Source organism: Rutilus rutilus (assembly GCF_951802725.1).
Source record: "Rutilus rutilus genome assembly, chromosome: 8".
In the NCBI taxonomy this organism is placed as follows: domain Eukaryota; kingdom Metazoa; phylum Chordata; class Actinopteri; order Cypriniformes; family Leuciscidae; genus Rutilus; species Rutilus rutilus.
Window position 1 is genome coordinate 20,933,744 of NC_140222.1, and position 72,089 is coordinate 21,005,832.

Here is a 72,089-nt window from a genome sequence, read left to right on the forward strand (position 1 = left end):
GACGCTTCCAACCAAGGTTGGGGAGTACTCTTCGAAGGGAGACCGGTCTATGGCCTCTGGTCAGACCAGCAGAGTCGCCTTCACATAAACTGTCTAGAGATGCTCGCGGTCGAGAACGCGCTCAAGCACTTCCTCCCATACCTGCAAGGTCACCATGTTCTAGTCCGCACGGACAATACATCAGTAGTGGCCTACGTGAACCGTCAGGGCGGTGTCAGATCCAAAATTCTCTGCACCCTGGCGGAACGCCTCCTCGTTTTTGGCTCAGCACTCACTGTGCTCGCTGAGAGCCGCGCATGTGCCTGGTCACCTGAACGAAGGTCCGGACAGACTGTCCAGGGACAATGTTCCCCCTGGGGAGTGGTCTTTGCATCCCCAAACCGTCCAGTCACTGTGGCGCCGTTTCGGCAAAGCGAAAGTCTACCTCTTTGCGTCAAAAGACAACGCTCATTGCCCAAAGTTCTTTTCGAAGAGCGAGGACGCGCTGGCCCAACCTGGCCCAGCGGCCCGCTATATGCCTTTCCCCCGGTCTCTCTGTTGCCACAAGTCATCGGGAGAATCAGGGAAGTGCGCCACACAGTGCTCCTCATAGCCCCGTACGAGCTCACTCGCTTCAGCGACAGAAACCAATGAGAGCAGCCTCCGAGCCTTCTTTATATACGCTAAGCCACACCCCTTCTGGCGGGCTGTGATGCGTGAAGCGCACTCATTGGGCGTGACGTCACTCCAAGGGCTCAGCGATAGGCTGCTGCAGTTGCCGCAGGGCAGCCAATGAGCACGCTAGTATGCCTGCTCTAGGTCTGCATGCTGCTGCACTGCGTTGACAAGATTATAAAAATTATGGATACTTTTTTGGCTTCATATCTCGAGAAAAGATGACTTTCCCGCAGCGTAAGGTTCTTACGCAATACTCGTTCCCTCTTCTAGAGAGAACAGAGGTTACGTTAGGTAACCGAGTACGTTTTATACTACAAGTTTTCTTTAAGTGAACTTAACATTATACTTATAGTTTACTATTTATATAACATTTTTTGCACTTGCAGTAGGCCTACTATACTACTATGTTCAAATGTTGTTGTTTTTTTACTTGAAAAATACCTTTAACTGTACTTTAATTTTAAAAACATTTTATTAATTTCATGCATCCTTTTTTATCAACACTTGAATGTCGGTAAGTTTCATAAAGAAAGGCAACATTTTAAACAAAATAGTTGAGAAAATAAAAATTTTGTCAAAGACTACGCCTTGATCAGATTCAGAAACGTGATCAAAACACAGATGGAGTAGATCAAGTCCAACACCCCCACAGCTTCAGTTGTTCTCTCTTCATAGGTTAGCCTACGCTTCATTTCATTTGGAAACATTAAGCAGTTTTGATTTACAAGCTGTTTAATGTTTGATGATTACATTATTTTACATTTGAGTGAGCAATCTTCTATCACTTTTTTTCAGCTTCTTCTTCTCCTGTGTTTTGACCCAGAGATTCTGCACTAGAAGATGTGTCATAGCGCCCCCTACCGTATAACAGTGAAAACATGGATAGCTGGAAAATTCAGTCAATGGTGGGGAAAGTACGGAGTAAAGTAGAATCAAGTAAATTCCTATGTACACTACCAGTGGACTATAGCCAACCCAAAAATTCAGATATGCAGAATTAGAAACATATCTGTTTTATATCAATATTTTAATCAATATATTCAAACAAAGTTTCATAAGACTGTATATGAAAAACGATGTAAAAAAAAGCATATTTAATAGGCTACTTGATCAAAAGAGTTAACACAACTACAAGCTAAGTATACTTTGAATAATTAAACTTTTCAGTATATCTCGATCAAAAGATTGAGTACAAGTATAGGCCAAATATACTTAGACATTTTTTTCTCAGTATAAGTCAAGTACACTTAAGTGTAATTTATTTCTGAGAAGTACATAAAGTATAAGTTTGAGAAGTATATAAAATGGTTTTCTTCTTTTTAGTTGAAAATAAGTATAGTAATAGAACACTTGAATAAACTTATTTTCCATGCTTATTTTATTTACTCTATAAGCTATTCCACCCGAAAGTTTGTTACTATATAAACATGAACAAGTTAGTTTATAAGACGGTGTGAAATATTATGTTTTTAAAAAAAAGTATTTAATAAGCTACTCAATCAAAATAGTAAACACAAGTACAAGCCAAGAATACTTAGAATACTTAATTATACTTTTAAGTATATCTCGATCAACAAGTATATGCTAAATATACTTCAGACTTCTCTGTCAGTATAAGTCAAGTATACTTAAGTGGAATTTGAAGTTTATTTCTGAGAAGTACATAAAGTATATTTCTGAGAAGTACATAAAAAGTAGACTAAAAGTATACTTTCTTATTTTATAGTTTAAAAGAAGTATACCAATAGCACACTTGAATAAACTTCTTTTTCGTAAGGGATCCCAGAGTCTTCACTTGCTGTAGCAGGAGGAGCAGAACTACAGAGCGAAGGAGAAGGGCTATCGCGACTGACTGACGGTGGATAACTTTCATCGCTGGTTGTGCTGCTTCTGTTGTTTATGTCGCTTGTTTCAATGCCACAATTAATGGTGGTGACGGCTGGAGAACCACCCCAGATCTGCTCACAGAGTTCAAAGTACAGTAGTAGTACCACTCTTCCATGGCCGCTTCTCCTTCCGGAGTCTACTGCATGCCTTTATTTAAGCCTGTGTTTTATCTATGCAAGAGAATTTAACCCTTTAAGCATGTGCAATGTTTCAGATAGTATGGCAAGTGTAAACACATGAATCGGATATGGGTCACAGTTAAAAGAACGTGTAAACGGACGATCAAAAAAATCAGATAAAGGCAACAAATCAGAATTGGGCATCAAGACCTACAGTGTAAACGAGGCCTTAGATTCTTTAATAGTGCTGGCAAAAAAGACAATAAAAAAATTAAACAATTTATAGGTTTAATTGCATCTGAATGGCGAGATAATTGTAGGGGTATAAGCGGGGCACAAGCCACAGGGCTAGATGTAACACACTTGCATTTACTAGTTGCCATATCAACACTATATAGAGAAAAAAATTGCGCCAAAATTAAGAAATCTTTGGGAGACATCACTAAACGTTTATTTAACCATTGCAAAAAATACATTTCTGAAGTTAATTTTTCATCTCTGTTTTTTGTTTATTTAATACGAGACAAATCTGAAATTATTTTAATCTTATCTGTTATTTAACAGTTGTTAAATAACTATTTAACTAGTTGCTAACCAGCAGAAGACACTAGCCTGGTTTAAATCTCAAATCAGCAACTCAAGCACCAGAATCTACCACCAAAGACACACTGAATATAATGCCCTGAATTAGCATTAAACCAGAAGATGACCTCATTTAAACATGAACCGCTATCCAACACAATTTTCCGATGCTCTATGAAATTCAATGAGAAAATATAATCCTCAAAATATGATTCGTTAGCATCAAAGGTACAAAAAAGAAAGGCTCAAAAGCAGAGTTTGGCGAGTCGTGCCTTCTCCTCGAAAAGATCGGGGACCGGCTCGTCGCTCTTAGCAGCCTCACCATAGACCTAAAGAAAAAGTCTTGAGGGTTTTCTGTAATTTACAGCTCTCAAAAGTATAATATCTGCATTATTTTATAGATTAAAAACAGAGGGCATAATTGTATTTGTTGGATACCGACACATGTTGGGATAATGGAATAAAGCTGGTTATGAGTTAGCAACAACAACAAAAAATCACTAAGAAATGTTTGTTGGATAATAAAGTAGTCTGATCCTCTGGGGTGGATGAGGCACTATTCTCATGAAAGAATACAATGCAGAGACATCACCCATGCAAGAGAAAGATGTGCAGTAGATGGCGGTTTTTAGCTTTTTTAACACTGTTTTAGCATAAGAAACAGCATTTATTGGACAGTTCATGTCTGATATGGTCCTGATTTATGTTATTGAGTCACGTTTGATGAGGACGCAGCATTGCATTTGAAAGAGCTGGATCTGAAGATTAATTAAAACATTATATCATGATTTCAGACATTTGTTTTTTGTATGATAGAGTAGAGAAGCTGAATGAGGGAAACTCTTCCCACACCGAGGGCAGTGATACGGTTTCTCTCCAGTGTGGATCCGCTCATGTGTTTTCATGTGTCCTGACTGACTGAATCTCTTCTCACAGTGTGAACACTTATAAGGTTTTTCTCCAGTGTGGATCCACTCATGTGTTTTTAGAGATGATGACGTACTGAATCTCTTGTCACAGTGTGAACACTTGTAAGGTTTTTCTCCAGTGTGAATTCTCTGGTGCTGTTTCAGTTCAGCATTTCTAATAAAAGTCTTTCCACAATCAAAGCACATGTAATCCTTTACAACACTGTGTATTTTCTGGTGTAATTTTAAAGCACTCAGGTGATTAAAACTCTTTCCACAAAAAGAACACACGTGAAGCTTCTCCTTTGTATGAACTTTCAGATGGTCCTTCAGTGTACCTGCCCTAACAAAGTTTTTACCGCACTGATCACAGTTAAATGGTCTTTCTCCTGAATGATAACGCAGATGTGATTTAAAAGAGCCTAATTGTGTGAAACTCTTCCCACACTGATCACATGTGTGCAGATTCTCTCCAGTGTGGATTTTCATGTGTTGCTTAAAGTGTGCTTTTTGTGTGAAACTCTTCCCACACTGATCACATGTGAAAGGTTTCTCTGCAGTGTGGATTTTCATGTGTTCATTAAGGTGTCCTTTTTGTGTGAAACTCTTCCCACACTGAACACATGTGAAAGGTTTCTCTGCAGTGTGGATTTTCATGTGAACATTAAGGTGTCCTTTGTATGTGAAACTCTTCCCGCACTGATCACATGTGTGTGGCCTCTCTCCGGTGTGAATTTTCATGTGTTCCTTAAGTTTTCCTTTTAGTGTGAAACTCTTCCCACACTGATCACATGTGAAAGGTTTCTCTGCAGTGTGAATTCTCATGTGAAGTTTAAGACTTTGTTTGTATGAGAAACTCTTTCCACACTGAGAGCAGGTGAAAGATTTGTTTGATCTTCTTTTCTGTGAGTGACTCAAAGATTTATTTCCTTTTTTGACATCATGTTGTTTCTCCTCCGCTTCACTCAGTTCTTCACTCTCCTCATTCTCCTCCTGCAAGTCTAAAATGAAAGTAAAAAAGTTTTCTGTAAATTCTCAAAGAGAGAAATGTGAAGGGGAAAAGTGAACACTGATGTAACAGCAGAAAGTAGACAGACGCTATATGAAAGTTATAACTGCACACCGATAACAGCGCGAGTCCTGATTTTCACCTCTTCTACTGCGTTTAAAATGTGTAAATTGGCAAGACAAAACACGTCCAAATGAGACTTTCGGCAACGTTAACTTTCACTCTAAAATGGTAAAACTTAGCAGTTAATCCACGAATCACATGCGTGCCGAACCGTGGGGCCTGTCCCGTATGGATCACAGATCAAATACGATCCGTTGCACCCCTAATAATTAATGAACACAACACACTTATCATCATGATTGCTTACCAAATTTTACCAAAGATGGAGAAAACTCCTACTCCAGTAAGTAAACATGTCCCTGTCATGTTGGCAGGGACGTGCACAGACATTTTGAGGGGCAGGGGCTCAAGTGAAATAAAGGGCACTTTTTTTAAACAAAAAAGTATATACAGTGCTATGCATAAGTTTAGACACCCATGCTAAAGTTGACTAAAAAGAGGAATAAAAAATCATCTTTTGGAAATTGAACTTAATGCCTTAATTAAAAAAATTAGGAAAAATCCAACCTTTAAAGACACCAATTTTCTTTGTGAATGAATAATGTATCGTAAATAAATAAATGTTCTTCCTTAAAATACAGGGTGCATAAGTTTGGACACCCCTATGTTAAATTCCCATAGAGGCAGGCAGATTTTTATTTTTAAAGGCCAGTTACTTCATGGATCCAGGATACTATGCATCCTGATAAAGTTCCCTTGGCCTTTGGAAGTAAAATAGCCCCACATCATCACATAGCCTTCACCATACCTAGAGATTGGCATGGAGTACTTTCCATAAGATCATCTCTCAATGCAAATCAAACTAGCTATTAGGCTAACTGAAATAAAACCATGCAGTATCCTGGATCCATGAAGTAACTGGCCTTTAAAAATAAAAATCTGCCTGCCTCTATGGGCATTAGGCGTCAACTAGTTAAAATGCGCACATTTGCATCTAATTGACAGGGCAATGCAGGTAAATAGGATTGGATAAACAAAATAACTAAAGCAATCACCTTGAAATATGCTTATTTTATTTCTAACTTATTTTATTACATGGCTTGGTTGAATTCCAATGTAGAATGCGGTCTGTTATTTCATGATAACAGACCGCTGTGCGGAGTATAACAGACCGTTGCCATGAAAAACAGAGCGTTGCTATGGACTCACAGGATACGCACAACCGGCGTAGCGTCATAGAACGTCTCTGAAAAGGTTCACGCCCACTTTTAGGGGAAAACAAACCGGAGACCGCCATACACAGTATCGGATTTAGGACGTGTACTAACCCTTACAAACATGCCAAAGAGTTGTTGTGTGGTTGGGTGCACCAATAATATTTGTTAAAACCCAAAATTGAAATTTATTCCTTTGTATTCCTTACATTTCCATGTATTTATGCCAATCTCTGCCTGCCATCGTCATCCATATCTTGCTGTTATGGAAATATCATGATTTACGGATATGCTATCGAAAGCTAAATCAGGCTAGTTGTATGGCTGGACAGAAAAGTGCACTCAGTAGTTACTCTAAATAGCTACTCTAAATATAAAGACATAATATATACATTTAAAGATGTTTATTTCTTAAAACCGAAGTAAAATCATTCACTGGCTACCTGGTGACTCGATGAGGTACGAGTAAATGTCCGGGTAAGACACTTCTGGCCACTGGGTGAGGTTGTTAGATTTGACGCTGGTAGGATGAAAGGGACATGTTTTTAAGTCGCCCAAATTAAGTTTATAAATTTATCGTTCACGGTCTATGGAAGACAGGGTGGACATATAATAACGAGTGGTGTGGCGCAATGGATAAGACACATGCCTTTGGTGTGAGAGACCCGGGTTCGAATCCACTGTGAGACACCATTGTGTCCCTGAGCAAGACACTTAACCCCTAGTTGCTCCAGAGGCGTGCGACCTCTGACCACTGATCTATATAGAATGACTGGATAGCTCATGACGTCATGAACAGTGAAGCCACCGCGCCGCCATATTGGTATTCCCTAGTGAGCTCATGCGTTCTATTGAATCAATAGGAAATTTTATGATTTGACTGAAAAAACATTGCCTAACGAGACACCGTTTTAAAATCTAAAGTCTCCCTGCACATTTTTACAACGCAAACACCCTTAGCATTTAAATGGGTATTTGTTTAAAGTCGAATATTTTTCCAGCTTATTAAAAAACGGCAATTTCTTTGCAAAAGGAATTAAAAGCTGTACGAGAACACTAGTCGGCCTTCACTGAAAAGCTATCTTCACAGGTAAGAAAAACAGTTTGATATTATTAATTAAATAGTGAATGCTAAAGACCTATATTTTTTTGAATTGGTGAATATTCATGTGAATATTGTTTCGTAGCCACGTCCGAATTAATAATACCTCAGCACAATACTAATTTGTTCCCTCGTTTTATTATATTGTGGCCACGTTGTAATTCGTTAAATCAAAATGAGGGAGGGAATTAGTTAAACGTGTCCACGATTTATTAAAACGAAGGAACAAGTCGTCGTAACAACGAATTATTTAGATCAGTGGACAGAGCGCATACAAGCAGAAAGAGCCCCGGCCGCGCGCGCGCACTCTCAGAGCCTTCAAACAACACAAGCGCTGTATTGCTCTCTCTCCCTCGCGCATATCAACATCAATTCACACAATATTAAAAGGTCGGAAGACCGATTGTGTTTTATAGATTAGTAGTTTGTTCATATAAAGTGTTTGATTAGCAAGTTACATGTTCAGGAAATGCTTAATACAAATTGTATGGGTTAATGTAACGGTAAACGGACTCTGCACGAAGCTCTTTTGAAGCTGTCAAATGGTGTCGCTATTGGACACTTAATTGTGATTATTGCTGCTCTGGGGTTTCTTATAGGATACTGTTGACTGTTTTATCGTTGATTTTTGAAGATGCAGCAGCTCTTGCCTCGGAGAAAACAACACGGGCATAGCGACAATATTGCATATAAATTACTATAGGGCTTGAATTACAACCTGTGGGCACTTGTTATACATCCCTTTGTGAACGTCGTCTTACACTTGTATGCTGCACATCGGGTCATCTTAAAAGTGCTGTCGGAGCTACCAATCTCTGTATAACGGGCGTTGGATCCCTCTGCTGGTAGGGAATCGTAAGATGGCCGCTCGAACACTTCCGGTGGCTTCACTGCCTAGTGGCAGTTTAGAACGTCATGAGCTATCCAGTCATTATATAGATCAGTGCCTCTGACATGTATAGCAATTGTAAGTCGCTTTGGATAAAAGCGTCAGCTAAATGAATAAATGTAAATGTATATAATTCCTCGACATATTTCATCTAAGTGATTTCTGAAGTTATACGCGTCTGCCGGCTGTGTACGGACGTTGTTTTGTGCAGCTATTTTGTATTGAAGTCTATGGGAACTCTGGTTTGTTTTCCCCTAAAAAGGGGCGGTTACGAAATTGACAGTTAAGTTCCCGGATGTGCCGGTTGTATGTAGGGTGAATTGCCCTAATGTGGGACACTGCCTAATGTGGGACACCTAAGGTCTAGTGTTTGTAGGTCCCCCATAAATACATGAATGACAGTGAAACTATGGGTTAGACAAAGCTGTGGTGTCATGTGATCAAAATCACATGACCTATCAAATGTCCAATAATATCTGAGGGTGGAGCAATCATCAAACAGGAGGCACCTTGTGTGAAGACCATCCGAAGGCCAGTGACATAGAGTTTTAACCAGTTTAATATTAAGGAGTTAAATACATTTTAAACAATGCAATCCTGCAACTTTTTAGCCTAATATGCTTATGAAATGTTTGTCCATCAAAAAATAGTCTAACTTTGTGCGTATCAACTATATATTTTATATTTTTATCAAATTTCTTAGTGTCCCACATTAGGAAATGTGGTTTCCAAATCCGGGACAGTATGATCAGCCTAATGTGGGACAGTACTTCATTGAGTCAAAAATGTGTGGTGGGGCATGGTTTGTGGGACAAACATGGTTATTTACATGGTTTTAGTCTTGTAATGCAATATTACAATACTGTTAATGCAGATTTTTACAGTCATGTGATTTTTTTATTCTTGGAGGGTGGTTTGAAGGCTCTTTTGTGCGTGTGCATGCCTACATACGTGTGTGTGTCTCTCTCTATCTCTCTTTCTCTCTCTCTCTGTGTGTGTGTGTGTGTGTGTGTCATGTATGTGTCATGTATGTGTAAAAGGTATAGTTGACTTAAAATGAAAAATAGCTCTGAATTTAAAAATGCCGTAGAAAACCAATAAAGCAATTCCACTTTATTTTATGCATCTGATTAATTCAATGCACTCTCGGAAAAAAAGGTACAAAAGCTGTCACTGGGACAGTACCCTTCAAAAGGGTTATAATATGTACCATTTAGGTACTAATATGTACACGTTTGGTACCAATATGTACCTTTGAGGGACTTAAATGCACTCTTTAGGTACAAAGGTGTACCTTTTGAAAAGGTACCGCCACAGTGACAGCTTTTGTACCTTTTTTTCTGAGAGTGTGAAATGCATTTTAGATCACAATGGTAAAGGTGAGAAAGACAGGGACAGATTGGGGACACGTTCTGTCCCACATTAGGAAGCTGCAGTTTTTCTCAGACGACTTGCAATAAGAGCACTAATATGTCTATAATTTATCTTATGAATGGGTTATCTGAATTTTCTCTTTTGATTTGATTAGTATACATCCTGTTTTTTTTTAAATGGTATTGGGTGTGGATTTAATGTTTTGGTTACACATCGAAATATGTCACAGAAGTCTGAAGTGCAAAAAATGTCCCACATTAGGGCAATTCACCCTATTCTAAGTTTCTAACCGTAGAGACGGAGCGTACTATTTTCTTTAGCGGAAGCAATACAATCGGGTTTTAATCGGGAGAGAGAGAGAGAGAGAGAGAGAGAGAGAGAGCGCTTCAGAACTCCTGACCTGATATTTAGATATACTATTCTTCAATAAATATATTTGTTTGACAGGGAAGCTGTGTGCAAACAGGAATAGGCCTATATATTATTTTTCAAAAATAAAAAAAAGCACCCCAGAAAAAAGGGCACTTTCTCTCCAGGAATAAAAAGGGCAGGTGCTCAAGCCCCCTTTGATGTCTATGTGTGCACGTGCCTGCATGTTGGTACTCAAAAGCGTTTCCCTCCACGTTTTCTTGTGCCCATCGTTCATTCTTACCACATGTGCACCAGTTATATATGTGCACCCCTCACTATAAATAAGTATTTGGTTCATTTACGCAAAAATTGCCTTCCTGTTTCCTATTCAGGAAAAAAATATTTAGTTAAAACAAATTGTTTAACATTTATATTTTATGTTTACTTCTAGAAATTAATAAAATCATGTGAATGTCAAATCTTTTCAATATTTACAACAAAAGTTCAGTAACATGGTTGCAAAAATTGTGAACCAGATGTAAAATGTTAAATAAAACCCCTTGGATAGTATTTAGGTCAAATTCCTGATGTTGACAACTAGGGATGCACAGATACCATATTTTCATAAACCATCCGATATTCCAGATTCTTAGTATCGGCTGATACCGATCCGAAAACATTGCTGTTTTTTTCTTGATAATTGTAGTATATCTAGCTCTCTGTATGTGGAACTGGTTACTAAACACATTGCACTAAATACACACATTACTTATTATAGAGAATTATAGAGAAAAACAATAAATGAAAAAAAAATATATATATATATATATATATATATATATCAATCTACCACAACACAAAATATATTGTAAGGAGAGTGTAATTTTTCAGCACCAAAACTTTATTAAAAAAGTAATTTTAAGTTTAGTGGGGAACATTCTTATAAAATACATTCATGAAAAATGTATATTACATTAAGATTTATATTTATATACATCTAAGCTATTTTTAAGATTTATATAGAGAGATATTATTATTATGTTTTAAGTAAAATATTTAGTGTTTAAAACAATGCAATACAATTATGATTTCAAAGAGTATTGTTTTATTACACACAACACTCAAATATCTCAGACTGTTTGTCAAAAGTGCAAAATTGCAACAAATACAACATTGCAAGAACAAAATAGGCTATACATCCAACGTAAATTGCATGTAGAACATTTTCTCAAAAATACCGATTGTGAGATGGTTGCATTTTGGCAAGAAAATACATTGACCAACCGCTCACATGTGGCACTGGCAGGGAAAGAGCTATCTGGTGTAGTTGCAGTAGACTGAAACCTCATCCAAAACATTAACCTCCAATGTCAGTGAGCGAACCGTTAGCCGCAAGATGCGTGATTAAACAACAGGTGGCGGTAATGGCAAAAAATGAGTTTGTAATCTAATAAGAAGAAGAATATCCTTGCATCGCGCTGATTCGCGCAGGCTCGACAAAACGCAATGTAGCTTTTGCTCGCGCTACTTGCTGCAAAAAGTAGTTAGCTACTGGAAAAGCTACACTGTTTAAAAAGAAACTGAGCTACTGCCAAGCTACTGAAAAATGTAGTTAAGTTAGTAGCGTCGCTACTTGTAGTTAACTACTCCCCAACACTGTATATATATATATATAACTCCGGTTAGATAAGCAAATTCACAAACCTTTATCTACAGATTAAGTATAAAATAGGGGGTATTGAATAATCTCGGAGTGAGTTTTACCGCGCTGAGTGTCGTAACAGAGACACGCTGTTTAATGCTGAATAGAGGATGGCTGAGAAAGAGTTTCTGAAGAGTAAATAATAATCTGTCCAACACAACATACTGCACACAAACGTTTCAGGAGCTTTACCATGCTTTTTTGCCTGGAGCTTAACAGTAACAGCCATGAGTACGAAAAGTATTGGATGTGGATCAGTCCAAAAATGGCAGTATCGGAGCTGATAGATACTGAATATTGGATCAGTGCATATTGACAACCAATATAAATGTTTCATTTGAGTTTCAGGATATTTTCTATCCAGTTCATGGAAAGTGCCCTGTACGTTATTTTATTCCACAGCTCCTATAGCTTTCCTTTTTTTTTACTATAACCACAAAATCTGTCAAACTGCTTGAAGTTTTATAACCTTAATGATCTTCAGCATCATTAATAAAGAAACAAAAATAAACACCAACCTCTTTGTTCTTCAGTTTCTTCATCTTTTATCCTGCAGGACTCTGGATCACTCATGTTCTCACTGTCCTCAATCTTCTTCACTTGTAGATTGATGGGAATAATCCAGCATTTATTGGTGAACTGCAGTGGGAGGAGCTTCACTGAAGGGGAATCAGTGTGTGGTAGGAGGAGCAGATCTGCCCACATCAAAAATAAATCATCACTTTTGTTTTCACAATTTTACACATCATATTTTCAGCTATCAAAATGTACATTTGTACAAAACATGTAGAAAAACATGAATAAATACCAGAATTAAAATAATCCAAATATAAAGAAAATAAAAGAATGTAAATACAGTAGGATAAACTAAATTAAAACTAACCGATTAATAAAAAACAAATAACATTTAGATGTATTTTTATTAATTGTTTTTTAGTTTGTAGTCATTTTTACATAAAACATGGTTTATCACAGACTATAACAAAATAAATTGTAGATTTCAAAAGTGGTGATTATGCAGTTTGTCTCAGTCTGTTGACACCAGTGAAATGAGCTTTAAGTGTCAGTTTACAGGTGATTGAAGACATCAGCATAATGAATGAGCTGAAAACTATTAAACTATAGACATTCAAAATAGAGGCTTTTTAGCAGCTGTTAATAGTGACACTCCTGAAACAAGCTTTACAGATCAACAGCAGAGATCTGACTTTATTTGAGTCAGGATATGCTGAACTAAAAAAAACTGCTTTGTCATTATATTGTTTCTCACAATCTGAGACAAATAAAACATCAATAATACTTTTTTTAAAAAGCTAAAAAAAATACAAATGACACCAATCTTTGCAGTAGTTTTTTTTTTTTTTCTGCTTCTTTTATTTAGGAGACGTTTCATTCTACAGATAAATAACTAGTCTACCCTGACAGTGGGATAAGATATTCATTTGAACATAAATTTAGTTTGATTTTCCAATAACTACATTATCAATAAAGAAATTAGATCATTCATTTCTCACAGACTTAGTGTAAAATATTTAGAAGTAACATGAAATGTGGAATGGGTATTCAATTTCATTTTAACAATGTAAAGTAGGGTAAGTAAAGCATATTTTATGATTGTGTAAATATAAAAAGCACTGTAAACTCCCAATCTTATTTCAGAAGAGTGAGTCAACGCGGTGCACATTATAGACATCTTCCCAGTAAACCAAAAACACTTACAACTTTTCACAAAACAAATTCATACGCTCTCTCTGGGCCCTACACATACAGTGTTGTTTGCTAGTTTCAGCCCAACTAGCCTACGCTTAGATTGTTAAATCTGGATCTCAAAGTGCTGTGATTAACAGTGTCAAGACACAAGCAAACACTATATGAATGTTATAATGCAGAGCAAAAATTGGTTTGTTGGTCCGTTGCGTTGGATTTCTTTCATACCTCAAGCGAACCGTCCCAGAGTTTGTTTGCAATCAGTCCGAGACCATCTTGTTCAGGAGGTTTTGGAGCGATTGTTCTGGCGTGGCAGCTTGGAAAAAAATTGTATAAGGAGTCTTTTCATTCCTCTTCTAATAAATCACCAATGTCTCTTATTATCTGCAATTTCTAAACCTTTTTAGTTTTTATACACTGCAGTGAAGGAAAGTATTACAAATAAAATAGTGTTACGTTTTTTCTTTAGTGTGGATCTTTCATGTTTCCTAACTGACTGAAACTATTGTCACAGTGTGAACACTTGTAAGGTTTCTCTCAGTGTGAGTTTTCATGTGATCCTTCAGGACTGCTGTTCGTGCAAAACTCTTCCCACACTGATCACATGTGTACAGCTTCTCTCCAGTGTGGACCCTCTCATGTCTTTTCAGAGAAGATGAAATACTGAATCTCTTTATTAGCCTAATAATAGGCCTCAAGTGTAGTATACAATTCTGGATTCAGCCAGCCATGCATTATATGTCTTATGAGTAATACTGTAAATAATGAATCCACATGCTGGTTTATCATGAGTCTTTGTTCACCAGATTCCTTTTTTTCATAATATTTTAATACAAATCACTCTGAGATGTGTCAGAGCTCACGCCAAGAGCTGAAAATGAAATCTGTTATTTTTTTCAGCTCCAAGAAGCAGAAGTTTATTGAAATGACTTTGATACAATGATCACTGGATGACATCTGCAGTACACTAGTGTTATTTAAAAAAAGTAAATGATCTTTAGTTAGACTGTAGGCTACAAAGAGAAGTTGTAATAGTGAGGGTTTTATTCCCCACAACGTGCACAGAAGCATCTGCTTGAAACCAAACATTACATATACAACACAACAAAACTCAGTTACTTTTTTTTTTGCAATTTTTTTATTTTTTATAATAGATAGATAGATAGATAAATACTTTATTCATCCACTAGGGAAATTCAGGTTTCCAGTAGCAACAGCTAAAAAACAAACAAGACAGACAAGCTGCCGAATTAATAAATACAATTAAATTAAATTAAATTAAATTACACCCTGTTCACAGGGATAAATTAAAAAGCCGGATCGCCTGAGGGACAAACGACTTCCTCAGTCTGTCAGTAGAACAGGACAGAGAGAGCATCCTGTCGCTAAAGGTGCTCTTCTGTCTGATGATGATCTTGTGCAGTGGGTGTTGGGCATTGTCCAAGATGGAAAGAAGCTTGCTAAGGGTCCTTCTCTCTGCTACAGATGTTACAGAGTCAAGTTTCACACCCACCACAGAACCAGCCTTCTTCACCAGCTTATCCAGCCGCGTAGCATCCCTTTTTTTAATGCCGCTCCCCCAACATATCACAGCATAAAAAAGGACGCTAGCGATGACCGTCTGATAGAACATCTGCAGCAGCTTCTTACAGATATTGAAGGACCCTAGCCTTCTCAGGAAGTAGAGTCGACTCTGTCCCTTCCTGTATAGGGCATCTATGTTTTTGGACCAGTCCAGTCTCTCGTCCAACTGCAGACCTAGGTATTTGTAGGTTTGGACCACCTCAACACGGTCCCCTTCAATAAGCACAGGCTGCAGTTGGGGCCTTGGTCTCCGGAAGTCGACCACCATCTCCTTTGTTTTTGTAGTGTTAAGCTGCAGTTGGTTATAGCTACACCACTTCACAAAGTCCTTAATCAGGGTCCGATACTCACCCTCATCTCCATTCTTAATACACCCCACGATTACAGTGTCATCAGAATACTTCTGCATGTGACACAATTCAGAGTTGTACTTAAAATCGGAGGTGTACAAGGTGAACAAGACCGGGGAGAGCACTGTCCCCTGTGGTGCTCCTGTGCTACTGACTACGGTCTCAGAGATGCAGTCCCCCAGTCGAACATACTGTGATCTTTCAGTAAGGTAGTCTGTAATCCACGTTATTAGTTTTAGGTCCACACCCATCCCCGTCAGTTTGTCCTTCAGCATAGGGGGCTGGATGGTATTAAATGCGCTGGAGAAATCGAAAAACATGATTCTCACAGCGCTACCACCCCTATCCAGGTACGAAAAGGACCGATGTAGAAGATAGAGGATGGCGTCATCCACCCCCACCCTCTCTTGATACGCAAACTGAAGAGGGTCAAGCGCGTGGCTGACCTGTGGTATGAGGTGGTGTAACAGCAGCCGCTCCATGTTCTTCATGACATGTGATGTCAGGGCAACTGGCCTAAAATCATTCGGCTCCTTAGGGTTTGGCCTTTTCGGTACAGGCACAATACAGGACGTCTTCCACATCTCAGGAACCTTCCCTAAACGTAGACTCATATTGAAGATATACAGTAAAGGGTCGCCAAGCTTTATGGCACAGCTTTTAAGCAGTTTTGGACTTACTTTGTCTGGGCCAGCCGCTTTACTGGGACGGAGCCTTCTCAATTCCCCACTCACCTGGGCTGCTGTAATGATGGGTAATGGAAGTGGGATATTAATCTCGCATCCAGTGCTGTTAGTGTTACTGCAGGGGGTATGGGGAATACAATGCGGGAATGGCAACATTACAGGCCCCAGTAGCAGCAGCATCAGGGTGGACAGGGCAATCAAACCTATTAAAGAAGTTATTAAACTGGTTGGCCCTCTCCACATCCCCTTCCACACGGCTCCCACGCTTCAAGCTAGTACCTGTGATGATCTTTATGCCCTCCCACACCTCCCTCATACTGTTTTGCTGCAACTTCTGCTCCATTTTTCTTCTATACACATTTTTAGCTTCTTTCAGCTGGAACTTGAGCTCCCTCTGTATGCGTTTTAACTGTTCCTGGTCACCAATCATAAAAGCCCTCTTCTTCTGGTTGAGGAGGTCTTTGATGTTGCTCGTGATCCAGGGTTTGTTGTTAGCAAAGCAGTGTACAGTTCTAATGGGAACAACAATGTCCATACAGAAGTTCATGTAGTCAGTTGTGCAGTTAGTGATACCCTCAATGTCCTCCTGCAGCATTTCCCAGTCAGTACACTGGATACAGTCCCGCAGGGCTTCCTCCGCCCCCGGAGACCACTTCCTGAAAGAACGTGTGGTAATGGGTTGTCTTACAACTTTGGGCTTATAGTGAGGCTGAAGCAGAACAAGATTGTGATCTGATCTCCCCAATGGCGGTAGAGAAAGGACAGTGTATGCATCCTTAACATTAGCATACAGTAAATCAATAGTTCTGTTACCTCTGGTGGGACAGTCAACATACTGACAGAAAGCAGACAGTGAAGAGTCCAATGTGACGTGGTTAAAATCCCCAGAAATAATCATGAAGGCTTCTGGGTGCTGTGTCTGCAGTCTCACAACGACCGAGTGGATGACGTCACACGCGGCTTCGGCTTGTGCTCGCGGGGAAATGTAAACACAAACTGCGATGGTGTGTGAAAACTCTCTAGGTATGTAGTAAGGGCGTAGACTTACAACCAACAGCTCAATGTCCCTACTGCAGGTTGTCATCTTCACAGTAACATGTCCAGGATTACACCATCTATTGTTAATAAATATGGCAAGCCCACCTCCCTTACTCTTCCCGCTAGCCTTCGTGTCTCTGTCTGCTCTGATTGTAGTGAAGCCAGGTAAATCCAAGTTAGCATCTGGGATATTAGCGGTTAGCCATGTCTCAGTGAAACACATTAGACTGCACTCCCTGTAGATCCTCACATTCTTTACCATTGCAGCCAGTTCATCGGTTTTGTTAGCCAGTGAGTTGACGTTCCCCATAACCACAGTCTGAACAAAGGGCTTGAATCTCCACCGCTTCTCCCTGCGCCTTGCTTTTAACTTAGTCTCACCTCCCGAGGTAGATGCGGTACAACACCGGCACTGGCCGAAGTCCTGAGAGAGATCAGCTGATCTCTCATGTAAACAAGTCCATGATAATTTTTCAGTAATATAAAAATCCATATCCATAGGATAGAATAAAAACGTATAAATAACACAGTTAAAAATAAGAATAGGCTATAGAAGACCCAAAACACGAGAGCACAAACAAAGCTACTGGAGGAGCTGCCACTTACAGCTGGCGCTCGTTAAGCTCGGCTATAAGCTCGCTATAGCTGTCACATACAGAGATGACCCATATCAGCTGTTCACACAGGACGGTGTGAAGCTGGACATGGTCAAGTTACAACCATTTTGCGAACATGCACTAGATTTTACATTTTGTATATATCTCCCTCTGGTGGTGTCTGTCTCACAAGAACATGTACTAAGCCTAAAAAATGTCTGAGATGCTTTGATAGTGCTGGCAAAAAATTATAATAAAAGAAAAAAATAAATCTGTCGTATGAATTAAGTTTAATTGCAGCTGAATGGTGAGATAATTGTAGGGGTAAGCGGAGCACAACCTAACACGGGGCTAGATGTAACACACTTGTTTTAAATACCTCCACACATGCCAGCATGACGACACGTGCATTGTTGCCATATCAACACTATATAGAGAATAAATTGCGGCAAAATTAAGAAATCTTTGGGAGACATCACAGAACATTTATTTAACCATTGCAAAAATGTATTATGTTAATTTTTCATCAGTTTTTTGGGGGTTTATTTAAAATAACAAATCAGATATTATTTTAATCTGTTATGTAACAGTTAAGATAGTTATTTAATGCTGATCTAGCCATCAGAAGACACTAGCCGGGTTTAAATCCCAGTTGCGCAAGAATTTACAGAACATATCGGCAACTCGAGCACCAAAATAAAAAAAAAACTCCCCACACCAATATACACATATGACCCGGAGGGGCTGCATATGGAGTATCACTGGGGTGTCCAGCCGCAGGTGGAATATTTCAACCCCAGGAGTGGCAAGGTGGCTTGCCAAGGGAAAGACACATGCTCAGAGAGGCTTACAGTGGAAATACACATGTGGGGGTCGCCCAGAGGGGGAACCATGCACATGGAGGCACCTAGTCAAGCGCGAAAGCTGCCGGTGGCATAACTCTGGCGTCGATGTCAGCAGTGCTGGAGGAACTCAGGGCTTATTAGGCTCACCTGAGGAGAATATTGCACGTATCCCGTCCATGGAGAGGAATGGCGAGCAAGCGAAGACACCTGAGCAGAATCTAGTACCGGCTAGTTGAAGCGAGTACATGAGAAGAAACTGGCTCTACGCAGAGATTATAGAATCTTGCGAATGTGTTAGGTGTCGCCCAGCCTGCAGCTCTGCAGATGTCTGTTAGCGAGGCGCCATGCGCTTGAGCCCAAGAGGATGCCACACTCCGAGTGGAGTGGGCCGTCACACCAAGGGGGCATGGTCGACCTTGCTGCTGGTATGCCAAAGCAATGGCGTCCACTATCCAGTGAGACAACCTTTGCTTGGAGAGAGCCTTTCCCTTCAGCTTCCCACCATAACAGACAAAGAGCTGGTCTGAGATCCTGAAACACTGCGTTCTGTCTACGTAAGCACTGGACGCGTACAGTGCCAAGGCTGGGTCTGCCTCCTCCGAGGGTAGCGCTTGCAGGTTCACTACCTGGTCTCGAAAGGGTGTGGTAGGAACCTTGGGAGACAGCCTTCACTCCAACCCTTCTTGCAGGAAGGAAAGCACGACACTGATCGGGCATTTCGTGGGTTCTTGATGTTTAGAAGAACACCAGTTGACGAAGAGGTTCCACTTCAACGCATAGGCATGTCTCGTGGACGATGCTCTAGCAGAAGTTATGGTAGCCACCACCGCTGGTGGTAGGGTACTCAAACCTGCCTCGTCCCGTCCAGGAGCCACACGTGGAGGTTCCAAAGATCGGGACGAGGGTGCCATAAGGTGCCCCGTCCCTGAGAAAGCAGGTCCTTTCTCAGAGGAATTGGCCAGAGAGGTGCTGTCGCGAGGAGTACTAGTTCTGGGAACCAGGTGCGGTTGTGCCAATACGGGGCAACCAAAATTACCTGCTCCTCGTCCTCCCTGATCTTGCGCAAAGTCTGCGCAAGAAGGCTCACTGGGGGAAACGCATACTTGCGGAGGCCCCGCGGCCAGCTGTGCGCCAGTCCATCTGTGCCGAGCGTGCCCTCGGTCAGGGAATAAAACAGGTCGCAGTGGGACGAGTCGTGGGAGGCAAACAGGTCTACCTGAGCGTCCCCGAACTGATCCCAAATCAGCTGGACCGACTGGGGATGGGGTCGCCATTCTCCAGCGAGAGGCCGAAGCCGAGACAGCTCGTCGGTCGCCTGGTTCAGGTCTCCCGGGATATAAATGGCTCGAAGCGACCTCAGATGCTTCTGACTCCATATGAGGAGGTGGCGGGCGAGTTGCAACATACGGCGGGAGCGCAGACCACCTTGTCGGTTGATGTACGCTACTGTCGCGGTATTGTCTGATCGGACTAGTACGTGCTGACCCTTGAGCAACGCATGGAAGCGGGGTGAAGGTCTGACGGCAGGTCGGAGTCACTGGGACTCGGAGCGTGCCGTGATGCCATGCCCACCTCGGGAATCGATCGCGAAGCCAGAGCTGAAGCGGTCTCATATGAAGCAACCCGAGCGGCGTTACTGCGGCTGCGGATGCCATATGCCCCAGGAGCCTCTGAAATAGTTTCAGTGGAACCGCACTCTTGTCCTCGAACTGGCGAAGACAAGTCAGCAGTGACTGCGCTTGGTCGTTCGTAAGCTGCGCGCACATGGCAACCGAGTCGATCTCCATACCGAGAAAAGAGATCCTCTGCACGGGGCAGAGTTTGCTCTTCTCCCAGTTGACCCGAAGGCCCAGACGAGCTAGATGCCGAAGCACTAGGTCCCTGTGTTCGCAAACCTGGTCTCGAGAATGAGCTAGGATCAGCCAGTCATCAAGATAGTTGAGGATGCGAACCCCGTGTTCTCGGAGGGGAACAAGGGCTGCCTTGACGACCTTCATGAAGACGCGAGGAGACAGGGCTAGCCCGAAAGGGAGAACTGCGTACTGGTATGCCCGCTCCTCGAAAGCAAACCGTAGAAACGGTCTGTGTCGAGGAAGAATGGAGACATGGAAGTAGGCGTCCTTCAGGTCGATCGCTGCAAACCAATCCTGTGGCCGCACGCATTCGAAAAGGCGTTTGGCCGTGAGCATCTTGAACGGCAGCCTGTGAAGGGAGCGGTTCAAGACGCGCAGGTCCAGGATTGGTCGTAACCCACCGGATTTCTTCGGTACAATAAAGTAGGGGCTGTAAAACCCGGCCTTTATTTCGGCTGGAGGGACAATCTCGATCGCACCCTTCGCCAGTAGGGTGTTGACCTCCGCTCTCATGACAGGGGCATTGCCACCGACCATAGTGAAGCGGACTCCCCTGAAGCGGGGAGGAGATCGCGCGACCTGAATCGCGTAGCCGAGCCTGATGGTTCTCGCGACCCAGCAGGACAGTTTGGGAAGCTCTAGCCAGGCTCCCAAGAACTGTACCAGCGGGGTCATGCGGACCACAGACGTACCCTCGGTGGTGCAGCGAGGCGGAATGACCGGCCCAGGCGTGGGTGGCATAGCGGCCCGGTGCGGGGGCACGGCCATTAGCCGCGCCCTGCCAGAGGAGGACCAGCGTCCCACAGCGGCGTGCTCTGGCAGGGGTCTGGCGACAGAGGGGGACGAGAGTGGCGAGGCTCGAGAGTGGCGAGGCTCGTGAGTGGCGCGCACTGTCATCCACGGCCTCTTGGGCTCGGAGAAAGGGGGATCAGTTCTTCAAAAAGAGATTCTCCCCCGGCCCTCAGCGGGGGAAGGAGTGGTCCTGCTACCAGCTCCTGAGAAGAACTGAGCCCTACCTCCGAGCTGCCCGTCTCAGGAGTGCTGCTTAGCCTGGCTTTTTTAGCCGGCTAAGGGGCGGAGACAGGCGGTGCCACCCTCCTGCGACCTCCTCATGCTCGGGGCCGGTGAAGCCTCAAGGGGAGGAGCCGCAGAAAGGCGGCGTCGGCGGGAAGAAGGCTAAGGAGACCGCCCGGACGGATGACCGTCGGTGCAGAAGGTCCTCAGGCTGCTTATGGAGTGATCGAAGACTGTTGGGCGCAATCCTTAACCAGACCGCCGACCGGGCTGCCCGTCTCAAAAGTGCTGCTTAGGCTGGTGTGGCAGTCTAAGGGGCCGAGACAGGCAGCGCCACCCTCCTGCGACTTCCTCTTGCCCAGGGCTAGTGAAGGCCCGAGGGAGGGGCCGCATGGAGGGGGCCTTGGCGGGAAGCAGACTAAGGAGACCGCACAGATGCGCAGACGGACCCGAGTCTGCTTCTGGTGGTCGAAGCCACACCGCCAAGGAGCCTAGCCCGGGACATGGGGGAGCTGAGAATATGAATTCCCAGACCCCCCCCCCATCCTGTAATTGGACGACAAATGGCTCCTTAGTTTTGAAATGGTTTTGGTACAAGATCGCATTGAAAATAAAGGCGTTTGTCTAGCGTTAGAAGCTCATTTGAAACATTGCCGCGGCTCATTTCAGAAAATGACAGCTCCGAAGAGACGCCGCTTTAGTTTGAGGTAGTGCTAACAATAATAAAGAAAGATGATGATCATCTGTCCCATCTGTCGACTACTGTATTTAAGCACTGTATCACACAAGTTGCAACTTACATCTGTGTCATTCTTTTTGGTGAAATGGTCCCACACACACTCCTGTCGTCTGCCCTGGCTCTAACCTCGAGTGTTTTAGCCTGTAGCCTTTACTTTTCGCAAACCTTGTGAGCGCGCGAACCCAAAAGCTGTGACCTCGCGCCAAATGTTTTTATTGGTTTATTAAGTACAAACAGGCGAGTTATGAAAAATTGAGTGTGAGGGATTTGTTCACTTCACACAAAAAGATCTTGGAATGAGATGGCTAACTGTAGTAGCGTTTGGTCCACTGTCTATAATAGCCTAATTTAGAGATCACTTTTCTTTTTTTTAACCGACAACCGACAAATTTGATCGGTTAACGTTGATACGGTCAACCATCGGTCAAACGGTCATCGGTTAACATCCCTAGACTAGATACATTTAAAATAATGTAGGCCACTTTTTTACACAGATATTCCTCTATTGCATTATTATACATTATATTCAACATTATATATAATATTTGAATGTAGTACTTACACTAAAACTCTGAAAACTTAAAAAAAAATTCTCACATAGTAATTTTTATTTTGGGTGAACTATTCACGATACATATTGTTGCATTTTTGTATTGCGATATATTGTGACACGATATATTGTTACACCACTACTATAAATAAGTATTTAGTTCATTTACGCTAAATTTGCCTTCCTGTTTCCTATTCAGGAAAAATGTATTTCGTTAAAACAAATTGTTTAATTTTTATATTTTATGTTTATGTCTAGAAATGAATCAAATCATGTGAATGACTAATCTTTTCAATATTTACAACAAAAGTTCAGTAACATGGTTGCAAAAATTGTGAATCAGATGTAACATGTAAAATGAAACCACTTGGATAGTATTTAGTTCGAGCTCCTGATGTTGACAACTAGGGATGCACCGATACCATATTTTCATAAACCATCCGATATTCCAAATTCTTAGAATCAGCTGATACCTATCCGAAAACATTACTGTTTTTTTCTTGATATCTGTAGAATATCTATATGACCATAATTGTAGTGGAAATCTGGTTAAATGTTAAAACATAAGTTAAAAAATAGCTTTTTGTATTCTAAGAAAATACATTCATGAAAAATTTACATTATATTTATTTACATCTAAGCTATTTATAACATTTATATATAACTCTGGCTAGAGTGAGTTTTACCGCGCTGACTGACGTAACAGAACGTGACACTGTTTAAATGCTGAATAGAGGATGGCTGAGAAAGAGTTTCTGAAGAGTAAATATTAATCTGTCCAACACAACATACTGCACACAAACGTTCTTTTCACCAAACAGTATACTCATTCCACAGAAAAAATCATAAACCAATTACAAGTGTTATGTTGAAAACACTATTGAAACAATTACTTTTTATTACAACTGTACATGAATAAATAGGCCATTTGGCCCTGGACTAATAGGGTATTCTATTTGTCTATTCTATTGGCTCTATTCTTTTTTTAAGACTTGTACTGGCTGCACAAGTCTAATTTAAGGCTCTCACAAATAAATAGTATGGGTATATTATACATTTTCTGAGTCATCAGAGTGCCTTGAGTATTGAAGTTGTTGAGTTTTGTGTCCGTGGTGTTCTTTCATGCCACAGGGATAAAAGAAAGCATACAGTTTAGGCGGAAATTGTGAAAAAATGTGTGTTATTTCTGGTTTAAAGAAGTCATGTGACCTCTGTGTTTGTCAGACAGATTCAGTACTGGGCTTAAATGAAAGCCTTAAAGGTCCCCTTTCCAACGATACCAAGCACCATATTATAGAATATTGACAATATCCCTAGCATGAGCCTAAACCAGATATACACCAGATTTCAAAAACGGAATTTATCTTAGGGGGTTAGTAACTTCATGAGCTGAAAAAAGTGATTTCGCTACCACCCCTGCACTGCTATCGTGATTTTTCTAATACTAGGGGTGTATACCTTGCCAAAAAACAATGATAGCATTTTCCCCCCCAATGATACCGATCAACCCCCCTGGCTCATGGACTACATGTCTTTCGGAATTTTGAGAGTAGCCTGCAATTCTATTGAGGTTCTGAGCCTGCTGATCAACTATTAGTGAAATCATCACAGATCCATTGATTTTGGTTGGATTTTTATGATTTTTTCTGTGGAATGAATATACTGTTTGGTGAAAAGAATGACAAATTGACTGATGTCATAACTTGGGGGAATAGTTGATTGCCAATGAAGTAAAGATGAAAATATTGGAAAAAAGTGAGAAAACGCCTAATGTTTTTGCATTAAATTGATACAAAATCATGTAGAAATGTGTTTTAGGAGTTATTTTTTCAGTAGATGTTGTCAGCACGTGTTCTGTGTATCTGGAATGCATTTATTGACAGGCTACCAAACCCACTGAGGATTTGAGGAAAAAAATCATTTTTCACATTTTTCTGATAAAAAATAAAGGGTGCATACACTAAAATGGCTACATTTTTTTTTCACGATATTTCCGGCAGAGCAGACCCTCCAATTATTGGTTCTTAGGGTCAAAGTTAACAGAAAAAACACAAATAAAAAGTATGGCAGACCATATTCAGGTTCAACCCATTTTTTAGACTTTGGCTCCCCGACTATTAGCCTGGTTTAAATTCCACACAAATCGGCAACTCGAGCACCAGAATCTACCACCAAAGACACACGAAATATAATGCCCTGGATTAGCATTAAACCAGAAGATGACCTCATTTAAACATGAACCGCTATCCAACACAATTTTCCGATGCTTTATAAAATTCAATGAGAAAACATAATCCTCAAAATACAAAGAATGCTAAAAAATAAAAAAAAATAAAAAAAATAAAGGCTCAAAAGCAGAGTTTGGCGAGTCGTTTTTCCCCTTGAAAAGATCGGGGACCGGCTCGTCACTCTTAGCAGCCTCACAATAGACCTTAAAGACAGTTTTCAAAAAAATGTCATCCAGTCATTATTCTCATCATTATTAACATTATTCTCTCAACAGACATTTACATCGATAGTCTGGCGTTATAATTTATTTGCATTTGGTGTACTGTGGAGTGGGTAAACTGTTTTTAATGGCAGGCTAGCAGTCACTGTTGACTCGCGCTAGCTAGCACCGGCGAACTAAGCAACTAGGACTGGATAAAAATTTTTGAAAACTGTCTCCACTGATAAATAACACCCAGGCTAACTTGGAAATGAGGTCCGATGTCCAAAATCCTGAACCACCCCTTTAAAAACTATCTTGAGGGTTTTCTGTAATTTACAGCTCTCAAAAGTATAATATCTGCATTATTTTATAGATTGAAAACAGAGGGTATAATTGTATTTGTTGGATACTGTGGTGAGATCTGGTATTTATCTCATTTTCCTGAATAACCCCTAGTATCACAGTTGCTAGGTAGTCTTTTGCTGTCAGGTCAGAATATGATTATTTCCTGAGTCTCAAACTCAATTCCTGGAGGGCCACAGCTCTGCACAGTTTAGCTCCAACTGACACCTGCAAGGAAGTTTCTAGTAATCCTGAAGACCTTGATTAGCTGGATCAGGTGTGTTTGATTAGGGTTGGAGCAAAACTGTGCAGAGCTGTGGCCCTCCAGGAATTGAGTTTGAGATCACTGTTTTAATTTATACCAGCAAATCTAGGTGTAGTCCCTACACTCTCGTGAAACAATAATAATCATTGACAAATAGACATATGGATCAAATTCATGTTTACCCTCCAGCAGAATTGTTACTGGAACCTTTGTTGTCCCTGGTCTTGCAAAGATTATTATAATGCTCTGTCTATTACTAATGTCTTTGTAAGCTGAAGTAAAACTTAACAGTGGTTGTCTTTAGAAATAAAAATTTATTTAAACAAAAGATAAAAATACTGGTTACACAATAGCTAACATTTGTAGCAAATCATCATAAGGTTACATGTTATAATACTTCAGCATATCCAATCTCAACAGGGCAGTCTTGTATGAGTGGAAAATTACACAGGCTATTTACCTTATAAGCAGAATCAAGCAATAGATATAAAAAATAACTGGGTTACATTGTTCCTATGCAGTTTCTTGGTTTTTTTTTCCAGAGGAACTAAAGCATGTGACATCAACCTTCTTCTGATGTCGACATTGTTCCCCATAAATGGGCATTCTTGCGTCCTTTCCGTCTTCTGCGCTTTGGGCTTCTTATGTATCTGTGTGTGCGTGCATATGTGTCTGGACGTTCTTTGTACGTTCATAATATCTATCAATATTCAAATATTTCACTACAATACAGACACATGTTGGGATAACGGAATGAAGCTGGTTATGAGTTAGCAACAAAAAAGCATTAAGAAAAGTTTGTTGGATATTAAAGTAGTCTGATCCTCTGGGGTGGATGAGGCACTACATTCTCATGAAAGAATACAATGCAGATATATCACCCATGCAAGAGAAAGATGTGCATAGGTGGCGGTTTTTAGCTTTTTTAACACTGTTTTAGCATAAGAAACAGCATTTATTGGACAGTTCATGTCTGATTTGGTCCTGATTTACATGTAATGTTATTGCTCAACATGTTATTAAGTCACGTTTGATGAGGACGCAGCATTGCATTTGAAAGAGCTGGATCTGAAGATGAATTCAAACATATCATGATTTCAGACATTTGTTTTTTGTATGATAGAGTAGAGAAGATGAATGAGGGAAACTCTTCCCACACGGAGGGCAGTGATACAGTTTCTCTCTGGTGTGGATCCTCTCATGTTTTTTCATGTTTCCTAACCGACTGAATCTCTTGTCACAGTGTGAACACTTGTAAGGTTTTTCTCCAGTGTGGATCCGCTCATGTGATTTCAGGATGCTTGACTGAATGAATCTCTTGTCACAGTGTGAACACTTGTAAGGTTTTTCTCCAGTGTGAATTCTCTGGTGCTGTTTCAGTTCAAAATTTGCAATAAAAGTCTTTCCACAATCAAAGCACATATAATTCTTCACACCAATGTGTATTTTCTGGTGTACTTTTAAAGCACTCAGCCGACTAAAACTCTTTCCACACAAAGAACACATGTGAGGCTTCTCCTTTGTATGAACTTTCAGGTGGCTCTTCAGGTATTCTGAGTTAACAAAGTTTTTACCACACTGATCACAGTTAAATGGTCTTTCTCCTGAATGAGAACGCAGATGTGATTTAAAAGAGCTTAATTTTGTGAAACTCTTCCCACACTGATCACATGTGTGCAGCTTCTCTCCAGTGTGGATATTCATGTGTCTCTCAAGGTTTCCTTTTTGTGTGAAACTCTTCCCACACTGATCACATGTGAAAGGTTTCTCTGCAGTGTGAATTCTCATGTGAAGTTTAAGACTTTGTTTGTATGAGAAACTCTTTCCACACTGAGAACAGGTGAAAGATTTGTTTGATCTTCTTTTCTGTGAGTGACTCAAAGATTTATTTCCTTTTTTGACATCATGTTGTTTCTCCTCCGCTTCACTCAGTTCTTCGCTCTCCTCATTCTCCTCCTGCAAGTCTAAAATGAAAGTAAAAAAGTTTTCTGTAAATCATAAAAACATCAAAGAGAGAAATGTGAAGGGGGAAAGTGAACACTGATGTAACAACAGAAAGTAGACAGACGCTATACGAAAGTTATAACTGCACACCGATAACAGTGTGAGTCCTGATTTTCACCTCTTCTACTGCGTTTAAAATGTGCAAATTGGAGAGACAAAACACGTCCAAATGATAAACTTTCACTCTAAGATGGTAAAACTTAGCAGTTAATCCACGAATTATATGCGTGCCGAACCGTGGGGCCTGTTCCATATGGATCACAGATAAACTATACGATCCATTGCACCCCTAATAATTAATGAACACACTTATCATCATGATTGCTTACATAATCTTACCAAAGATGGAAAAAACTCCTACTCCAGTAAGTAAACGTGTCCCTGTCCCCAAACATGTTGGTACTCAAAAGCGCTTCCCTCCACGTTTTCTGGTGCCCATCGTTCATTTTTACCACATGCGCACCAGTTATGTATGTGCACCCCTCACTATAAATTAAAGTAGGCTATGTAGTTAATTTACGCAAAATTTGCCTTCCTGTTACCTATTCAGGAAAAAAATATATATTTTTTTTTCATTGTTTAATTTTGAAATTTTGTTTATTTCTGTTTTATTTATTTATTTAGATGTAAAATGTAAAATAAAACCACTTGGATAGTATTTACTAGGGATGATGCATCAATACCAGATTTTCATAAACCATCCGATATTCCAAATTCTTAGTATCGGCTGATACCGATCCGAAAACATTGCGTTTTTTTTTTACACGCATTTTTTTTTTTACACGCATTACTTATTATAGAGAATAATAGAAAAAAACAACGAATTAAAAAACAATTATCAATCTACATCAACACAAAATATATTGTAAGGAGAGTGTAATTTTTCAGCAGCAAAAAAAAAAATAATTGCTGCACAGTAATTTTATTAAATCGAAACATTTAGTGAAATGTTAAGTTTAGTGGGGAACATTCTTATAAAACACATTCATGAAAAATGTACATTACATTAAGATTTATATTTATATATATCTATTTATAAGATTATAAGATTTATATATAGAGAGAGAGAGTTATAATTAAAACTTCGACCTTTATCTACAGATCAAGTATAAAATAAGGGGTACTCATCCGAAAAAGAAGTTTATTCAAGTGTGCTATTAGTATACTTCTTTTAAACTACAAAATAAGAAAGTATACTTTCAGTCTACATTTTATGTAGTTCTCAGAAATAAACTTCAAATTGAACTTAACTTATACTGACAGAAAAGTCTAAGTATATTTGGCCTATACTTGTTGATTGAGATATACTTAAAAGTATGATTAAGTATTCTTGGCTGGCTTGTACTTCTGTTAACAAATTTTGATTGAGTAGCTTATTAAATACTTTTTTAAAAACATAATATTACACACTGTCTTATAAACTAACATGTTCATATTTATATTGTAACAAGCATTCGGATGGAATATCTTACAGAGTAAATAAAATGAGTATGGAACTGAAATTGATCTTGTACACAGCGATAATAATAATTTTAAGTTTATTCAAATGTTCTATTAGCATACTTCTTTTCAGCTAAAAATAAGAAAGCATACTTTCAGTCTACATTTTATATACTTTAAAAATATACTTTATGTACTTCTCTTGACAACCAATATAAATGTTTCATTTCAGTTTCAGGATATTTTCTACCCAGTTCATGGAAAGTGCCCTGTACGTAAATTTTTTACTTTTATTTCACAGCTCTTATAGCTTTTCTTTTTTTTTTTTTACCATAACCACAAAATCTTTTGAACTGCATGAAGTTTTATAACCTTAATGATCTTCAGCATCATTAATAAAGAATCAAAAATAAACACCAACCTCTTTGGTCTTCAGTTTCTTCATCTTTTATCCTGCAGGACTCTGTATCACTCATGTTCTCACTGTCCTCAATCTTCTTCACTTGTAGACTGATGGGAATAATCCAGCATTTATTGGTGAACAGTGGGAGGAGCTTCACTGAAGGGGAATCAGTGTGTGGTAGGAGGAGCAGATCTGCCCACATCAAAAATAAATCATCACATTTGTTTTCACAATTTTACACATTGTATTTTCAGCTATCAAAATGTACATTTGTACAAAACATGTAGAAAAACATTAAAATAATCCAAATATAAAGAAAAGAAAAGAATATAAATACAGTAATATAGACAGATAAACTAAACTAAAACTAACAGATTAATTAACAACAAATAACACATTTAGATGTATGTTTTTTTTGTTGTTGTTTTTTTGTCGTTTTTACATAAAACATGGTTTATCACAGACTATAACAAAATAAATTGTAGATTTCAAAAGTGGTGATTATGCAGTTTGTCTCAGTCTGTTGACACCAGTGAAATGAGCTTTAAGTGTCAGTTTACAGGTGATTGAAGACATCAGCATAATGAATGAGCTGAAAACTATTAAACTATAGACATTCAAAATAGAGGCTTTTTAGCAGCTGTTAATAGTGACACTCCTGAAACAAGCTTTACAGATCAACAGCAGAGATCTGACTTTATTTGAGTCAGGATATGCTGAACTAAAAAAACTGCTTTGTCATCAAATAAAACATCAGTAATACAAAAAAAAAAAAATTCAAATGACACCCATCTTTGCAGTAGTTTTTTTAATCATTTCTGCTTCTTAACTAGCCTATAAGATATTCATTTGAATATAAATTTAGTTTGATTTTCCAATAAAATTAAATAAAGTAAATAAAGTAAAATAAAATAAAGAAATTAGATCATTCATTTCTCACAGCCTCAGTATAAAATATTTAGAAGTAACATGAAATGTGGAATGGGTATTCAATTTAATTTTAACAATGTAAAGTAGGGTAACTAAAGCATATTTTATGATTGTGTAAATATAAAAAGCACTGTAAACGTCCAATCTAATTTCAGAAGAGTGAGTCAATGTGGTGCACATTATAGACATCTTGCCAGTAAACACAAAACTGTTACAACTTTTCACAAAACAAATTCATACGCTCTCTCTGGGCCCTACAGGGCGCGATACAGTGTTATTTGCTAGTTTCAGCCCAACTAGCCTACGCTTAGATTGTTAAATCTGGATCTCATAGTGCTGTGATTAACAGTGTCAAACACTATATGAATGTTATAATGCAGAGCAAGAATCAAGGCTTCATCGGGACAGCAAGAATTATGATATCATTTGGTTTGTTGGTCCGTTGCGTTGGATTTCTTTCACACCTCAAGCAAACCGTCCCAGAGTTTGTCTGCAATCGCTCTGAGACCATCTTGTTCAGGAGGTTTGGGAGCGATTGTTCTGGCGTGGCAGCTTGGAAAAAAAATGTATAAGGAGTCATTTCATTCCTCTTCTAATAAATCAACAATGTCTCTTATCATCTGCAATTTTCTGAGCCTTTTCAGTTTTTATACACAGCAGTGAAGGAAAGTATTACAAATAAAATAGTGTTACGGTTTTTCTTTAGTGTGGATCTTTCATGATCTCTTTATTAGCCTAATAATAGGCCTCAAGTGTAGTATACAATTCCGAATTCAGCCAGCCATGCATTGTTTTATGAGTAATGTTACTGTAAATAATGAATCCACATGCTGGTTTATCATGAGTCTTTGTTCATCAGGTTCTTTTGTTCATAATATTTTATGAACTCACACCAAGAGCTGAGAATGAAATCTGTTGTTTTATTCAGCTCCAAGAAGCAGAAGTTTATTGAAATGACTTCAGGTACAATGTTCACTGGATGACATCTGCAGTACACTAGTGTTATTTAAAAAAGTCAATGATCTTTATTTAGTTAGGCTGCACAAAAAGTTGTAATAGTGAGGGTTTTATTCCCCACAAAGTGCACAAAAGCATCTGCTTGAGACCACAGGGCAAACATCATATACAACAACAAAACTCAGTTACTTTTTTTAATATAATAGTTGTCACATAATCAACACAGATGACCCATAGCGGCTGTTCACACAGGACTTGTGTGAAGCTCTCCAGACTCACATTGGACACTCATTGGACTCATACATTTGCACATAAGGAAATAATGGGAAAGATGGCACCTGTGAGTAGTTTGGCATGCCGTCTGTCGCTGTTTGTGGTTTATGCTTTAATTGTCTCGTTTTTATCCTTGTTTGTGCAGCCAGTTAGTTCTCTTCGCGTTTATGAGCGCGATTTTCTTTTAAGTCTCCAAGAGTCAGAGGTGGTGGCTTCCAGCTGTTACTCGGGTGGAAATAAGTTTTGTGATTCCCCGTTTATCGCACACGCAGCTGTGAATCTGTGTGGCCTCTCGGAAACGCAATAGGAGACGACTGGGCAAGCGTAGAGGCGTGTTGGTGAAACAGAGACAAGCCCGTACCTTTGCGACTGGTCCAGCCGTGCATGTGGACTCAGCGGTGGATGTCATCGACTCATCTCGTAGCCTACCTCTTCGTGTCAACAGGATGCAACGTACTCTTATCTGCTTTCGGATGTTCCTCAGAACCGAGAGTTGTCAAGATTGATTAAAGTTTCGCGACGTCGTGTTAAGAAGAGGGGGGTTGCGACAATTTTTAAGAATTGTTTTAAATGCAGGCTGTTGACAGTGGACAAGTTTGCTAGTTTTGAGGTGCAAGTTTTTAAAGTGGTCTTGATTAGGCCAGTTATTTGTGCACTAATATACAGACCTCCTAATTATAAGGACTTTATTGGGGAGTTTTTATCTTCTATGATCACTCGTTGTGATAGCCTTGTTAAATTAGGTGATTTTAATATTCATATTTGCAGCCCTGAGAAGCCCTTGGTACAAGATTTTTTGTTGCTGTTGGACTCTTTCAACCTCACATAGTCTGTCGATGGTGCTACACATAAGCAGGGGCATACTCTTGATTTGGTTCTGTCCTGGGGTGTACCAGTGGGTGAGCTGACTATTGAGAACATGGGGCTCTCAGATCATTTTGTTATTATGTTTAACGTCACATTTGCTCGGCTCCCTTCGGGGTCCGTGCTAGTTAGCCGTCGAGCTCAGACTATCAATGCTGGTTCTGCCTCTAAGTTTTCTGACCAGTACAATGCCGTTATGTCAGTTATTGAGTACAATCCGTCTATTTGGGGTTTAGAGGAGCTGGTATCTGACTTCAGTATGGGCTGTAATCATATTTTGGATTGTATTGCCCCCTGAAAACAGGTAAAATCAAAAACTGTAACTCAGCCTTGGCTCAATGAAGAGAGTCGGCTGCTTAGAAAAAAATGGAGGCAGGCAGAGAGGAAATGGAAGACAGATAAACTACAGGTCTCATATGAGATACTTAGAGAGTGTATTGTATCTTATCAACAGTTTGTCAAAGCGAGTAAGGCCATGTCCCCACTAATACGTTTTCGTTTGAAATTGAATATTTTTCTCTCCATTTTGGCCTTCCGTCTACACTGAGATGGCATTTTAAGTCAACGAAAACGTAGCTTTTGGAAAACACTCTCCAAAGTGGATAAATTTGAAAATGCCGTCTTCGCATTGTAGTGTGGCCTGTGAAAATGGAGGCTTTTGAATACGATGACTCATTTTTAGTCATGTGATGCAGTCATATGATCAATTCAGCCAAGATGGTGAATGACATTGTACAGCAGTTATTTTGGATGCTCTGTTTGACAGCCTTGTTAAAAATTAATGTTAGTTTGTACATACTGCAGATTGCGTTTCTTCAAAGGAGCCAGAATGTTTACTCGCGGTTGCTTTTTAGCGGCAAAACCGAGGACAGTTGCGTTTCAGATTGTACATGGAGCGGAGATTTTGGGTCAGACCTGGATGCTGCCGTGCGTGGTGGCAACTTTGTGCATGCAATTGTCGTGCCTGAAGAGTGGCGTGAAAACTTCAGGATGTCTAGGTATTCTCTGTTAGCCTGGTAATACCAGACTCTGCTACTTCACTTTGCTTCATAGAAAGAGTCTGGAAGGGCATAATTGAAAAGTGTTTTCTTTCTCGCGGGGGGGCGCTTGTCTGAAGTTTAAAATCATTGGTTACCCGTAAGCCAATCACATAACGTTTGGTTATGGCGTGTGTTATGCGCATGCTCAGCCGCATCTAACTTCCACTGTAAACGCATGTATGATGCAAAAACTAAACCATCGAGCGAAATACCGGAGTGAACATGGCTGTGAACGACTTTTGCAGATTATGTGAAGTAAATCTACGCATCCACGGTACAATCAGCGTCTACGTCACGGCTCTCAGCCCGCCCTCTGTTCGTTGATTGGCCGGCCGTCTGAAGGCCGGTGGAAAACTGAAAGATAGGCTGCTATCTCAGACTGACTACAGGAGCGAAATGAAATTAGCGGTAGTAGGAAGTCTGACGTAGTCAGGCTAATTCTCTGTATTATCTGAGTGAACTGTTACAACCTCACATTCAAGGCCAGACAACACGACTGAGATCACCGGTGGACTTTGTTACAAAAGTTGCATGTACTATTTAAGTGACGAAGGTAGACGTGCGTTTAGATTAGCCTGACAAACTGTGTCTAAAATAATCAGAGAAGTGTGCAAAGCTATCACATTTCACCTGGGTCCCGAGTATGTTTCACTTCCATTCACAGAACCAGAGATACAGACACTTGTCACAAACTTTTATGAAACACACGGAATGCCACAGTGTCTAGAGGCTATTGATGGCACGCATATCGAAATTAAGCAGCCTTCATCAAACTCCACTGATTACATCAATAGGAAAGGCAAATTCTCCTTGAATGTACAGGCTACCTGTGATTACAAGTACACATTCATGGACGTTGTTATTAAATTGCCTGGCAGCATTCCCGATGCTCGGATTTTTGCTAATTCAAAAATCAATGCTTACTTGAGAGATGGAAAGAATCCTTCTTGTCCAAAAGTAATCGTGGAGGGAGAAGATCCTGTTCCTGTATTTCTTCTTGGAGACCCTGCGTACCCCCTGCTGCCCTATGTTATGAAAGAGCATGCGAGTGAAGGTTCTATTCCTCAGGAAGTGGAACAGTACTTTGGGTTTTCACTGTGCAAGTGCAGAACGGTGATTGAATGCTCATTTGGACGTTTAAAAGCACGATTTGGAGCATTACGGAGGCCAATGGACATAAATCTGTATGATCTTCCATTCATCATCAATGCCTTTTTTGTTTTGCATAACTTTTGTGAGGCTAACAGAGAAATCATTCCAGACCAAAATGTTGCTGCAGCTATCCAATATGACAGAAACTTCCAGCCACCAACACAGCACAATAATATCAGAAGAGAATGCAATGAAACTGAGGGGAGGCGAGTAAGAAATGTGCTCACAAAGTTTCTTGACCCTTGAATGATGCTGATTTCAGATTATTGCATATAAATTTTGCCACTTACTGTTATTTCTCTGAATGAAAAAGTTAAGCAAAATTCAGTTTGGTAGACATTAAGCTTGTCTGATTAAATTATACATTCAGATTGTGAACGTGATCCAAAGTGCTTAGGCTCCTGTAAAGTGTTAATGCAAACAGCATCGAAACGGTCATTATATTCACCATATCTGTAAAGCAAGACACTGAGTCATGTTTGGATGACATTGAGTTTGTCTGATTAAACTATATACTGTTTGTTTTATATACAGTTTTCTGTTAACATGATATAAAATCGAACATGCTTATGCTTCTCGAAAGTGTTAACTCAACATTGAAACACATTATATTCATCAGATCTGTAAAAAGCGATACACTTATTCAATAAATGAATAAAATTTATTTTGTTTATGAACAATCATTTATTGTGTAATTGCTTCAAGATATGCAGCAGGGAGTAAAGGTTAGGCTACTTGTTGTTACTGAAGAAAAAAAACCTCCACTCTGTCAAACAGTACAGTGAAAATTAACTCATGCCCTTGTAGGCATTGTAAACATGAATTGCTGAAACTGAAAATGTCCACAAAAAAACTAATTTCACTTTAATGTAAACTTTACATGTCTGTCATCAGAGAGGAGTCAGAGAAAAACAGAGCATTACCAAAAAAGTCCATCAAACAACTTAAACACAGGACCAACATTGTAACCGTGGCTACAGGAAACTTGAACAAGGCATCAGAATTAAACCAACAGTAACAAAAAGTGTTTCTTTTTTTTAACAAGCACTTATATCATGTGTATTATCGGCATGACTACTCTGTGTCATTCCAGTAAAGATATTCAGTGTACGAAAATGGAGCAGAATCTTCATGGTGCTGTTTGTCTAGTTGGTGCTGAAGAGGGAGCAGAGGCAACAGCTGAACCATAAAGGTAACCAGGTTGCTGATGGTGTGAGCTGTAACGTCGTGGCAGCGGCGGTGGTGCAACAAATGGAGTCTAGCCCATTGATTATCTCATAAGTAAAAATACGTCTGTAACTGAATTTGTAATTTTTTCAATGTTTGATGTCAGTCTTCCAATGTTCTCTGAAAACTCTCTGTTTGCAGCCTCCATCCTCTCAAATGTCTGCCTCCTTAGCTTAAGATCTTCCTGTGCAAGTGTAATGAGCTGTCCTTCATTTGACAATTTTCGCTTAAGCCTCTCTTGTCTGTATGATGACAGCGTTGCATTCAGCCTGTCACATCTGTTTTGAGACTCTGTAGACATCCCATCTGAGTCCTTACTTGCTGTAGCAGGAGAAAGAGCAGAACTACAGAGCGAAGGAGAAGGGCTATCGCGACTGACTGACGGTGGATAACTTTCATCGCTGGTGGTGCTGCTTCTGTTGTTTATGTCGCTTGTTTCAATGCCACAATTAATGGTGGTGACGGCTGGAGAACCACCCCAGATCTGCTCACAGAGTTCAAAGTACAGTAGTAGTACCACTCTTCCATGGCCGCTTCTCCTTCCGGAGTCTACTGCATGCCTGTATTTAAGCCTGTGTTTTATCTGTGCAAGAGAATTTAACCCTTTAAGCATGTGCAATGTTTCAGATAGTATGGCAAGTGTAAACACATGAATCGGATATGGGTCACAGTTGAAAGAACGTGTAAACGGACGATAAAAAAAAATCAGATAAAGGTAACAAATCAGAATTGGACATCAAGACCTACAGTGTAAACGAGGCCTTAGATTCTTTAATAGCGCTGGCAAAAAAGACAATACATTTTTTTAACAATTTATAGGTTTAATTGCATCTGAATGGCGAGATAATTGTAGGGGTATAAGCGGGGCACAAGCCACAGGGCTAGATGTAACACACTTGTTTTAAATACCTTCACACATGCCAACATGACGTGCATTTACTAGTTGCCATATCAACAGTATATAGAGAAAAAAATTGCGCCAAAATTAAGAAATCTTTGGGAGACATCACTGAACATTTATTTAACCATTGCAAAAATAAATTTCTTAAGTTAATTTTTCATCTCTGTTTTTTGTTTATTTAATACGAGACAAATCCAAAATTATTTTAATCTTATCTGTTATTTAACAGTTGTTAAATAACTATTTAACTAGTTGCTAACCAGCAGAAGACACTAGCCTGGTTTAAATCTCAAATCGGCAACTCGAGCACCAGAATCTACCACCAAAGACACACTGAATATAATGCCCTGAATTAGCATTAAACCAGAAGATGACCTCATTTAAACATGAACCGCTATCCAACACAATTTTCCGATGCTCTATGAAATTCAATGAGAAAATATAATCCTCAAAATATGATTCGTTAGCATCAAATGTACCTTTGTACATTTTGAAATGTAGGCTACATCAAAAAGAAAGGCTAACTGGGGTTTTCGATAATTTACAGCTCTCAAAAGTATAATATCTGCATTATTTTATAGATCGAAAACAGAGGGTATAATTGTATTTGTTGGATAGCGACACATGTTGGGATAATGGAATAAAGCTGGTTATGAGTTAGCAAATCACTAAGAAATGTTTGTTGGATAATAAAGTAGTCTGATCCTCTAGGGTGGATGAGGCACTACATTCTCATGAAAGAATACAGTGCAGAGACATCACCCATGCAAGAGAAAGATGTGCAGTAGATGGCGGTTTTTAGCTTTTTTAACACTGTTTTAGCATAAGAAACAGCATTTATTGGACAGTTCATGTCTGATATGGCCCTGATTTATATGTTATTGAGTCACGTTTGATGAGGACGCAGCATTGCATTTGAAAGAGCTGGATCTGAAGATGAATTCAAACATTATATCATGATTTCAGACATTTGTTTTTTGTATGATAGAGTAGAGAAGCTGAAAGAGGGAAACTCTTCCCACACCGAGGGCAGTGATACGGTTTCTCTCCAGTGTGGATCCGCTCATGTGTTTTCATGTGTCCTGACTGACTGAATCTCTTGTCACAGTGTGAACACTTATAAGGTTTTTCTCCAGTGTGGATCCACTCATGTGTTTTTAGAGATGATGACGTACTGAATCTCTTGTCACAGTGTGAACACTTGTAAGGTTTTTCTCCAGTGTGAATTCTCTGGTGCTGTTTCAGTTCAGCATTTCTAATAAAAGTCTTTCCACAATCAAAGCACATATAATTCTTCACAACACTGTGTATTTTCTGGTGTAATTTTAAAGCACTCAGGTGATTAAAACTCTTTCCACAAAAAGAACACACGTGAAGCTTCTCCTTTGTATGAACTTTCAGATGGTCCTTCAGTGTACCTGCCCTAACAAAGTTTTTACCGCACTGATCACAGTTAAATGGTCTTTCTCCTGAATGATAATGCAGATGTGATTTAAAAGAGCCTAATTGTGTGAAACTCTTCCCACACTGATCACATGTGTGCAGATTCTCTCCAGTGTGGATTTTCATGTGTTGCTTAAAGTGTGCTTTTTGTGTGAAACTCTTCCCACACTGATCACATGTGTACGGCTTCTCTCCAGTGTGGATTCTCATGTGATCGTTAAGGGTTCCTTTTAGTGTGAAACTCTTCCCACACTGATCACATGTGAAAGGCTTCTCTGCAGTGTGAATTCTCATGTGAAGTTTAAGACTTTGTTTGTATGAGAAACTCTTCCCACACTGATCACATGTGTGCGGCTTCTCTCCAGTGTGGATTTTCATGTGTCTCTCAAGGTTTCCTTTTTGTGTGAAACTCTTCCCACACTGATCACATGTGAAAGGTTTCTCTGCAGTGTGAATTCTCATGTGAAGTTTAAGACTTTGTTTGTATGAGAAACTCTTTCCACACTGAGAGCAGGTGAAAGATTTGTTTGATCTTCTTTTCTGTGAGTGACTCAAAGATTTATTTCCTTTTTTGACATCATGTTGTTTCTCCTCCGCTTCACTCAGTTCTTCGCTCTCCTCATTCTCCTCCTGCAAGTCTAAAATGAAAGTAAAAAAGTTTTCTGTAAATCATAAAAACATCAAAGAGAGAAATGTGAAGGGGGAAAGTGAACACTGATGTAACAGCAGAAAGTAGACAGACGCTATATGAAAGTTATAACTGCGCACAGATAACAGCGCGAGTCCTGATTTTCACCTCTTCTACTGCGTTTAAAATGTGTAAATTGGCAAGACAAAACACGTCCAAATGATACTTTCGGCAACGTTAACTTTCACTCTAAAATGGTAAAACTTAGCAGTTAATCCACGAATCACATGCGTGCCGAACCGTGGGGCCTGTCCCGTATGGATCACAGATCAAATACGATCCGTTGCACCCCTAATAATTAATGAACACAACACACTTATCATCATGATTGCTTACCAAATTTTACCAAAGATGGAGAAAACTCCTACTCCAGTAAGTAAACATGTCCCTGTCATGTTGGCAGGGACGTGCACAGACATTTTGAGGGGCAGGGGCTCAAGTGAAATAAAGGGCACTTTTTTTAAACAAAAAAGTATATACAGTGCTATGCATAAGTTTAGACACCCATGCTAAAGTTGACTAAAAAGAGGAATAAAAAATCATCTTTTGGAAATTGAACTTAATGCCTTAATTAAAAAAAATAGGAAAAATCCAACCTTTAAAGACACCAATTTTCTTTGTGAATGAATAATGTATCGTAAATAAATAAATGTTCTTCCTTAAAATACAGGGTGCATAAGTTTGGACACCCCTATGTTAAATTCCCATAGAGGCAGGCAGATTTTTATTTTTAAAGGCCAGTTACTTCATGGATCCAGGATACTATGCATCCTGATAAAGTTCCCTTGGCCTTTGGAAGTAAAATAGCCCCACATCATCACATAGCCTTCACCATACCTAGAGATTGGCATGGAGTACTTTCCATAAGATCATCTCTCAATGCAAATCAAACTAGCTATTAGGCTAACTGAAATAAAACCATGCAGTATCCTGGATCCATGAAGTAACTGGCCTTTAAAAATAAAAATCTGCCTGCCTCTATGGGCATTAGGCGTCAACTAGTTAAAATGCGCACATTTGCATCTAATTGACAGGGCAATGCAGGTAAATAGGATTGGATAAACAAAATAACTAAAGCAATCACCTTGATATATGCTTATTTTATTTCTAACTTATTTTATTACATGGCTTGGTTGAATTCCAATGTAGAATGCGGTCTGTTATTTCATGATAACAGACCGCTGTGCGGAGTATAACAGACCGTTGCCATGAAAAACAGAGCGTTGCTATGGACTCACAGGATACGCACAACCGGCGTAGCGTCATAGAACGTCTCTGAAAAGGTTCACGCCCACTTTTAGGGGAAAACAAACCGGAGACCGCCATACACAGTATCGGATTTAGGACGTGTACTAACCCTTACAAACATGCCAAAGAGTTGTTGTGTGGTTGGGTGCACCAATAATATTTGTTAAAACCCAAAATTGAAATTTATTCCTTTGTATTCCTTACATTTCCATGTATTTATGCCAATCTCTGCCTGCCATCGTCATCCATATCTTGCTGTTATGGAAATATCATGGTTTACGGATATGCTATCGAAAGCTAAATCAGGCTAGTTGTATGGCTGGACAGAAAAGTGCACTCAGTAGTTACTCTAAATAGCTACTCTAAATATAAAGACATAATATATACATTTAAAGATGTTTATTTCTTAAAACCGAAGTAAAATCATTCACTGGCTACCTGGTGACTCGATGAGGTACGAGTAAATGTCCGGGTAAGACACTTCTGGCCACTGGGTGAGGTTGTTAGATTTGACGCTGGTAGGATGAAAGGGACATGTTTTTAAGTCGCCCAAATTAAGTTTATAAATTTATCGTTCACGGTCTATGGAAGACAGGGTGGACATATAATAACGAGTGGTGTGGCGCAATGGATAAGACACATGCCTTTGGTGTGAGAGACCCGGGTTCGAATCCACTGTGAGACACCATTGTGTCCCTGAGCAAGACACTTAACCCCTAGTTGCTCCAGAGGCGTGCGACCTCTGACATGTATAGCAATTGTAAGTCGCTTTGGATAAAAGCGTCAGCTAAATGAATAAATGTAAATGTATATAATTCCTCGACATATTTCATCTAAGTGATTTCTGAAGTTATACGCGTCTGCCGGCTGTGTACGGACGTTGTTTTGTGCAGCTATTTTGTATTGAAGTCTATGGGAACTCTGGTTTGTTTTCCCCTAAAAAGGGGCGGTTACGAAATTGACAGTTAAGTTCCCGGATGTGCCGGTTGTATGTATTCTAAGTTTCTAACCGTAGAGACGGAGCGTACTATTTTCTTTAGCGGAAGCAATACAATCGGGTTTTAATCGGGAGAGAGAGAGAGAGAGAGAGAGAGAGAGAGCGCTTCAGAACTCCTGACCTGATATTTAGATATACTATTCTTCAATAAATATATTTGTTTGACAGGGAAGCTGTGTGCAAACAGGAATAGGCCTATATATTATTTTTCAAAAATAAAAAAAAGCACCCCAGAAAAAAGGGCACTTTCTCTCCAGGAATAAAAAGGGCAGGTGCTCAAGCCCCCTTTGATGTCTATGTGTGCATGTGCCTGCATGTTGGTACTCAAAAGCGTTTCCCTCCATGTTTTCTTGTGCCCATCGTTCATTCTTACCACATGTGCACCAGTTATATATGTGCACCCCTCACTATAAATAAGTATTTGGTTCATTTACGCAAAAATTGCCTTCCTGTTTCCTATTCAGGAAAAAAAAATTTAGTTAAAACAAATTGTTTAACATTTATATTTTATGTTTACTTCTAGAAATTAATAAAATCATGTGAATGTCAAATCTTTTCAATATTTACAACAAAAGTTCAGTAACATGGTTGCAAAAATTGTGAACCAGATGTAAAATGTTAAATAAAACCCCTTGGATAGTATTTAGGTCAAATTCCTGATGTTGACAACTAGGGATGCACAGATACCATATTTTCATAAACCATCCGATATTCCAGATTCTTAGTATCGGCTGATACCGATCCGAAAACATTGCTGTTTTTTTCTTGATAATTGTAGTATATCTACCTCTCTGTATGTGGAACTGGTTACTAAACACATTGCACTAAATACACACATTACTTATTATAGAGAATTATAGAGAAAAACAATAAATGAAAAAAAAAAATATATATATATATATCAATCTACCACAACACAAAATATATTGTAAGGAGAGTGTAATTTTTCAGCACCAAAACTTTATTAAAAATTAATTTTATAACATTATGAAATGTTAAGTTTAGTGGGGAACATTCTTATAAAATACATTCATGAAAAATGTATATTACATTAAGATTTATATTTATATACATCTAAGCTATTTTTAAGATTTATATAGAGAGATATTATTATTATGTAAAATATTTAGTGTTTAAAACAATGCAATACAATTATGATTTCAAAGAGTATTGTTTTATTACACACAACACTCAAATATCTCAGACTGTTTGTCAAAAGTGCAAAATTGCAACAAATACAACATTGCAAGAACAAAATAGGCTATACATCCAACGTAAATTGCATGTAGAACATTTTCTCAAAAATACCGATTGTGAGATGGTTGCATTTTGGCAAGAAAATACATTGACCAACCGCTCACATGTGGCACTGGCAGGGAAAGAGCTATCTGGTGTAGTTGCAGTAGACTGAAACCTCATCCAAAACATTAACCTCCAATGTCAGTGAGCGAACCGTTAGCCGCAAGATGCGTGATTAAACAACAGGTGGCGGTAATGGCAAAAAATGAGTTTGTAATCTAATAGAAGAATATCCTTGCATCGCGCTGATTCGCGCAGGCTCGACAAAACGCAATGTAAGGCTGAGTCCCAATTCGCCTACTTATACTACGACCTAAAAGTATGTACTTTTTTTGTGATGAAAAAGTACATACTTTTGAGTGTGTAGCAAAAAAGTATGCACGTTCTGGGACATATGGTGCGTTCAAGTCATCTCGTATAGATCGTATCTACGAGTTGAATGCACATGAACGCCACCACAATGTCGTAAATACCAGTGGGGAGCTCGGGATTTTCTTTAAGCCCCGATCTGTACGAGTTGGGGGCGTGTCAGTGAGAAACATGGCGGAATCAATGAATGCAACGTCTGTAGTTGAGCAAAGTGATAGTAAAATATATCACAATACTTACAGGTATTGCAGTGACATTGTAAGGCTTTTTCATTTATAACAAAGTAAGCTCTCTGCACAAAATATGATATAGCCTACTTGTAATATAACAATTATATGTATATACTAATTATATAATGATACAGTTAATTTACATTGGCCTCATAAGTTAATTAAAAACATAAAAAGAAAAACACACCCGATGCGCATTCTTTGTTCTTCATTTTCTATAAGCAGATTTAACAAAACTTGCTATATTTTCGTGTTATTCATTAAAAGAAGGTACACCACCATCTTGCTCCGACGAAACTGACTTGAACGCACCTCACGTCGTCAACACGACTTCCCACCTCGTACGTACGAAATTCCCAGGAGGACTTGAACGCACCAATACTTCGATGATGTCATGCAACGTGAACTTGAACGTGGTTGCCTAGTTACGCACACCGCGACTGTTAACAAAACATTTAACATTTCATTCATTCTTATATATCCAATATAATTTTACTTACTATTCCCATCTTTTTTTCCACAATACATTTACAATGTGTTTACCAAATTGAGGAGTGAAGCAGGGCGTCGTCGTAGATCAACCAAACGCAGGTCGTTTGTGAGGCGGCTGGTTCTGACGTTCATGTGCAAATGTGTGTAACAAGAGCTAGCGCTACTTTTTTTCTGAGTTAAATTATTTAAAGTTTATAGTGTAACTATTGTTTAACGTATTTTATACTTAATCTTATACTTATGTATAATACTTAAAAATACCCCGATGAAAATGAACCATGCTTTTACTATAGTAAAAGTGTAGTAACCATGTTTCTTTGGTTGGACTGATAAAGTTAACATATGTACAGCCACAGTATTACTACAAATAAGTCAGACAGAAACATCAAAAGAAATACATAAAAAAGACACTTGCATGACACTGTAGGCTACTAGAGCCTTTTTATTTATTGTTTTGTAGCCTGCAATGAGGCGCTCGGTATCTTCATCGGACCCTACAAGATAAACACGGTACTTTTTTGGCACAACATAACCCCATTAATATTACGAGACAATAAAATATAACTTTAATTAGGGTTAAACGTTTGAATTCTTACACTTAAAAACTGAGGGCGCATCTCCGTTGCTGCATCCGACTGCCAGGTTTACATCACCATCATCACCGCAAAACTCCTCCCTCCCGCACGCAATGGGTTGTGGGCAATATTAGCCGTTAGAGTGTGCATTGATCTGCACTTCGAATTCTAACCGGAAATAGTAGACCATCCGGGTGTCTTTGGAATACTCATTTCAACATGCTACGATTTGGGACGTACTAATTCTAGTTTCGCATACTATTTAGTACGGATAGTATGCGAATTGGGACTCAGTCTAGCTTTTGCTCGCGCTACTTGCTGCAAAAAGTAGTTAGCTACTGGAAAAGCTACACTGTTTAAAAAGAAACTGAGCTTCTGCCAAGCTACTGAAAAATGTAGTTAAGTTAGTAGCGTCGCTACTTGTAGTTAACTACTCCCCAACACTGTATATATATATATAACTCCGGTTAGATAAGCAAATTCACAAACCTTTATCTACAGATTAAGTATAAAATAGGGGGTATTGAATAATCTCGGAGTGAGTTTTACCGCGCTGACTGTCGTAACAGAGACACACTGTTTAATGCTGAATAGAGGACTTTTTACAGTCTATGATAGAGGATGGCTGAGAAAGAGTTTCTGAAGAGTAAATAATAATCTGTCCAACACAACATACTGCACACAAACGTTTCAGGAGCTTTACCATGCTTTTTTGCCTGGAGCTTAACAGTAACAGCCATGAGTACGAAAAGTATTGGATGTGGATCAGTCCAAAAATGGCAGTATCGGAGCTGATAGATACTGAATATTGGATCAGTGCATATTGACAATAAATGTTTCATTTGAGTTTCAGGATATTTTCTATCCAGTTCATGGAAAGTGCCCTGTACGTTATTTTATTCCACAGCTCCTATAGCTTTCCTTTTTTTTTACTATAACCACAAAATCTGTCAAACTGCTTGAAGTTTTATAACCTTAATGATCTTCAGCATCATTAATAAAGAAACAAAAATAAACACCAACCTCTTTGTTCTTCAGTTTCTTCATCTTTTATCCTGCAGGACTCTGGATCACTCATGTTCTCACTGTCCTCAATCTTCTTCACTTGTAGACTGATGGGAATAATCCAGCATTTATTGGTGAACTGCAGTGGGAGGAGCTTCACTGAAGGGGAATCAGTGTGTGGTAGGAGGAGCAGATCTGCCCACATCAAAAATAAATCATCACTTTTGTTTTCACAATTTTACACATCATATTTTCAGCTATCAAAATGTACATTTGTACAAAACATGTAGAAAAACATGAATAAATACCAGAATTAAAATAATCCAAATATAAAGAAAATAAAAGAATGTAAATACAGTAGGATAAACTAAATTAAAACTAACAGATTAATAAAAAAAAAAAAAAATAACATTTAGATGTATTTTTATTAATTGTTTTTTAGTTTGTAGTCGTTTTTACATAAAACATGGTTTATCACAGACTATAACAAAATAAATTGTAGATTTCAAAAGTGGTGATTATGCAGTTTGTCTCAGTCTGTTGACACCAGTGAAATGAGCTTTAAGTGTCAGTTTACAGGTGATTGAAGACATCAGCATAATGAATGAGCTGAAAACTATTAAACTATAGACATTCAAAATAGAGGCTTTTTAGCAGCTGTTAATAGTGACACTCCTGAAACAAGCTTTACAGATCAACAGCAGAGATCTGACTTTATTTGAGTCAGGATATGCTGAACTAAAAAAACTGCTTTGTCATCAAATAAAACATCAGTAATACAAAAAAAAAAAAAAATTCAAATGACACCCATCTTTGCAGTAGTTTTTTTAATCATTTCTGCTTCTTAACTAGCCTATAAGATATTCATTTGAATATAAATTTAGTTTGATTTTCCAATAAAATTAAATAAAGTAAATTAAAGAAATTAGATCATTCATTTCTCACAGCCTCAGTATAAAATATTTAGAAGTAACATGAAATGTGGAATGGGTATTCAATTTCATTTTAACAATGTAAAGTAGGGTAACTAAAGCATATTTTATGATTGTGTAAATATAGAAAGCACTGTAAACGTCCAATCTAATTTCAGAAGAGTGAGTCAATGTGGTGCACATTATAGACATCTTGCCAGTAAACACAAAACTCTTACAACTTTTCACAAAACAAATTCATACGCTCTCTCTGGGCACTACCCGTCGCGATACAGTGTTTGCTAGTTTCAGCCCGACTAGCCTACGCTTAGATTGTTAAATCTGGATCTCATAGTGCTGTGATTAACAGTGTCAAGACACAAGCAAATACTATATGAATGTTATAATGCAGAGCAAGAATCAAGGCTTCATCGGGACAGCAAGAATTATGATATCATTTGGTTTGTTGGTCCGTTGCGTTGGATTTCTTTCACACCTCAAGCAAACCATCCCAGAGTTTGTCTGCAATCGCTCTGAGACCCCCTAGTTCAGGAGGTTTTGGAGCGATTGTTCTGGCGTGGCAGCTTGGAAAAAAATTGTATAAGGAGTCTTTTCATTCCTCTTCTAATAAATCAACAATGTCTCTTATCATCTGCAATTTTCTGAGCCTTTTCAGATTTTATACACAGCAGTGAAGGAAAGTATTACAAATAAAATAGTGTTACGGTTTTTCTTTAGTGTGGATCTTTCATGATCTCTTTATTAGCCTAATAATAGGCCTCAAGTGTAGTATACAATTCCGAATTCAGCCTGCCATGCATTGTTTTATGAGTAATGTTACTGTAAATAATGAATCCACATGTTGGTTTATCATGAGTCTTTGTTCATCAGATTCTTTTGTTCATAATATTTTATGAACTCACACCAAGAGCTGAGAATGAAATCTGTTGTTTTATTCAGCTCCAAGAAGCAGAAGTTTATTGAAATGACTTCAGTGTGGCCTGTGAAAATGGAGGCTTTTGAATACGATGACTCATTTTTAGTCATGTGATGCAGTCATATGATCAATTCAGCCAAGATGGTGAATGACATTGTACAGCAGTTGTTTTGGATGCTCTGTTTGACAGCCTTGTTAAAAATTAATGTTAGTTTGTACATACTGCAGATTGCGTTTCTTCAAAGGAGCCAGAATGTTTACTCGCAGTTGCTTTTGAGCAGCGAAATCGAGGACAGTTGCGTTTCAGACCGTACATGGAGCGGAGATTTTGGGTGAGACCTGGATGCTGCCGTGCGTGGTGGCATAACTTTGTGCATGGCATTGTCGTGCCTGAAGAGTGGCGTGAAAACTTTAAGATAGGTATTCTCTGTATCATCTGAGTGAACTGTTACGACCTCACATTCAAGGCCAGACAACACGACTGAGATCACCGGTGGACGTTGTTACAAAAGTTGCATGTACTATTTGTGACGAAGGTAGACCGCAGAAAACAGCGAATGCGTTTGGATTAGCCCGACAAACTGTGTCTAAAATAATCAGAGAAGTGTGCAAAGCTATCACATTTCACCTGGGTCCCGAGTATGTTTCACTTCCATTCACAGAACCAGAGATACAGGGGCTATGTCTAGGGGCTATTGACGGCACACATATCGAAATTAAGCAGCCTTCATCAAACTCCACTGTTTACATCAATAGGAAAGGCAAATTCTCCTGATTACAAGTACACATTCATGGACGTTGTTATTAAATGGCCTGGCAGCATTCACGATGCTCGAATATTTGCAAATTAAAAAATCAATGCTTGCTTGAGAGATGGAAAGATTCCTTCTTGTCCAAAAGTAATCGTGGAGGGAGAAGATCCTGTTCCTGTATTTCTTCTCGGAGACCCAGCGTACCCCCTGCTGCCCTTTCACGAGTTCACACTTACAAATGATCAGAGAATAAATATTTATGCGTATTTGGGGTGCTGTCCGGGGGGAGGGCTCCGAGCTCGGAAATTGGGCCCGAACCCAGAGTACTCCCCCCGTATCTCTTGGTTAGGACGATAACCAGGTGAGTGTGAGGAGATGAGGTGGTGGAGGGATGCTGAAAACTGTTGAGGATAATGGGTGAGTCGACTGTGAGTATTTATAGGCCTTTAATCATGCTGATTGAGTGGACCTGTTGATTACTGATTGCTGACAGCTGGTTGGAATGACTTGATTGTTTGATCATTAGAACGTGTTCCTCCCGAACTTTGTTAATAAAACATCATATGTTATGAAAGAGCATGCGATACACAGCCAAATAATTATAGACCTATAGCTTTAACGTCTAATCTATGCAAAATAATGGAGCGTATGGTCATGAGTAGATTAGTATATGTCATTGAAAGGGATAATATTTTATCACCTTATCAAAGTGGATTTAGGAAAGGACGTAATACAATGGACTCAGTACTGTGCCTGGAATCTGAAATAAGAAAGGCTCAGGTAAATAAGGAAGCTTTAGTTGGGGTATTTTTTTATGTCGAAAAAGCTTATGACATGATGTGGAAAGAGGGACTTTTAATTAAGTTAGAAAAAATGGAAATTAAAGGAAGAATGTATAACTGGATCAGGGATTTCCTGTTTAACAGAACTATACAAGTAAGAGTAAGTACTGCTTTTTCTCAGATACACACAATAGAGAATGGAACACCTCAGGGAAGCGTTAGTAGTCCAATTCTGTTTAATATTATGATTAACGACATCTTTACAAAGGTTGATAGGGGCATTGGAAGATCTTTATATGCGGATGATGGAGCACTGTGGAAAAGAGGGCGTAATGTAAAGTACACTGTAAATGATTTCTGTTGTTTTCACAGCATTATACTGTTTTTCTCAACAGTTTCTTGCTGTATAACCTATGTACAGTATGTTACTGTAGATTTTGTTGCTTTCACAGTATTATTTTGTATTTTCAACAGTTATGTACTGTGCACACAGTTGACAGTATGTTACTGTATATTTTCAATGCATTCTGGGAAATTATTAGTTACTGTAAATCTAAATACAGCAGTGCAAATTGACCGCGAAAAACACCACACACAATTCCACGAGTAAAATTGCTAGCCTACAAACGTTATTCTTACATAAAACATTTTCAGGACTGGGTGACCATTAACAGTCTTAATTTCTGTCAGTGGGGGGTGCATGAGAGCGCATTTGAATGAGTTTTTCTGTTGTGTCAGTTGTGTCAGTCTTTTCTGCCGACCTGGAACTTCAGCCCGGTGTTAGGAACTTCGCCATATGGTAAGTAATAAATCTTAATATTTGTATGCATGGATTCTAGCTAATAACTTTAAAATTATTTAGAGAGTATGACCAGGATTTAGATATTTAATTTAATTTATTCTTAACATTTTACTATCAGCTGTGTACAATATGATAGGCTACTCTAGGTTTCAATGTAGTTTGGGACATTGGTGTTACTGTAAATTTAAATACATTAGTACGAAATGACCGCGAAAAATAACCACAAGCTGCCGTTTTATGAATAACTCTTCAGTTCTCTGAGTAACGTTGAGGGCGCGCAGGCCTTTGCATCGCGTCGCTGTGTCTGTCGGCGAAGTTTTCGCCATAAATATCTGGTTAGTGATACAAGGCATATTTGTTAAATGGAAACTGTGAAGGGAACATAATTACATTATAAAACAGACTATCAATTTGAAAAATGTATGGTTTAAGTCATTTCCACCCTTTTTGGATTTTTCTAAATACAGATTCAGACACAAATCATTTCTAAAGATATGGGCTCCGCTGCACATCCCTAATATTACTCTTACCTTAATGATTTTGCCAATCATATTCTGCAAAGTCCCTGATTCAAGGCCATGGTCTTCCTCCGAACAACCTTCGCACTCTTTCTGCTCACCTGGAACTGTGATGTTCATTTCGAAACCTGTAAACACACAAAAAATATAGCCTATATATTTTCCAACTGAATCAAGAGTGATCACAATATGTAGCATCATCTGTAATAAGTCACATCACAATAAGCTCTAAGTCAAAGCTCTAAACCATCACTTGTGCAAAATATAAAGCCATTGGTGTTACTAATAGAAGTCAATTTGTAACAAAAGTGTATGAATGAACATAGACTGAGGTAACTGCACAAGGTCCTGGCAGATCGCCAGGTCAGGTCCTCACAGACGTGTAAAAGAATATTCTGATTTAGACAAAAATAAGCGCGAATAAATCAATAAGAGGAATCGAAAATTTAATTTTATAACAAGAATCCGAATCCTAACCTTGGGTATCCGATTTCAGGATATCGATTTTCAATTCCCAACGGTATGATATATATGAACGCGCAGGCGCTTCCACCGACTTAAAATGGTAAATAACACAATTATTAGATCATTCTGACCTTATAAGAGGCTACATATGCAATCTATGTTTATAAACTTACATTTAATAATCAAGTAGGCTAGCTATCATCATGAAGGAAATCCGCGTTACAGGCGTTATAGAACATAAGCCGCGGGCAGTTCTTCTAAACTAACATAACCTGCTACTATTTGGGAAACCAAGTTATTGTTTGTAAAAACTTTAGATTTCGATTGTAAAACTAATTAAAATATAAACTGTTTTAAAAATGTGTTATTTGGCAAGTGACCATGGTATAAGCGGGTTAATGCCCTTCGAGGTGTCCATTGTCAGGTATTAATGGACTTCGGTGGAGGCAACCGTCCTCCGCTGCGCGTCGTACGGTTCACGCCTCGCCGTCGTCCATTAATACCTGACAATGGACACCTCGTCGGGCATTAACCCTTACTTAAAGACTGAAACTCTAGAGGAAGTGATCGGTTTAACAGTTCTTACACTGTTTTTTTCATGTGGTTGTGTGCTCATTGGTTCAGTCTTTCTTATTTTAGGGCCGATGATGAGTTTTCTCAAAGTAATTATTGAAAGCTTAGTCAGTTCTTACTTGTTTTATGTAACATTATTTTTAGGAACATTAATAATTTGGAGAATAAACAGCAAAAACAACACCAAATGACAACATGTGTGTGTGTCTGTGTTTATAATATAGACACAACAAATACATATTCGTAAATATAACAGGAAAAAGCTAATGACCACAAAATGGCTAATAATAGTGATCTGTTATAATTTTATGACGTCAACAAAGACATTAAGCAAATAAATTATTTTTAAAAAGACTAACTTACTGTGGCTGTAATATGGTACAGACTACAGAGATGACAATACTGTGGTTTGGGAATAATTGATCACCTGATTTTTCTGGTAGCATGGTATTTATGTGTCCAAAACATGGTAATGTCAAAATGTCTTTACCTGCAATAGTCATTCATAGTCATGTAGATGTTGAACTTAAAGGGGGGGTGAAATGCTCATTTCACTCAATCTCCTGTTAATCTTGAGTACCTATAGAGTAGTATTGCATCCTTCATATTTCCAAAAAGTCTTTAGTTTTATTATATTTATAAAAGACAGATAGGCTGTTCCGAGTCTTTCCGGAAAAAAACGAGCGTCTGGAGGCGTGCCGTGTGGGCGAAGACGCGCTGATAGCTAACAACAACACACAGAGACATTTGACATTTGTTTTACTCACTGCGACCGCGAACCTTTATCATTGTGACTGCTTGATCCTTAAGCATTAGACGATCTGCAAATCCGTCGATCTGGGCTTTGTTTATAAAACATTCATCGTCGAAATGCAGGGAACAAACAGTCTACACAACTCGTTTTTGCCCCGGAAAAACACTCTGCATCCACTGTTCCTAACGCTGGTTCTTTGTGAAGCTGAACACGGTAAGCTTTAATCCCTCAGATCCAAAAACACACTTTGGAGACACTATGCAGCGCTGCCTTTGATTTCCTTTTGATGTGCGCGGTCTCGCTCTCCTCTGGTCGACGTGTGCGCGGGCGCGCTTTTCCGGGACAAATGCTCAAGGAGTTCCACTCTGGTCTACGTCATTAGATCCATGATCGAAAAAAATCAGCCGAAACTTATACCAACCCGGAAGTAAGATTTTCGGCACAGAAATTCTCCGTTATTCGTCCAAAATATTTTTTAAAAACTTTGGCCATGTTAAGCATGAGAATCCATCTCTTTAACACTGTAAACAACTCTGAATACATGAAACACCATTGTACCCCCCCTTTAATAAAAAAAAGACCTTCATTGCTGGCTTGGATTGTAATGGATTGTATTAGGTCAATATTATATTTGTGTCCTGCAGTTGAGAACATGTTACAAACGATTCGGTTCATAAGTGAGCAATCCGAATGATTCAGACTGAATCACCATACAGATTTACTACTCAAAAGAGTCATTAATTAGCGAATCTTCATCGCTACTAGTTCCGATTATAAACATGTATCACAAAATACACGACAACACTGGCAAAATATTGTAAGTGACGGTGTTCCCCAGTCAGAATACGCCAAAATTTATAGTCGAACAAAGGTATTTCAGTAATATTTTACCAGGTTACCGCAGTATTTTTCTGACGCGAGTTCAACAGTCCAGAGTTCAGTTGGACGCCAGTGATTGACAGCAACTCTCAAGCCCCGCCCCTTGAGCTGAAACAGGAAATATGATTGGTTAGGAAACATGCCGCGCGGCTCAAATTAATGTTCTGATTGGATTTTAAGTATATAAAACTAGTCTATTCTTCCCGTACCTTTGGTTAGGATTCAACTTCACTGTCAGTGCTGTTAAATGAAACGATAGGCTACTGTGAGTAAATATGCTTCAGAATTTTGGATATATGGTAAGATTACATTTTAAATTCACAGATTAACGGTGGCTTTACTCTCCAGGTTGAAAAATAAAACTAAACCGGACAGAACCAAAATGGCTCTTCACACTGATCCTTGCACTTCACATCACAGCTATACATGTTGAAGGTAATGTACAAATGATGTCATGTAAATGTATATCTGCTCTGTACTGTTCTAATGCATGCATTATTAAATCACACATGTCTTTTTTTTTTTTTTTTTCTGGGGGAAAAAATTTTATGCATCATTTCTTAAATAATATCATCATTTGTTGTAGTTTACTTTTGATAACTAAAAATAAATCTGACCACTGTGGACACCATGCATTCAGGGTGGTAATGTAGGCCTAATGTAAGTCAATGGCATTTTGTAGGTAAGCAATTATGTCTTTTTAACCACAAATACATGCATCAGAGGGTTAAACCAAAAATGGCTTACTTGAGCAATTATATTAGAGACCAACCACTGTAAAGTTAGTAGATCATTCAGTTTTAATTCATATAATATTTTCTGATATTTTTATCTTTAACTTTCTCTTCAGCTTCTCATGATGATGATGATGATGATGATGATGAAGTGAGGATCCTGATAGTGGGAATGCGAGGCGACTCCAGATTCAGCGCTGCAGATATTCTGTCAGGAAGGAAAGACGGTGGACAGGAGGACAGAGAGATTGTAAAGACTCCAGTAATTACAGACGAGGGTCGTAGAATGATGCTGGTCACTGGACCAAACCTCTGTGAGGACGACACAGCGAGACAGAGCTTCACAACAGCGCTGTTTCTCTCGTCTCCTGGACCTCACGCCGTTTTAATGCTCCTGAATCTGGAAGATCAAGAATCAGAAGAGTGTGATGTTGTGAAGCGAGTCCAGGAGCTGCTGGGAGCAGAAGTTCTTCAGTACTGCATTGTTCTTCTGCACTAAAATCACCAGGAACGTTTGACAGGAGCGTCCAGAGGGATCGCTGGAGAAATGATCAACGCATGTGGAGGCAGATTTCACATGATCAGAGACTCTGAACCCAAACCTGCTCAAACAGCAGCTCTCGTAGCGGAAATAGACAAGCTAGTTCGGCTCAACGCTCACCGATTCTCAGTATTGACACAAACTTTAAAAACAGAAGAGAAAAGTCAAGATCTGCATAAAGAAAATCAGCTCCAGTCTGTAATATATGACACTTTATGGAATTCCCTTGTTTTACTCTCTTTACCTCTCTTGTTGTTTACTTTAAAGGAAATGGCAAAAAATGTTGAATATTGCTGCGCTCATATTGTTTATGGTCTATCTAAGACATGTTCTGAGTCCAGATGTTGCTATACTGCTAAATTTGGCCTTGATAACATCAACTGCAACAATATTTATAATAGACCACAGAGTAATCAAAGATTTTAATTTTAGCATAAGTAGTACCAGTCCAAACTTCAGAGATTTCATAGGGGATTTAATAGCAAATATTTTCATTATTCTAATACTTATTTGCACAGCAATTATATCTTTACAATTTCTTCTGGGTTCAGCTCTGGTCTTTGGGACAATCATCAGCGTCAGGTCGTTGTCAGATGTTCTCTAGCGTGTTACGCGGCTCATGGAGTCACAATAGGAGCTTATGTGTCTTCACTTTGCAATCTTCTTCACCAGTCGCCAGTCTTTGCCAGTTTTCTCAGGTCATCTCTGTGTTGTTCAGTGGGGGCGACACTCAGTGCGGTTTCTGAATTAGTTATTTGCTCTGCTTGGTGTTAAGATGACAATAATTCTGTTAACATTAGGATTTACTGTACATTTCAATTTAGAAAACAAACTGCTGACTCAGTTCCTAATTGTTATTATACTGGTTTTACCATTTGGTTGTGTGCTCATTGATTCAGTCTTTCTTATTTTATGGCTGATGCTTGTGTGTGTGTATGTATGCATGTGTGTATGAGTGTTTGTGTGCTTGTGTGCATGCGTGCGTGAGTGTTTGAGACTGTTTATGTGTATTAGGACGTGTGTGTTGTATAATATACACAGAAATACATAGCCTATATACACTCACCTAAAGGATTATTAGGAACACCATACTAATACTGTGTTTGACCCCCTTTCGCCTTCAGAACTGCCTTAATTCTACGTGGCATTGATTCAACAAGGTGCTGAAAGCATTCTTTAGAAATGTTGGCCCATATTGATAGGATAGCATCTTGCAGTTGATGGAGATTTCAGGGCACATCCAGGGCATGAAGCTCCCGTTCCACCACATCCCAAAGATGCTCTATTGGGTTGAGATCTGGTGACTGTGGGGGCCATTTTAGTACAGTGAACTCAGTGTCATGTTCAAGAAACTATTTGAAATGATTCGAGCTTTGTGACATGGTGCATTATCCTGCTGGAAGTAGCCATCAGAGAATGGGTACATGGTGGTCATAAAGGGATGGACATGGTCAGAAACAATGCTCAGGTAGGCCGTTGGCATTTAAACGATGCCCAATTGGCACTAAGGGGCCTAAAGTGTGCCAAGAAAACATCCCCCACACCATTACACCACCACCACCAGCCTGCACAGTGGTAACAAGGCATGATGGATCCATGTTCTCATTCTGTTTACGCCAAATTCTGACTCTACCATCTGAATGTCTCAACAGAAATCGAGACTCATCAGACCAGGCAACATTTTTCCAGTCTTCAACGGTCCAATTTTGGTGAGCTTGTGCAAATTGTAGCCTCTTTTTCCTATTTGTAGTGGAGATGAGTGGTACCCGGTGGGGTCTTCTGCTGTTGTAGCCCATCCGCCTCAAGGTTGTGCATGTTGTGGCTTCACAAATGCTTTGCTGCATACCTCGGTTGTAACGAGTGGTTATTTCAGTCGAAGTTGCTCTTCTATCAGCTTGAATCAGTCGGCCCATTCTCCTCTGACCTCTAGCATCAACAAGGCATTTTCGCCCACATGACTGCCGCATACTGGATGTTTTTCCCTTTTCACACCATTCTTTGTAAACCCTAGAAATGGTTGTGCATGAAAATCCCAGTAACTGAGCAGATTGTGAAATACTCAGACCGGCCCGTCTGGCACCAACAACCATGCCACGCTCAAAATTTCTTAAATCACCTTTCTTTCCCATTCTGACATTCAGTTTGGAGTTCAGGAGATTGTCTTGACCAGGACCACACCCCTAAATGCATTTAAGCAACTGCCATGTGATTGGTTGATTAGATAATTGCATTAATGAGAAATTGAACAGGTGTTCCTAATAATCCTTTAGGTGAGTGTATTTTACATTAGTAATATGAAAGCTATTGACCACAAAATGGCTAATAATAATGATGTGCTATAATTTTATGACGTCAGCAAAGACATTAAGCATATAAAGTTCTTTCTAAAAGACTACTGTGGCAATATGGAACAGAGATCGCAATACTGTGGTTTAGCTAGATATAATTGATCACCTGATTATTCTGGTAGCATGGTATTTATGTCCAGGCCAACTGACAGTCTTGGACGAGATAATCTTAGATGGGCCCCCCGCACCCAGATCTCTCCTTTTCCCTTGCTCTTCCTCTCCTCTGCTCTTCCTCTGTTCATTGTTTGTTCATGTTACTTCACAGTGCATTAACTATGTTAACAAATACAACTTTTGATTTCAATAATGTAGGCTAGCCTATTAGTAGCCTAAATATTAAAATTAACATTAACAATGCAGTAGAAATGCAGTTTATTAATAGTATGTTAATTAATGTAGTTAACTAGAGTTTAATAAATGTAACATTATTGTAAAGTGTTACCGATTTTCTATACACCGATTCAGGCGTCTCCTGAGCTCAGTGTTGGACAAATCAGTTGTTTTAACCATTCATTAAAGTGAATGGTTCAAAGAAGTCATTCGTTTGCGTATCGGACGTGCCATTAGTGGACGTGGACGCGTTGTGTGATTATCTCGGCAGTTTAGGACATCGCACAAGATTTGTGTCAACACAGAAAACATTTAATCACTGGATAGGTTTTTTCGTTTACTGAACCTGTGGTTTATGTCTGCTGAATGAAGATAGGCAACGGATTTTTTTTAGCACAATTCACACCCCGCGGTAATTCAGGAGAAAAAAATCTCCAAATGCTCCACCTGAAACTGCGGTCTTCCGACCTTTTTACTATCGTGTCAATTAATTTTGATTAATATGCGCGAGGGAGAGAGAGCAAGACAGCGCTCGACGTCGTGTTGTTTGAAGACGTGAGAGTGCGCGCGCGCGGCCGGGGCGCTCTCTCTGCTCGTAGTCCAGGGGCATGTTCAAGTTCAAAACGGTGCGCAACGTTTTGCTACGGTTTCCGGGTTGAACGTCATGTTTCCTGGAAACGGCGTGCACCGGTGTGCAACGGGGTTTGAGATACGTTTCCTCTTGTTTGGTGGGTGTGTCAGAACTGCAGTCCAATCAGCAGCAACATGTATATAAAACACGGGGTATTAAAGTGAACTTGCACAATGGGTTCAAGGAAAGTAATTTACAAATTTGTTCGATGCAGCTCGGTATACGCAACAACTGAGGATATTAGAAGACATGTTTGTCGTAAGTTTTATTGTAAAAATATAGGATATCAACATAATGATGTAGTTGTTTATATTTTTAGCTTCATTGCAAGTGTATGACATTTGGTATAGAAATAAACAATGGTAATTAAGTGCTTTTCCTAAAAATGAGAAAGAAAATACAGGGTATTAAAACAGTATGACCTACAAATAAAGTCAGTATGTGAGGCTAAATATATGTATTTTAGTCTGAATTAGGTAAGATGTGTGCTTCCATTTCAGTTTCAGCAATCCCTTCACTCGATTGGGATGTTCTCTTTTGTTCTGGGCGGCAAGTGCAGTAACTGTAACATCGAGCATATTTTGTAGTATTAAACACATATTTATACCGACTTCATCAGGCTCAGAAAATTCTTCACAAAGAACACAAAGAATGAGCCTTCTCAGCTGCCATAGTTGCAGCTCTTGCGTCATCAGAACAGTGTGTTCAACGCATCACCGTTTCTGTTTAAAAAACGTTGTGCAACGTTTTGCCGGGGCTGAACGCAGCCCAGGGGTGCGTGCGTTTCCCGAAAGCATCGTTGGCCAACTATGGTCGCAAGTTCATCGCAATGTCCATTGAACTCTATTGGTAACGAGGGAACTTGCGACCATAGTTGGCTAACGATGCTTTTGGGAAACGCACCCCTGACTAGTGATTGACAGCGACATGTTCAAGTCCCGCCCATTTTGCTGAAACAGGAAATATGATTGGCTAGGAAACCGCCGAGCGGTTGAAATTAAAGTTCTTGTTGTTTTTTGAATATAGTATATAAAACTTGTCGTGCGTGCGTACCTTCGGTTCTGATATGCGTTGTATACTAAACTCACTGAAAATACTGTATCAAAACCCATCTCTTCCAAGCTGTTGGACCTTGGTTGCATTATAGTATGATTACTTATTATAAGTGGACATACGACTCAATGGTAAATATATCTCGGGAATCACTCGATCAGTATCAACTAGTGAAATCAAACAAATAGGATTCAACTTCACTGTCAGTGCTGTTAATGAAACTTTGGGATTTGGATATAGCCTATGGTAAGATTACATTTTAAATTCACAGATTAACAGTGGCTTTACTCTCCAGGTTGAAAAATGAAACTAAACACGACAGAACCAAAATGGATCTTCACACTGATCCTTGCACTTCACATCACAGCTATACATGTTGAAGGTAATGTACAATGTCAAGCAAATGCTGAACTATACTGTTCTGATGCATGCATTACTGTCTTTTTACTTAAAACAACAGTATAATTAGTCTTGTACATAATGCTTTTAAAAATATCATATTTGTTGTAGTTTACTTTCAATAACTAAAAATAAATCTGACCACTATAGTGGACACCATGCATTTGGGGATTTAATGTAAGTCAGTAGAAATTTGTAAGCAAATGTTTTGTTTAAAAAAAAAATTACAATGTAATAAATGATCATTCATTAAAGTGTTAGGCTAAACCAATGTTTTACATGAGCAATTATATCAGAGCGAGTCAAGACACTGTATATAATTAGTAGATCATTCACTTTTAATTCAAATAATATTTTCTGATATTTTTATCTTTACCTTTTCTCTTTCAGCTTCTCATGATGATCATAAAGAGACAAGACAGCTCTTGTCTGCAAATATGACACTTTAGGAGGAGCAGCAGAAATCATAGGATGGATTTCCCTTGTTTCATTTACAGCTCTTGTTGTTTACACAGAAGGAAATAACAAAATGTTGATTTTGGGGGCAAAATTTGCAGCGTTTGAATTGTTTATGGTCTATCTAAGACATCGTCTGAGTCCAGATGTTGCTATACCGCTAATTTTGGCCTTGATAACATCATTTGCAACAATATTTACAAGAGACTGCAGAGTAATAGAATATTTTAATTTTAGCAGAAACTCCAGAAATTCAATAGCAGATATTTTCTTTCCCCTGATACTTATTTTCACAGTAATTACATCTTTACCATTTGTTCTGGGTTCATCTCTGGTCTTTGGGACAATCATCAGCGTCAGGTCGTGGTCAGATGTGCTCATCGCGTGTCACGCGGCTCCTGGAGTCACAGCCGGCGCTTTCATATTTCACAATCCAACGAAGAGTCGTGAACCTCCAGTCTTTGTGCTCGGGTCATTTCTGTGTTGTATCATTGGGGCGACACTTTCAATGGGGTTTGTGACTGTGTTTGCTCTACTTGGTGTGAAGATGACAATAATACTGCTAACATTAGGATTTACAATGGCATGCTGGCATTTAAAGCCTGAAACTCTAGGGAAAGTGATCGGTTTAACAGTTCTTACACTGTTCTTTTCATGTGGTTGTGTGTTCATTGGTTCAGTCTTTCTTATTTTAGGGCTGATGATGAGTTCTCAAAGTAATTATTGAAAGCTTAGTCAGTTCTTACTTGTTTAACATTATCTTTAATAGTAATTTGTAGAAGGCAGACTGCATCACTTCAAGTCACAAACAGTGATTGTTGCTAAAGCTCTGGATCAAAACATCTATTAAAAATCTTAAAACATTGCTTTGTATTATGTGTTTTTAATAAAATATCTAGTTTACATTTTGGCAACTAATAAGCTTAAGATTTCCTTTTATATAAATAAGCTTTAAAATATTTGATATAATATTTGAATATTAAGCCTTTGGAATCACTAGGATTACAAGTTTTTTAAGTTTGTTGTGGACTTATACAAAATATCTACTATAGTGCATTTATATATTCAGATATTTTCTTTCAAACAGTCCTCTCATATTCCTTATTGCTGAGTTAATGTATTTAAATCCTTCATATTTTTTCAAAATATCTCTAGATCTTCATCAGTGAACTGAAATAAGCTGAATTATGTTTCACCATCTCGATCGGCTGTTCTCTTTAAACATCACACCTTCATGTGAACATGATATTTCACGAGTTAGTTAAACACGGAATTTACAGAATGTTCATAGAATTGTGTTGTCAGGCACCGAAATCAGGCACCGAAAGTTGCGTTCTTATTCGGTCTCGATACTACCGTTTACGTCGGTTTCGGTACCCAACCCTACCTAAAACCAATCAGAGCGATCGTCATCGTGTAAAGCCATATGCTGCGCCCAATTCGCCTAAGTTACACTACGCCATAAAAGTATGTACTCTTTTTGTGAAGAAAAGGTATTTACTTTTGAATGTGTAGCAAAAAAGTAGGCAAGCTTTGGGACATACTACTTCATCATCTTTATCGTACGGATCTGTCGCGTGCATCCCGTCATGTAAACTGCCCTGTCAATCATCTTGTCACAGTTAGAATCCTCTATTAAATCTAATTTCATTTCCTACCGTTTCGGAGAGAAATGTAGTAGCACTTTCATCTGCCAGTGGGTCTTTCATGGAGACTGTCGTCATGTGTTTGCAATTTTAATATAATAATGCATTTAAAAGTTGGTGCGCTTCACCAACGGACGTCGCTCAATTGCCTCTGGGCGCAACTGGATAGACCTAAAACCAATCAGAGCGATCGTCATCGTGTAAAGCCCGCCCCAACGTTTCTGATTGGTGCCTCGATTTCGACGGATTAGAAATGGGCTTGAATGAGCTCTTTGCCAGACTACTTGCAGAGCAAATCTTAATTTGCCGGAAGTTGTCTGGGTTTTCCCAGGCTAGGTCAGAATCCTTTGTCTCTTCAATATATCTATATATCCTTTTGAGTTTTTACATTTTTCCTAAACAAGTACTAATCAAGTTATATAATCATTATTATATTCAACAAGTGATTCACATATATTTTTAATCATATTTTGTTGTCAGCATTTCTACCAGTATATTTCTAAGTGCATTATGGTGTCTGTGACTAATCTTTATTACTCTGAACGAGGACCTTGAGAACAGGCTCTTTTTATTGGGAAAACAGCTAAAAACTAATAAAAGAGGGCAAGCCTGAAGACTAATCAGATGACTCTGTGTCTGTTTTCTGTTGACCAAGTTAAAGTTACAGGGGTCAACCTCTACCTGACTTGATCTAGTTCACAGAATTGTACTTCTTTCATGTGTATTTCTCTACAGAATAAAGTGAAAATGATACTTCTTTCTGGAGGGAAGGTGTTATCAGTATGTTTTGGGTAGTCTGTTCTGATAATACAACCTTGGTAGAACTGTTATTCTCGTTGTGCTTTTGTGTATGCGTTGCATGTTCTGTGCAGGTCTTCTGATATCTGTCAGAAATAGGGGTACAGTCCATTTCTGTCCCCCAAAGTACAATCTACACTAACATACCCCATAGGGCTTATTATTGGACCTCAAGGTACATGAGGGTCAAAAAGCATTAAAAGGTACATATATGTACCGTTTATTTTAAAGGTTACGGTACAATATTGTACCCTTGAGGGTACAGCCCCAGTGACAAGCCATTGTACCCCTAAACGTACAATTATGTACTTTTTTTTTCTGAGAGTGTATGTAGCAGCAGATCTCAAGACCCCTTTCGACGACCTCCAAGGTCATCATCGGACCTCCAGGGACTCTGATGGCAATTAAGCAAACTGCACATTTGTGGTTCTTTCAAAATTCCTTTATTAAGACTTTGGCAAATCCAGCACTTTTCTTGGAATTTCATTTTAACAGCCTGTTAAAATCGTGCCTGCTACCTTCTAGGAGCCATAAGAGAAGAATGATGGGGATGAGTCACAAGGATGAATGATGACATGTGTGAATATTCATTTAAATACTAAATGTTTACATATGGTGGGTATTAGCCTAATAATAGGCCCCAAGTGTAGTATCAATTCCAAATTCAGCCAGCCATGCATTGCTTTATGGGTAATCTTACTGTAAATAATGAATCCGCATGATGGTTTATCATGAGTCTTTGTTCATCTATTCATAATATTTTAATACAAGTCACTCTGAGATGTTTCAGAGCTTGCACCAAGAGCTAAAAATGAAATCTGTTGTTTTATTCAGCTCCAAGAAGCAAAGGTTTATTGAGCGTTCACTATTTTAAAATAAAGTCAATGATCTTTATCTAGTTAGGCTGTAGGCTGTAGGCTACAAAGAGAAGTTGTAATAGTGAGGGTTTTATTCCCCACAATGTGCACAAAAGCATCTGCTTGAAACCACAGCACATACATCACATACAACACAACAAAACTCAGTTACTTTTTTTTTTTTTTCACAGGACTTGTGTGAAGCTGGACATGGTCAAGTTACACCCATTTTGCTCTGCAAATAGTGCTGGCAAAAATTACAATTAAAAAATTAACAATTTATAGGTTTAATAACATCTGAATGGCGAGATCATTGTAAGGGAGAGCGGGGGACAACCTAATCCAGAGCAGGATGTAACACACTTGTTTTAAATACCTCTGTCAGGGACCAAGGCAGTGAGGCAAGAGGACACAGGAGACTGTTTCCAAAAAAAAGGGGTTTTATTACCCAAAATATTGAAAAGTTACATAAAGACCAAAATTAATAACTAGGCCTTAAAAAGAGGTCAACAAAAAATAACTGAATATAGGCTCAAATACATAAACTCATAACACAAGGTTAACTGAACAAAAAACTGACCTGCCACAAAAACACAAAAGGGAGCTTATAACAGCTTGACAAAACCAAATAACATAGAAGGGGTAAACAAACTAACACATGAAAACTCAAGAGCTAACTGAAGACAAAATCCCCCCCGGCACATGGTGAGACATGGTATGGCCTAATGAGCTGGCTCCCGGATATAGGTCTCCTCAGCCCTTAGCCACTCCTTTCGCCCAACCAGGAAGGGACCGCCCCAATAGTCCAGGTAACTCAACACAAAGAAACATGTGATTAGTGCACTCCCTGTAAATCAATGTAAAGGTAAAGCAAAATAAACTAAATCAAAAAAACTGTTGTGTTCATTATTTAGACATCATAGTTTAGATGACTGTAAATGATAAGTGCAACAAACTAAAGAGGTGAAATAATAAAACTGTAATCAAATGTTTAAAACTGAGGTGATGTTACCCTGTGTGGTCGTAGCCATCACAACCTCCAAACATGCCAGCATGACGAAACGTGCAATTACTAGTTGCCATATCAACACTATATAGAAAGTGTCGTACTTCCCCTCGTAAAGATCGGGGACCGGCTCGTCGCTCTTTGCAGCCTCACAATAGACCTAAAGAAAAAGTCTTGAGGGTTTTCTGTAATTTGTTCTGATTCTTCATCAGCTCTCAAAAGTATAATATCTGAATTATTTTATAGATTGAAAACAGAGAGTATAATTGTACTTTTGTTGATACCGACACATGTTGGGATAACGGAATGAAGCTGGTTATGAGTTCGCAACAAAAACAAAAAGCATTAAGAAAAGTTTGGTGGATATTAAAGTAGTCTGATCCTCTGGGGTGGATGAGGCACTACATTCTCATGAAAGAATACAGTGCAGAAACATCACCCATGCAAGAGAAAGATGTGCAGTAGGTGGCAGTTTTTTAGCTTTTTTAACACTGTTTTAGCATAAGAAACATTTATTGGACAGTTCATGTCTGATTTGGTCCTGATTTACATGTAATGTTATTGCTCAACATGTTATTGAGTCACGTTTGATGAGGACACAGCATTGCATTTGAAAGAGTTGGATCTGAAGATTAATTCAAACATTATCTCATTTCAGACATTTGTTTTTTGTATGATAGAGTAGAGAAGATGAATGATTGAAACTCATGCCACACGGAGGGCAGTGATACGGTTTCTCTCCGGTGTGGACCCTCTCATGTGATTTCATGTTTCCTAACTGACTGAATCTCTTGTCACAGTGTGAACACTTGTAAGGTTTTTCTCCAGTGTGAATTCTCTGGTGCTGTCTCAGTTCAGCATTTGTAATAAAAGGCTTTCCACAATCAAAGCACAAATAATTCTTCACACCACTGTGTATTTTCTGGTGTACATTTAAATGACCCAGCTGACTAAAACTCTTTCCACACAAAGAACACATGTAAGGCTTCTCCTTTGTATGAACTTTCATGTGGACCTTCAGCGTATCTGCCCTAACAAAGTTTTTACCACACTGATCACAGTTATATGGTCTTTCTCCTGAATGATAATGCAGATGTGATTTAAAAGAGCTTAAATGTGTGAAACTCTTCCCACATTGATCACATATGTGCGGCTTCTCCCCAGTGTGGATTTTCATGTGTTCCTTAAGGTGTCCTTTGTGTATGAAACTCTTCCCACATTGATCACATATGTGCGGCTTCTCCCCAGTGTGGATTGTCATGTGATCCTTAAGGTGTCCTTTGTGTGTGAAACTTTTCCCACACTGATCACATGTGTACGGCTTCTCTCCAGTGTGGATTCTCATGTGATCCTTAAGATTTCCTTTTAGTGTGAAACTCTTCCCACACTGATCACATGTGAAAGGTTTCTCTGCAGTGTGGATTCTCATGTGAAGTTTAAGACTTTGTTTGTATGAGAAACTCTTTCCATGTTTCTCCTCTGCTTCACTCAGTTCTTCGCTCTCCTCATTCTCCTCCTGCAAGTCTAAAATGAAAGTAAAAAAGTTTTCTGTAAATCATAAAAACATCAAAGAGAGAAATGTGAAGGGGGAAAGTGAACACTGATGTAACAGCAGAAAGTAGACAGACGCTATACGAAAGTTATAACTGCACACTGATAACAGCGCGAGTCCTGATTTTCACCTCTTCTTCCGTGTTTAAAATGTGCAAATTGGCAAGACAAAACACGTCCAAATGATGGTGTTGGTAATGTTGGTAAAACTTAGCAGTTAATCCACGAATCGCATGCATTTTCTGGTGCGCATCATTTATTTTTACCACATGTGCACCAGTTATGTATGTGCACCCCTCACTATAAATAAGTATTTGGTTCATTTACGCAAAAGTTGCATTCCTGTTACCTATTTAAGAAAAACTTATTTATTTAAAACAAACTGTTTAATTTTTATATTTTATGTTTATTTCTAGAAATTAATAAAATCATGTGAATGTCAAATTTTTTCAATATTTACAACAAAAGTTCAGTAACATGGTTGCAAAAATTGTGAACCAGATGTAAAATGTAAAATAAAACCACTTGGATAGTATTTAGTTAGAGTTACTGATGTTGACAACTAGGGATGCACCGATACCATATTTTCATAAACCATCCGATATTCCAAATTCTTAGTATCGGCTGATACCGATCCGAAAACATTGCTGTTTTTTTCTTGATCACTGTAGTATATCTATCTATAGTGGAACTGGTTACTAAACACATTGCACTAAATACACACATTACTTATTATAGAGAATTATAGAAAACAACAAAAATTATCAATCTACAACAACACAAAATATATTATAAAGGAGAGTCGATAATTCAGCAGCAAAAAAAAAAATTGGTGCACAGTAATTTTATAAAATCTAATGAAATGCAAAATTTTGTGGGGAAAAATGAACATAAGTGTATTGGAAATCTGATTAAATGTCAAAACATAAATTAAAAATGGCCCTGTACATTATTTTTTTACTTTAACTGTTATTTCACAGCTCCTATAGCTTTTCTTTTTTTTTACTACAACCATAAAATCTTTTCAACTGCATGAAGTTTTATAACCTTAAAGGGATACTCCACTTTTTTCGGAAATATGCTCATTTTACAACTCCCCCAGAGTTAAACAGTTGAGTCTTACCGTTTTAGAATCCATTCAGCCGAACTCGGGTTCTGACGGTACCACTTTTAGCATAGCTTAGCATAGATAATTGATTCTGATGAGTCCAGTAGCATTTCTTTCAAAATGACCAAAGAGTTTCAATATTTTTCCTATTTAAAACTTGACTCTTCTGTAGTTAAACCGTGTACTAAGATCGACGGAAAATGAAAAGTTGCGATTTTCTAGGCTGATATGGCTAGGAACTATACTCTCATTCCTGCGTAATAATCAAGAAACTTTGCTGCCGTACCATGAGTGCAGCAGGCGTAATGATATGACGCAGCGCCTGAAAATAGTCCCCAGCTCGGTAACTTCCAACGTGACCGGGACTAAGTTTGTCTAACCTTTTAGACCTATTTTCAGGCGCTGCGTCATATCATAACGCCCAGTTCCTTGATTATTACGCCGGAATGAGAATAGTTCCTAGCCATATAGGCTTAGAAAATCACAACTTTTCATTTTCCGTCGATCTTAGTACACGGTTTAACTACAGAAGAGTCAAGTTTTAAATAGGAAAAATATTGAAACTCTGGTCATTTTGAAAGAAATGCTACTGGACTCATCAGAATCAATGATCTATGCTAAGCTATGCTAAAAGTGGTACCGTCAGACCCGGAGTTCGGCTGAATGGATTCTAAAACGGTAAAACTCAACTGTTTAACTCTGGGGGAGATGTAAAATGAGCATATTTCCGAAAAAAGTGGAGTATCCCTTTAATGATCTTCAGCATCATTAATAAAGAATAAAAAATAAACACCAACCTCTTTGTTCTTCAATTTCTTCATCTTTTATCCTGCAGAGTTCTGGATCACTCATGTTCTCACTGTCCTCAAGCTTCTTCACTTGTAGACTGATGGGAATAATCCAGCATTTATTGGTGAACTGCAGTGGGAGGAGCTTCACTGAAGGGGAATCAGTGTGTGGTAGGAGGAGCAGATCTGCCCACATCAAAAATAAATCATCAAATTTGTTTTCACATTTTTACACATTGTATGCATTTGTTCATCTATCAAAATGTACATTTGTACAAAACATGTAGAAAAACATGAATAAATACCAGAATTAAAATAATCCAAATATAAAGAAAATGTAAGAATACAAGTAGGATAAACTAAACTAAAACTAACAGATTAATAAGCAACAAATAACACATTTAGATGAATTTTTATTATTTGGTTTTTAGTTTTTGGATGGTTTATCACAGACTATAACAAAATAAATAGTAGATTTTCAAATTATGCAGTTTGTCTCAGTCTGTTGACACCAGTGAAATGAGCTTTAAGTGTCAGTTTACAGGTGATTGAAGACATCAGCATAATGAATGAGCTGAAAACTATTAAACTATAGACATTCAAAATAGAGGCTTTTTAGCAGCTGTTAATAGTGACACTCCTGAAACAAGCTTTACAGATCAACAGCGGAGATCTGACTTTATTTGAGTCAGGATATGCTGAACTAAAAAAACTGCTTTGTCAGTATATTGATTCTCACAATCTGAGACAAATAAAACATCAGTAATAAAAATAAAAAATACAAATGACAACCATCTTTGCAGTAGTTTTTTTCTTTTCTGCTTCTTTTATTTAGGAGACGTTTCATTCCCCACTATAACTGGCCTACCCTAACAGTGGGATAAGATATTCATTTAAAACTAAATTTAGTTTGATTTTCCAATAACTACATTATCAATAAAGAAATTAGATCATTAATTTCTCACAGACTTAGTATAAAATACCCCCTTTCTCTTTTGATTGATGTACAAGATAGCCAAAGCTTCTTCTGAGATCTGAATCTCACACTTGAAACTGTCTTTAAGTTGAACTCTGATCACAGTGACAACTTTGTATGATGTTTCTTTGTCCTGATTAATATGGAAAAGAGAGCTTTTATTGCTCAAACTATTTTTGGGTCATGTTTGGTGAGGACGCAGCAGTGTCGCACTTGAAAATGCTGGATCTGAACATGAACTACATACATCATGATTTTAGACATTGGTCATTCATATGATATGTCTGATTGATTGAAATTCATCCCACACGAGGGCAGTGTTACGGTTTTTCTTCAGTGTGGACCCTCTCATGTGTTTTCATGTTTCCTAACTGACTGAAACTCTTGTCACAGTGAGAACACTTGTAAGGTTTCTCTCCAGTGTCAGTTTTCATGTGATCCTTCAGGACTCCTGTTCGCGCAAAACTCTTCCCACACTGATTACATGTGTGCGGCTTCTCTCCAGTGTGGACCCTCTCAATTCAGAATTCAGCCAGTCATGCATTATATGTTTTATGGGTAATCTTACTGTAAATAATGAATGAATGAAATGAATGAAACCTCAGCACAAACATCATATACACCACAACAAAACTCAAGTTCCTTTTTTTATATAATAGTTGTCACATACACAACACAGATGACCCATAGCTGCTGTTCACACAGGACTTGTTACTAGCCAGGTTTAAATCCCAGTTGCGCAAGAATTTACAAAACAAATCGGCAACTCGAGCACCAAAATAAATAAAAACTCCCCACACTAAAATCTAACACCAAAGACACACTACATATAATGCCCTGAATTAGCATTAAACCAGAAGATGACCTCATTATCGAATTAAAAATAGTTCCCTCACAAAACGCTTCTATTAAACATGAACCGCTATAAACCACAACTTTCCGATGCTCTTTGAAATTCAATGAGAAAACATAACCCTCAAAATATGATTCGTTTGCATTAAAGGTACAACAAAGAAAGGGTCGTACTTCCCCTCGTAAAGATCGGGGACCGGCTCGTCGCTCTTTGCAGCCTCACAATAGACCTAAAGAAAAAGTCTTGAGGGTTTTCTGTAATTTGTTCTGATTCTTCATCAGCTCTCAAAAGTATAATATCTGCATTATGTTATAGATTGAAAACAGAGGGTATAATTGTATTTGTTGGATAGTGACACATGTTTGGATAACGGAATGAAGCTGGTTATGAGTTAGCAACAACGACAACAAAAAAAGCATTAAGAAAAGTTTGCTGGATATTAAAGTAGTCTGATCCTCTGGGGTGGATGAGGCACTACATTCTCATAAAAGAATACAATGCAGATATATCACCCATGCAAGAGAAAGGTATGCAGTAGATGGCGGTTTTTAGCTTTTTTAACACTGTTTTAGCATAAGAAACAACATTTATTGGACAGTTCATGTCTGATTTGGTCCTGATTTATATGTAATGTTATTGCTCAACATGTTATTAAGTCACGTTTGATGAGGACAAAGCATTGCATTTGAAAGAGCTGGATCTGAAGATGAATTCAAACATTACAGTGGTATGGAAAAGTTTGGGCACCCCTGTAAATGTTCATGATTTTCCTTTATAAATCATTAGTTGTCTGGATAAGAAATTTCAGTTAAATATATCATATAGGAGACAAACACAGTGATATTTGAGAAGTGAAATAAAGTTTATATGATTTATGGAAAGTGTGCAAGAATTATTTCAAATAAATTAGGCATGTGCATAAATTTAGGCACCACAAAAGAATAATTAACTCAATATTTTGTGCATCCTCCTTTTGCATAAATAACAGCCTCTAAACGCTTTCTACAGCTTCCAATTAGAGTCTGGATTCTGGCAGAAGGTATTTTGGACCATTCTTCTATACAAAACATCTCCAGTTAAGTCAGGTTTGATGGTGTTGTGGCAAAAATTCATTAAACAATCATCAACTGCGTAAGAGACACTCTGAAATTCAAATGATCATTAAAAAGTATTTTATTCTTGCAAGAAGGCCCAGTTGCCACACAGAAGTCACAAGTACAGTCTGTGGAAAAAGTGCGACAACGAGGGAGGAAGAAACAGAGCCTTTATATCTTTTCCAAGGTCTCTTACAGGCCGGCTCTTATCTATAGAAGGACAGGTTTTCTAGTGATCTAATTCTTCTGAGTTTATTCCTACAAACTCAGAAGTCCCAAATGGGACCACCTCTGATCCCAAGGGGTCAGAGGTTCCCTTTTCAGCTGTCTCCCCCTTTGTCTCACAGTGTTCACATTAGTTCAGAAACACAAGTCAGCTATAATATTATTTCAAAGTCTTACTGCAAATGGAGATTCATACTGCAGTCAATGAAAATCAAAAATTTCCATTAAAATTGTTTCCGAGCATGGACAGCCCGCTTTAAATCACACCACACATTTTCAATAATATTCAGGTCTGGGGACTGAGATGGCCATTCCAGAACGTTGTACTTGTTCCTCTGCATGAATGCCTTAGTAGAATTTGAGCAGTGTTTAGGGTCGTTGTCTTGTTGAAATCCAGCCCCGGCGCAACTTCAACTTTGTCACTGATTCCTGGACATTGTTCTCCAGAATCTGCTGATATTGAGTGGAATCCATGCGACCCTCAACTTTAACAAGATTCCCAGTTCCTGCACTGGCCACACAGCCCCACAGCATGATGGAACGGCAACCAAATTTTACTGTAGGTAGCAAGTGTTTTTCTTGGAATGCTGTGTTCTTTTTCCGCCATGCATAACACCCCTTGTTTTGCCCAAATAACTCTATTTTAGTTTCATCAGTCCACAGCACCTTATTCCAAAATGAAGCTGGCTTGTCCAAATGTGCTTTAGCATACCTCAAGCGACACCATTTGTGGCGTGTGCAGAGAAAAGGCTTTTTCCGCATTACTCGTCCATACAGCATCTCCTTGTGTAAAGTGCGCTGAATAGTTGAACGATGCACAGTGACGCCATCTGCAGCAAGATGATGTTGTAGGTCTTTGGAGCTGGTCTGTGGGTTGACTGTTCTCACCATCCTGCGCCTCTGCTTATCTGAGATTTTTCTTGGTCTGCCACTTCGGGCCTTAACTAGAAATGTGCCTCTGGTCTTCCAATTCCTCACAATGTTCCTCACAGTTGAAACTGAGAGCTTAAATCTCTGAGACAGCTTTTTGTATCCTTCCCCTAAACCATGATATTGAACAATCTTTGTTTTCAGGTCATCTGAGGGCCCGTCCACACGGAGACGCGTTTCGCTGTATACGTATACATTTTTTATCGTATTGGCGTTTCGTCCACACGGATCCGGCGTTTTGGGAGACTGAAACCGCTATTTTTTGAAACCGGGTCCCAAAGTGGATAAATCTGAAACCGACACCCTTGCGGTTTCGTGTGTACAGCCAATCCGTATATTCTGTGAAACGATGATGTCATCACATCACCTGTCGTCTGTGTCACGAGTAACAGCAACAACAATAATGGCGGACTTATATGATTGTATTCGTGCTGCAGAAGCTACTAAGCCTACTAGCTTTATTACAGCAAAATCTATTGCTTCTCTGCAACTGTGGTGAGCAAAAAGCGATAATCTTTGTCTTCTTCTTCTTGGTTCGTATACAGCGCGCAAGGTTATGCGCATGCTCAAAGTCTTCTTCTCCGTGTATAGTGTATCTCTGTGGCAGAATTACAGCGCCCCATACTGGTCTGGCATATATATTACACCGTTTTCAGTCGGTTTCAGTGGTTTCGTGTGTACGCAGATATTTCTTGAGACGACGCCGTGTTTACGGAATTTTGTTTTAGAACGAGGAAAAAAAAATATCGGATCGGGAACGCACCGGCTTCGTGTGGACGTGGCCTGAGAGTTGTTTTGAGGCTCCCATGTTGCCACTCTTCAGAGAAAATGCAAATAGGAGAAATACTTACAATTGGCCTCCTTAAATACCCTTTCTCATGATTGGATGCACCTGTGTATGGAGGTCAAGGGTCACTGAGGTTACCAAACCAATTTGAGTTCTAATAATAAGTGCTAAAGGTATTGAAATCAATTAAATGACAATGGTGCCTAAATTT

General features: G+C 38.8%; 1 protein-coding gene and 1 long non-coding RNA gene across 2 annotated transcripts; one reads left to right on the top strand and one right to left on the bottom strand.

The window, feature by feature from the left end:
* Window positions 1-2,856: 2,856 nt before the first annotated feature.
* Window positions 2,857-12,562, bottom strand: LOC311294781 (uncharacterized protein; the record flags this gene model as incomplete). The annotated part of the gene is made up of 2 exons (XM_084415810.1): window positions 2,857-5,154; window positions 12,376-12,562. 2 exons carry the CDS (start codon window positions 12,560-12,562, stop codon window positions 4,028-4,030), a joined length of 1,314 nt encoding a protein of 437 aa, XP_084271936.1. The 3' UTR covers window positions 2,857-4,027.
* A 45,470-nt stretch (window positions 12,563-58,032) lies between these two features.
* Window positions 58,033-60,123, top strand: LOC311296103. The gene is made up of 3 exons (XR_014628494.1): window positions 58,033-58,535; window positions 58,700-58,786; window positions 59,194-60,123. It is a non-coding gene; the product is annotated as an uncharacterized lncRNA (long non-coding RNA).
* The last annotated feature ends 11,966 nt before the right edge of the window (window positions 60,124-72,089 follow it).